At 38.7% G+C, this 72,089-nt stretch overlaps 1 protein-coding gene and 2 non-coding genes across 3 annotated transcripts; 2 read left to right on the top strand and 1 right to left on the bottom strand.

Moving 5' to 3' along the window:
- The first annotated feature begins 30,538 nt into the window (after positions 1-30,538).
- On the top strand, positions 30,539-30,642 carry LOC112768068 (small nucleolar RNA R71). The gene has a single exon (XR_003185507.1). It is a non-coding gene; the product is annotated as a small nucleolar RNA R71 (small nucleolar RNA).
- Positions 30,643-36,040: 5,398 nt separating this feature from the next.
- LOC140180655 (uncharacterized) lies at positions 36,041-37,831 on the top strand. The gene is made up of 2 exons (XM_072221916.1): positions 36,041-36,558; positions 37,285-37,831. The coding sequence occupies exons 1-2, from the start codon at positions 36,041-36,043 to the stop codon at positions 37,829-37,831; spliced, it is 1,065 nt and encodes a 354-aa protein (XP_072078017.1).
- A 24,184-nt stretch (positions 37,832-62,015) lies between these two features.
- LOC112767868 (small nucleolar RNA R71) lies at positions 62,016-62,122 on the bottom strand. Its single transcript, XR_003185309.1, has one exon. It is a non-coding gene; the product is annotated as a small nucleolar RNA R71 (small nucleolar RNA).
- Positions 62,123-72,089: the final 9,967 nt, after the last annotated feature.

Raw genomic sequence — 72,089 nt, 5'->3', positions numbered from 1 at the left:
CATACGTGCACAAGTAGGGCCAAGATCATATAACGATTCATGAATCCTTCCAATTCGAATATCAAAATGAAGTTCAAGTAGACTTGCGAGAAGAACGCTCATGAAAGCCGGGAATCAAGGAATTGAGCATCGAACCCTCACCGAAAGTGTTTGCACTCTAGTCGCTCGGTGTTTGGGGTTGATTCTCTCAATTCTCCCCTAATCATGCTTTCCAAGATTTGTTTTTCTTCTAACAATCAACAATTATTCAATGCATGCATACATGTATCATGAGGTCTTTTCTTTAGGTTGTAATGGGGCTAGGGTCAAGGTAGGATCATATATGGCTAGTGGACTTAGGATTTGAATCTTTGATTAACTTAAACTTTCCCACCTAACCTATATAATGACCTATACAATTAAGTACTAATCTAACTACCCATTCCTCACTTTTTCACATACTCATGCATTTTCTTTTCATTTCACAACACTTATGCATTGATTCTTATTGAGCTTCACTTTGGGACATTTTGTCCCCTTTATTGCTCTTCTTTTTTTCTTTCTTTTTCTATATACATTTTTTTCTTTTCTTTTCTTTTTTTCTTTTTCACTTTTATTTCTTTTTCTTTTCATTTTTTCTTTTTCTTTCAAACTATATACAAGAACATCAATGCATAAGGTCTATACATTTAATCAATACATGAATATGTACCAATTCCCCAATATAAAAATACAAAACACAAACATCCTTTTATCCCAACCAATGTCCCAAAGTTTTCCCACTCTTGGATGACACTCACACTCACTAGCCTAAGCCAATCAAAGATCCAAATAAAGGACATTCATTGTTTTCCGCTTCAAGGCTTGTAATGTGCTAAAATAAGAACAAGTGGGTTAAGCGTAGGCTCAAAATCGGCTAACAAAGGAGAGTAAAAGGTAAGGCTATTTGGATAAGTGAGCTAATAAAATGATGGCCTCAATCATATATATGCATGAGTACAAGGAATAATGGGACATATAGATTCAAACAAATCAAAGATTACAATCATAGAAAGAGAACAATTACACGCAAGAAGGAAAATAAGTGGTTATAAGATGTAACCACACCATTAGGCTCAAATCTCACAAGCTTGTGTTCTTAGCTCAAAACCATGTTCCAAAATAAATTCTTTCAAGCAAGTTCAACAAAAATTTTCAAATTGGTAGGGTGCCCTAAAAACATAGTTTTTTTTTTTTTTTTTTTGGAAAAGAAATCATCACCATAACCAAGTAGTCCTAATATGAAAGAAGTGGTAAGAATATGTACAAATTCTAACTAACATGCAACCTATCATGCAATGTAATAGCTACTCTAACAAAGAAAAATAAAAAAAAATTTGGTGTTGAAAAGGAAATTGTTACCCATGGAGATCGGTCGAATGACCTCCCCACACTTGAAGATTGCACCGTCCTCGGTGCATGCAAAGAAGAGCAAGGTGGATGGGTTGCTACAATTGATGAGCTTCTTCGAAAGGTTGTGCGGATGAACTTGTTTGTTACCCCATTTGAAGCTTTTCCATTCCTTTCCTTCTTGGTGGCCAGCCTAAAAGGAGAGAAAAAGAAAGAAAATTAAGCCTACAACAAAGATATCAAAGTAAATAGAACATAGGCGGGGGCTAATGCCAAATAAGAGTATGATTCTCTACTACATGGTAGCTACAACATGTGAGTGAGAAATCAATATAAGCAAAAGGCATATCAACTGATACTTGATGCAAGAGTAAAGTTAAAGCATGGCGAGTATATTGAGCATCATGATCAAATAAGAATTGACACAAACAAGATTAGTGATACGCATGAAAGCATTTGATTCTATCCTAACTCAATGATGAAGCGGTACAAGAAAAAAACAAAGGGTAATGAATTAGGAAGGACTAAAGCACTATCTTGTGTGTTGACAAATATTACAATTAATGTAACAAGTCATGAAGCACCAAAACAAATGCAAGAAATTCTCAACAATTTAGTGAGAGAATTCAACACCATTATTAAAATGAGAAATTTAGAAAATAAAATGAGAACGAATAGAATTAAAATGCAAAGAATAAAAGTATGCAAATGTAATAGACAAAAGGGAATGGAAGAAGAGAAAAAAAATTTTTTTTTTATATTTTTAATTTTTTTTAGTATTTTATTTATTTATTTATTTATTATATTTTTTTTTATTATTAAAAAAATTTTTTTTCTTTTTTTTTATTTATATTAAAAGAGAAAAGAAAAAAAAATCTTTCAAGAGAGGAAGAAGAAAAAAAAATGAGAAAGAAAGAAGAAGAGAAGAGGAAAGAAGGAGAAAGGAGGAAGGAGAAAAGCAGGGTGCAAATCCGCGCGCGCGCGCACAGCGCGCTCACGCGTGGATGCAGCAGGGACGATCCTCGCGCGCGCGCACAACGCGCTTACGCGTGGATGAGCTTGTGCTCCCAGCACAATGCTGGCACAAAGCGCGCACAACTCTCTGGTTTTTGTACTAGAAGTTGCAGAAGTGCAATCCGCGCGCGCGCGCACAGCGTGCTAGCGCGCCGATGCCCTTTTTTTTTTTTTGCCCAAAAAGCAGAAAAAATGCCCAAGAGCTTCCTATAATGTCCAAAACTCTTCTTTATTCAATCAAATATCAAACAATTCACAAAAATGCAATTTGATTTTAGGATTTATTCATCTACTACTAATGAATACAACATACTAACAACCAATCTTTACAAACAAATCAATATGAAATGAAAATCTACCTACAATGGCAACTCAAATCACTTATTAAACAAAACTAAAAGAGGATGGAAAGAGTTTACCATGGTGGGGTGTCTCCCACCTAGCACTTTTAGTTTAAGTCCTTAAGTTGGACATTTTGAGGAGCTTATTGTCATGGTGGCTTATGTTTGTACTCATCCTTGAATCTCCAAGGATCTTTGCCTCTCAATTGGTTGACAGAATATCCAACCGTCTTCACCAAGCTTGGGCAAAGTTCAACCCAAGATATGAGTCCCCATAGTTGGTCTTCATTCAGCGAGCCGGGGTCCCATATCTTATCTTCGCACCCCTCTTCAATTTGATCTTCATACTTTTTCTTTCCGGGTGGTTGACATATAGAATTCTCTTTAGCACACCTAGCCTTCCGTCGAGACCCATGCAAAGTGGTATTCTTCCAATCATCGTTCCTATACCTTGAAGCTTTGACCTTAATGAGCCTAATTCCCAACTCGCAACCACTACACAACTCATTCTTGCTTTTAATTCCACAAAGAGCTCTAAGTTGTCCATCCGTTTCAATCAAACCATATTCAAGCGAGAAAGTAAAGCTTATGGATAAGAATTTTACCCACTTGAATGTTGTGTTGGATGGTGACTCGGGAAGGGAGACCTCCCCACACTTAGACAATGCAAGGTCTACTTCCTTGTGCTCTTCTTTGTGTATTTCCACCTCTTTGCGAGCTTCCTTGATTTCAACCTTTCCCCTTTTATCACATAGCTTGGTGTTGTCTTCAAGAACTTTGATTTCTTGCCTAATGGGAGGTGGTTCAATTTTGGATAGAAATTCATTGATGAATAGATCCATTTCTTGGTCAACCTCTTCATATTCTTCAATTTTGATATACACCATACCAACGTTTTCCTCTTGGTAGCTCTCTTTCTCATTGCTCACCAAGGGTCTGGGAGGTTGTGCACACTCTTTTATACTTTCAACTCCATGTCCAATGGGAGAGGATTCCATTGTAGAGAGAAATGCATTCATGATTGAATCCATCTCTTGATAAGCCTCTTCCAAGTCTCCAACGATGATATGCCTTGGGGGTTGCGCACCTTCTTCAACTTCAATATCAAGCTCCTTGGAAGAGTGCTCCATGAGACTACATTCCCTTGGACTTTCAACATCTCCTAAATCTTCACCCACTTCTTCCTTTTCTTCAATGATTATAGGTTCCTCTAGTTGCTCCAATACAAAATTTGACTCCTCTTTCTCCACCGAATTTTCCAATTTCTCCTTCATACTTTGCTCTTCTTTTGACTTTTCACATGTGGTCACGGAAGTACCTTGAGTATTCAAGCATTGGTGGGCTAAAGTGTGCACCACCTTGGTCAAATTGGTCACAAACTCAAGTGTATCCCGCTTCATGGCTTCTTGTCCTTGGAGTAACAAAGTGAGAAGATCGTCTATTGGGGCTTGGGGTGAATAGGAAGGTTCATTATTTTGGAGGGAGGGTTCATGGTAGGAAGGTGGTTCTTCTTGGTAAAGGTATGGAGATGATGAGTATTGAGGTGGTTCTTGGGAGTAATCTTGATATGGTTGTGGTGATTCTAGAGGTTCTTGCTCATAATGGCCATAAAAATATGGTATGGATGATTGGTTATATGATGGATATGGATCATAGGGTGGTGCTTGGTGATGAAAGGCTTGTGAGAATGGTTGAGGTTCATGTTGAGGATGAGATTCATAGGCATATGATGGTGGTTGTTGAGTGTCACAAAAAGAATCGTCATAGCCGCTAAGTTGGCATGCATTAGGATGGAAATTATACCTATAAGTATCCAGAGGTTGTTGCCAATAGGAGTGATCAATTCCTTGAGGCTCTTCCCATCTTTGTTGGTTCCATCCATGGTACATGTTGCCATTAAAGTCCACATTTCCTACAACGCACTTAGAACCAAACTCAAAGCCAAAGTGGTGAGAATTCATAATGAGAGAACAAAATAAAACTAACAAAAATTAAGAAACAACAAAAGATAAACCTATTCACAATATTCACATATGTACAATAACCAATAACACAACACCATTGCAAATCCCCGGCAACGGCGCCATTTTGATGAACATATTTTTGACGGTTTAGAATTTCACAAATAAAATCTCGTTGAAGTATAGTCTCTAAACCAACAATAATCCTTTCATGCAAAAATTTGTTTGTCACAAGTACAAACCCCTAAAATCTATAAACCGAAGTATTTAAACCTCGGGTCGTCTCTCAAAGGACTTGCAGGGTAGTGTTCTTGTTATTGGTTATGGACTTGTTTATTTTGGGGTTTTGGATGAGGAATGTGAATAGTAAATGGTAGGAAAACTTTATTCACAAAATGGTCTTGGCAAGGTTTGGTTGTCAAGGGTCTTCATCATTATCACTAGCCACAAGTATGGTAGTTGCAAGGATTAATCCCACTTAGTCATCCTTAAATCGATTAACAAAGGAAAGTCAAGTGAGTTATATCAATCCTAGTCCATAAGTCCTAGCTTTCCACTAATTGGATTAATGAAGGCTAGAGTTAATGGCTATCAACTATCAATCAATTGGACACTAGTGACTCAAGAAATCCTAAGTTACCTTCTCAAGCCAAGAACATAAAATTCTAGTCTAACATTCTTCCAAGCATTTAATCAAACACTTGGAAGGCACAAAAGAAAAGTATAGTCAATCACAACAAGAATGAATTCTAACGACAATTGAATGTAAAAAATTAACAACAACAATCAAGGAAATCACAATTATCATGAATTACCTCAAATTGCATTATTGAAAGAAAATAGAGAGAACAAGAGTATCTCAATTACAAAACCTAGAAACAAAATAAGAGAAATTACAACAAGAGAATAGGGATAGAGAGAAGAACCAAAGTGTGGCAATCATCAATTGAAGGTAGAAGTAGAAGGAGACTTGAATTAAACCTAGAACTATGAGATCCTAATCTAACCCTAATTCCTAATCCTAATTCTAGAGAGAAGGGAGAGCTTCTCTCTCTAACTCTAACTATTTCTAAAAGTAAACTATGACTAATGATTAAAGTATATTGATCCCCCTTCAATCCTTGGCTTAAATAGCATCAGAAATGAGTTGGATTGGGCCCACAAGGCTTCTAAAATCGCTGGCCACGTGTTGCATTAAGTGAGTCATGTGCCACCAACGGCGCGTCCGCATACTGTGCGCATGCGCGCCTCTATGCGCGATGCAACTATGGCAAATCTTATATCGTTTCGAAGCCCTGGATGTTAGCTTTCCAACCCAACTGGAACCGCATCATTTGGACCTCTGTAGCTCAAGTTATGGTCAATTAAGTGCGAAGAGGTCAGGCTTGACAGCTTTTTGGTTCCATCATTTCTTCATGAGTTCTCAAACTTTACATGCTTTTTCTTCATTCTCTTAATCCAATCTTTGCCTCCTAAATCTGAAATCACTTAACAAACATATCAAGGCATCTAATAGAATCAAGGTGAATTAAATTTAGCTATTTTAAGTCCTAAAAAGCATGTTTTCACTCTTAAGCACAATTAAGGGAGAAGTTATAAAACCATGCTATTTCATTGAATAAATGTGGGTAAAAGTTGATAAAATCCCCAAAAATCAATACAAGATAAACCCTACAAATGGGGTTTGTCACCATGGCTATGTGATATTTAGATGCTGTAAGGAACGAACTGATATCTTCGTCAGGATGACTTGAAGGAAATAGACTGCTTGAAGATGGATTCTTACATGCGGCTGAAATTTTGAGGACAAAATTTTCTTTTAGGAGGGTAGAATGTAACAACCCTGATTTTCGAGTACATGAGATCTTTTCTGAAAGTACGGATTTCTCCGGAAGATCAGTAAAGGGAACACCTCTGTTATATCATCAAGCATCTCAATCCTCATTATCATTATGTCATCCTTAAGCTAGAACCTCCTCTGAGGCAAGCTCGATAATGCAATCGGGAAGAACCTAGTTTTTGAACCGTATCGGTTGGCAGTTTTGATTCTGATTTTCGTAAATAGTCTCTGTTTGATGAACCGGACTCGATTCATGAGAGAAGAGATATAATATTATAATATTATTATTATATTAGTATTAGAACATGCTTGAATGATATTATAAGGTTACCTGGTCTGTTTTAGTTAAAAATACGAAATCGGTTTAACCGGGTTCACAGTTTACTAGCAATTTAGCAACTTAGCACCAGCACTCTCTGATGACTTTAGCAATGCTAAGGCCTCATTATACATGTTCTATTCTCATAATAAATATGTTACTAGTGTCATTTATGCTAGTAGCTCAGAAAATAATTTTTAGAGATGTTTTTACGAGTGTTCTGATACACCTAGTTTTAGTAGTTGTACACCAGAGATATTTTAATATTATTTTAATCCACCTCCAAGCCAACCAATCACAACTCACCTTACACCCCCAAGACCTCCAAGGCTGTCTCATTTCATCATTTTGGCCGAAATTGAAAGGAGAGAAAAGAGAGAAAACTTCATGAACACTTAATCTTCAAAGCTTGATTTCTTCTGAACCAAAACTCAAATCAAAACTCGGATTTCACCAAAATGATCCTCTCTTCTTCCTCTACATAACCATGTAACTTATCAAGGATGGAAATAAGGTGAGATGGCTGTCTCCCTCCCATTTCAATTCGGTTTTCAAGGAAAACCATGCAAAACATGTGTTTTCTTGATGTTCTTCCTTAGGAATCATGCTTAACTTGACTTGAGGGCCAAGAAACGTGAATTTCCAAAAAGTCTAAGGTGAGATATCTCTTTCTAAAATACTGAGTGAGACTTGGTCAGTTGAGAGTTTTTGGATTTAAAGTTATTCTTGATGTGATTTAGGAGGAAAAAGTGCTTAAGGACCACCTGAAAGTTTAACCGAATTAGGAGCAGCAAAACCAGGTAGGGATTGATGAATTTAATTTTGATTGATTGTGTTTGAGTTGTGTGATTATGATATGGTTTGGCTGTGCTTGAAATTGATGATTTACATGAGTGATTCTTGTTGAAATTTTGGTGAAAATTTGATGAAATTTGATGATATTCAACTTTGAAATTATGTTCTTTATGGCTGCTGGCAAAATGAACCCTAGAGCTTAAATTGAGGTTCAATTTGTGTTAAAATCATGTAGAAAAGATGGGGTTTTAGTGGCTGGGAATTTATTTTGAATTTTGGTAAAAATCAGTTGCTGAAAAGATTGAAAAACAGGTAAAAACAGAGAAAGAATCTGAAGAATTTATGAAGAACATGAAGAACACTTTGAGTGTGGTGAAGAACAATGAAGAACACCTTTTTGATTCATAAAAGGGCAATGAAGTAATTAATTTGGTGTTTGAGGGGTTATATGGTAATTTATGGAAGTTAGGGTGGTAAAAGTAGAAATATTAAAAGTTACGGGTGGTAAAAAGTGAATTTTAAAGGTTAAAAGTAAAAGTAAGTTAATTTTCGAAAATTTAGTATTAAAATAATAAATAATAATAAAATATTAAATAATAATATTTAGTTAAAAATAATATTTTAATAAAAATAATAAAATAATGCGAAAAAGGTACTTTTCTGTAAAAGTTTTAGAAAGACAACTTTAAAGGCAGAATCTCATAATTACCTTCATAAAATACTTAGGGAGTGGTAATAACATGATAGTGAGGCAAAGATAAAGAAAAGATAAAAAGTTAAAGAAAAGATAAAAACCAAAGAGAAGTCTGTAAAGTTTTAATAATAGAAAAACAGACAGAGATTAGTGAACGAACTAATGCAATATAGTTAGTCATTGAGTTGCGACTAGGGTTAGGTATTATATGAAAAGTTAAACTATTTCAGTATAGACTTAATGAACCTATACTTGGGACAGGCATACTATTCATACCGAAATTTACATAAACTTTAAATGCATACGTTAAGCAGAAAAATCAGAGCAGAGTAAAGAAACATAGAGAACAGAGTAACCAGAGAAAAGTAAAGAGATACAGAGAAAAGAGTAATCAAAGCAGAGTAAAAAGACAAAGTGAAAAGAGTAATATGATAAAGAGAAATGGTTTGAGCCAAGATATTGTGAAAGTGAAAGATGTAAAGTTTGTATAGTATGATTGAATAGAGAAAGAAAGAAGTACTGCATAAGAATGTGAAAGTGATGATGAATAACGAGAATGATATTGAATGATGATAATGAGAAAAGAGTAATATAACAAAGAGAATAGAGGATAAGAGTATAAAAATAAAGAGTTAAGCCTTGTGGCATGATATTCTATTACATGTTCATCTGATGCTTTTCTATTGGCCCTAGAGGTCCTGTAGGCCCAAGTTCACCTACAGTAAGTTGTTATTCCTGTAGGCCGAAGTTCACCTGTAGTGAATATCAATTGTGTATCTCAGGGTGTTGCTCCTGTAGGCCGAAGTTCACCTACAGAGAGTTGTGATACCTGTAAGCCGAAGTTCACTTACAGGGGCGCTATTTCTGTAAGCCGAAGGTCACTTACAAAGGTGCTATTTCTGTAGGCCGAAGTTCACCTACAGAAAGTTGTTGTGATTAAACCATTTCTGTAAGACGAAGTTCACTTACAGAGGTGTTATTTCTGTAGGCCGAAGTTCACCTACAAAAAGTTGTTGTGTTGTGTTTAGACTATTCCTGTAAGCCGAAGTTCACTTACGGGAGTGCTATTTCTGTAGGCCGAAGTTCACCTACAGAAAATAAGCCATATCTAGGACTAGTTCCTAGCTAATGTCGGGCTGCAGGGTGTAAACCGACACGTGAGCTCATGGCCTGCATAGGACAGACATGCATCATACTTGGTTGCGCACTTTAACCTAAATACTATGTACGAGACTCCTGTTGTGTGGGTACTTGATGAGGTACCAGAGAGACGTCATATGGCAACGTCTGATCGTGCAGAGGAATAGCAGATGATGATCTATCTTTTGATGACGTTCCACCTGACTTGAGTTGTGAAGACCTAGAACGTACTTTCCCTCGCTTTAGTAGTTTAGAGGGACTAGGTGAGTATAGAGTCTAAGCTAGCCTGGACGCCAGCTTAGGGACTTCTTGAACAGGTCAGGGCCTAGGATGTTGTATGTATATATATGTATACAGTTATTATCTAGCTATATCTAGGGGTGTTCTAACTAAAAGTCTATACTCTAATAAAGCCTGAATCACTGAATGTTGTTGACTACCTGTGATATATTTATGTGTGGTTGTTTATAATTGTTTTATCTGTTATCAGTTCTGAATTGATTATGAATGATTCTGTTTATTAATTCAAACGTTTTCAAAAAAAAAAGTACCTCGCAAACTAACTACGCTTTTAACAACGAATCAGGCTCATATAATAAACAATAGATAATAATTAGGATGACAAATTGGTAGCACTCAATTTCCGGTATGTCCTAGGCGTACTGAAAATTGGGTCATTACATACACCACCATGCCTAGAGGGATCAAGAGGGCATACTTAAATGATGAGGCTCGCTTATGGCACCAGATCTTGAGTAATTATGTGATGCCGAGTACTCACGAGACGGAGATCCCAGCTGCTATGATCACCCTCCTATGGTGTGTGCTGGAGGGTAAGGACCTTTATCTACCACGCTTTATCCGGCATTTTATGGCCAGGGTCCATGTCCGAGGCACCCTCCCTTTTCCATACCTGGTTACACAGCTAGGCCGTCGAGCTGACGTGCCATGGGAGGATGCCGATGAGAGACCACCAGCGGCGGACTGCAGGAAGATCATTCCTCACAGCAGGAACTTACTAGCTTTGGGCTACAGACCACCACCCTTCACTGCTACTGATGAGACAGCCCCACCATCTGCTGGACCCTCTTCATCCACAGTTGCCCTTGCTGCCCCTGCTGCCACCACTGCACCTCCACCTGCCTCTGAGCCCGTATACCACCTCGTGCACCGCCTATTCCGACAGCTTGATCAGATGGAGCGCCGTAACCGGCGCCGGTCTGAGAGATTGGAGCGTCGCAGCCAGCGACGCTATTCGCATCTGAAGCTGATGATCCAACAGGGTGGTGACATCCCCTCTGAGCCCGACACACCATCAGAGCCATTAGAGGAGGAGGAGGATGAGCACGAGGAGGAGACTCACTTCTAGGAGGAGACCCATCAGCAGGCTGCCCCACATCAGGAGGTTATGCATCAGATAGAGGCTGCAGATCCGGAGATCCTGATCCAGTCAGCACCGCCTCTACAGCAGCCAGACCCTCAGCCCACCACCACCACAGAGCCTCCAGCTACCATCCCTACCAGTGATGACACCCCTTCACACCCGGCTTGACTGAGCATCAGGGACGATGCTTCATTTTAAGTGTGGGGAGGTCACCATCTCTGGCGTTTTATTTTGGTGAACCACTACATCTCTTTTTCTTTTATTTTGGATATTTTTCTGTATTTTTCTTTTTTTTTTTTCTGAGTATTTATACATTGCTGCTTTTATGTATTTTTACTCTATTTCTGCATTTTTCATTTTTAGTTCATATTTTTAGTTATTTAGTTTAGTTTGCAATTCTGACTTATTAGTGGATTAATTAGTATAGTTTACCCTTTTTAGCATAAGATAGCATAGTTAAATTGAAAAATATAAAAAGGAAGTAAGCTAGGAAATTGAACATAACAGATTTAAATCCATAAACCTTGTATATATAGCATTACATCATATAGTTAAGCTGACAACATTTCATCAAGGAGGAACATTAAAACTTTAAAGGCTACCCTAAATAATTTTTTTTTATGAGAATAATGGGAATTTTTAACTAAACCTGCATAACATATATGAAGGATATATGATGCTTGAGTTAGAGAACACACAGCCTGTGAGTATTGAGCTTAATTATATGGTTGCATTCAAACCATAATTTCATTTCTGTGTGTTTCATTTCTTTTTATTCTGATGTTCTTTACTTTGCTTTAATCTATATGTCCAATTATAGAATATAGATACATACCAAAAGAATGATTAAGGCCATCATTTGATTTTAGCTCACTTACCCCAAAATAACCTACCTTTCACATCACCCTTGTTAGCCCCCTTGAGCCTTTAAAATCCCCTTTATTCTATTTTAGCCACACTACTAGCTTTAAGCAGAAAAATAAAATAAAATCCCAAGTTGAATCCTTGGTTAGCTTAAGATAGAAAATTATGAATAGATTAAAATGTGGGAAACCTATTGGGAACATGGATGATAGAAACAAAAGGTAGAAAAGTTGAAAGAAATAAAATAATTCAGAAAATTTGGGAAGCATGCTCATGAGAAATCAAAGTGATCAATTACCATGTGCATTAAAAAAAAAGTTATTTTCAGCATTTAATAAAAGGGAATACAAAAGAATTCCCCAATGCAAAATAAAAGCAATGCACATGGGATAAAAACAAAAATTGAAACATGAGCATGTGACAACAAGTGGGATAATATGGGAGAATTGGTAAAGAAGCTTATTCTACTAAATATGTATGTTAGGTGAGATCTTAGTCTAATTAAGGATTCACTTATTAGCTCACTTAGCTTTATACATATATCCTTACCTTTACCTTGACCCCATTACAACCTTAATTAAAGACCTCATGACTTTTGGTATGACTGTACTCTATAATTGTTGATTGGTTAGATGAAGAACAAAGTTATAGAAAGTAAGAATAAAAAGAAAAGTAGAGTGAATAAATCCAATAAACACTGAATGACTAGAGGGTAAACACAAAATCCAGTGAGGGTTCAATAACTCATCAACATATATCTATGCTTAATTTACTAATTGTTTTGCAAGTTTGTACAATATTTTTTTATTTCCCATCTCATTTGCTAAAATGCTTTATTATTTAAGGGATAGCTATATATATATATATATATATATATGACTCCTTGAGAATGTGAATTAATTTGACTACATGTAAGCTTTATATATGAGTGGATAAATCGGAATTGCATGACTCAATTAGGTAGATGCATTTAGAATAGGTTGCATTGCATAACATTCCACCACTTTAACCTTACCTTATTCTTTGCCTTGGATTTAGCATGAGGACATGCTATTGTTTAAGTGTGGGGAGGTTGATAAACCCATATTTCATGAGTTATTTTGTGCTTAGTTTGAGTGATTTATTTAATCCTTCACCCACTTATTCATATTAATTGCATGGTTTTACTTTCCCTTCCTTATTATGTGATGTATGTGAAAAACATGTTTCCTAAGCTTTAATATTAATTATTTTAATTACCTTTATTTCCATTCGATGCCGTGATTAGTGTGTTGAGTAGTTTCAGATTTTCTAAGGCAGAATGACTTAAAGGATGGAAAAGGAAACATACAAAAATGAAAGGAAAGCACAAAACGGAACTTCTGAAGAAACTGGCATCTACGCGATCGCATGGACGAAGCGATCGCGTGCCAAGCACGAATCAGCAGCGACGCGGCCGCATGATTGACGCGACCGCGCGCCTTAAGCAGAACGCACATGACGCGGTCGCATGACTGACGAGACCGCGTTGCAAGGAAATGCTCCAAATGACGTGACCGCGTGACCCACGCGGACACGTGACAGAGGCCACGCACCAGAAATTTGAGAAAACTCTCATAGCAAATTCTGAAGCCCTTTTTGGTCCAAATCCAAGTCCAGAAGGCATAGTCCAGAGGTTATGAAGTGGGAGAATGCATCGATTCAGGGAGAGCTCGCCAATTTTCACTTTCCATGATTTAGATTTAGTTTGAGAGAGATTCTCTCCTCTCTCTCTTAGGATTAGGATTTAGGATTTAGGAGTTCTCTTAGTTTGTAAGAGTGACTCTCGATCCAGGTTTAATATTTACTTTAATGCTTTTATTCGTACCTATAAATGTTGCCAACTTGACTTATGAACCCTTTCCATGTTATGATTTGAATTAATGATTATTTGAGGTATTTCAGTTATTGATTGATTTCTCCTTAATTTGTGTTACCATTGTTTCCAATCTGAAGATATTCTATTCCAGCAATTTACTTTTTCCCTTTTGGTCTTGGTTAAGAAATCAGTAACTCAACATTATTAAACTCAGCATAATTGATAATCGTTATCTTGCTAATTGAACTGAACTTCAATAATCCCAACTTTTTCTTAGGAAATAAATAGGATTCGAAGGTCAAACTAATTAGTCCCTTGACTTTTCTTTGCTTTAGTAAAGGTTAACTAAGTGGAATTTAGATTCAACTTTCATTATTGTTGAGAGAGATAACTAAGTTGGACTTCCAATTTCTCTTACCTTGCCAAAAGTTGCTTTACATTATTTATTTATTTTAATTGCCATTCACTTTACTTGTCATTCAATTCACTTGCTTCTCACCTTCTAAGCCCCGATTACAACCTTTATAGCTAATAATAAGAACATACTTCCTTGCAGTTCCTTGAGAAGACGACCCGAGGTTTGAATACTCGGTTAACAATTTTTAAGGGGTTTGTTACTTGTGACAACCAAAACATTTGTATGAAAGGACTTTTGAAGGTTTAGAAACTATACTTGCAATGAGGATTTATCCGCATATTTCTAGACAACGAAAAAGTCCTCTCATCAAGCGTTCACCCACAACGAATGCTACGTTCAGTCTGAGTGAACGCTTGTGATAATTTCAGAGTGGGATTTTAATTTAGTCATCGACGCGCATGCGTACATGCCGCGCACGTGTTGATGTAATGATAGTGGTAGATTGGTTCACACGCGTACAAGACGCTGGAGCGCAGAAGTGACATTTCTGGCTCAATTAAATCTAATTAAAGCCCATTGAAGCTCCAAAGCAAGCAGAGCCCATTGATCATCACTCAAAGGCACAAGGATCATCTCGAACAGGAATTTTGCATTTAATTGTAATTTGTTTTCAATTTCAATGTCATTTTCATTTTGTAAAGCCTATATAAAGACATTAGTTTCATTGTAAAAGACACATCACATAGTAGGAGTAGGATTAGAATAGGAAGCTCAGGCTAGAGAATTAGAGACTCCAGATCTCTCTTGGAGGATTAGAGACTCCAGAGAGCTTAGTATAGTTGATACAACTTTTACATTTTAGTTATATTGAATATAGTTTATGCAATTTCATCTTTTGCAACTTTGCTACAATTTCCTTTTCTGCAATTTTAACATTCTGTTCCTCTGCAATTTACATTTGAATTTGCTGTGAGCTTGATTTACATTTTCTGCAAATTTACATCTTCTGCAATTGTTCTGAATTCTGATCTACAGCTTCATTTAATTTCCCATCACCCAATTCCCTTTACATTTCCTGCAATCTATATTTCTTGCTCTTTAAGGTTCTGTCAATTTACTTCCTGCAAGTTAGATCTGATGCAATTTACTTTCCATGTCATTTAAGCTTCACTGTAATTTATATTCTGCACTTTATATTTCCAGCAATTTACATTTAGTTGTCCAATTTTCACCAAATTCATCACTGTCTGCTTGACTAAACTGATAACCCACTAAAGTTGCTTGATCCATCAATCCCTGTGGGATCAACCTCACTCTTGTGAGTTATTACTACTTGATGCGACCCGGTACACTGACTGATGAGTTTTCTGTGTAAATCTAATTTTCACACATCATGTATTACTTGGTACGACCTGGTGCACTTGTTGGTTAGTTTGTGGTTATAAATTCCACACCACTTACCACCTCATAGGCAACCACCTCAACCCAACCAATCAGAAGCACCTCAAATCACCTATCCTTCCCCTTCCTCCAATCAAGACGAGACACTCCGGTCCATACTTCAAGGGGAAAAAGAACTCTAAAACACACTTACCTCTAGCCTTACCGGCCTTACTTCTACCCTCCAAGCCCTCATTGCTCGCATGGAACCACCGTCTAACTCCACTCCTCAAGCTTCAAGTTCTAGTGCCATACCCTCTCAACTTCTATCCAACCCCAAAGGTTGCATCAATGCCATAACCTTGAGGTCCGGAACTCAATTGAAAGAGAGGAGTTCAAAGGCACCTAGCCCAATGACAGTTACTCAAGAGGAGGATGTGGTTGAGATAGACGGAATTGAAGAGGAGGATGAAACACAAGAGGTAGTTGAAGAAGAAGTCCCTCAACCAAGGAGTGAAGTCTCTAGAGATGAGCAAGTCTTGGAGGAAGTTGCTCAACCAATTCCATTTCCGACAATCGCAAGAAAGACCAAGAAGCGTGTAGAGCTTGACCCTAAAATAGTTGAGATGTTCAAAAAAGTTGAAGTAACTATCCCTCTCTTTAATGCTATCCATCAAGTGCCTAAATATGCAAAGTTTCTTAAGGATTTGTGTATGAACAAAGATAGAATCCATGAGTTAGAAACCATTCCATTGGGGAGTTATATTTCGGCCTTAATGGGAGCAATACTGGAAAAGTGTAGTGATCCGGGCCCTTGCCTAGTCTCTTGCACCATAGATGGAGTTCAATTCATTGATTGTATATGTGATCTTGGTGCATGCGTTAGAATTATGCCTCTTTCCGTTTATCATATATTGAAGCTCCCACCGCTGAAGCGGTCGGCGGCTAGGTTTGTCTTGGCGGATGTAACAACCCTAGTTTTTGAAATTCAAATAATTAGTTATGTGTGATTTATTTTATTTGTTCATAATTTTATTTTAAGAAAATAATTTTACTAAAGGTAATTAAATGGAGTTCCATGATAACTGAAGTTTAAATTAATTAGAATCCTTATATAATCTTTATTAGATATTTGGTATGATTGAAATTATAATTTTGATAATTGAACAATAAGAAGAATTGTATAATTAATTTAAATAAATTCTATTTTGATTGAATTATGTTATTAATTTGAACTCTCATAAATTATTTTATTAGAAATGATTAGATTGATATTTATAAATACTTTAAGTATAAGTCAATTAATATTTGTGTACAATTTTTATTATAATTAGTTATTTTATAAATTGAAATTAAAGTTTTGGTAATAGAAAAATAATGAAAAGTGATATCATTTAATTTGAAGAATTAATATTTTTAGCTTAAACTACATTTTATAAAATGTGATTAATATGTTCATTTTATAATGTAAATTAGAAATAATTGATTGAACTTAGCAATATGTTGATAAATAATGTTCCTAAATATTTTTAATAGAGTATATTTGATTTTAAAATTACTCTACCCTCCAATTTTATCAAAATATCTATTCATATTTGTCCATATTCTTTTATAAAATTCCTAATTTCTTAACCTAATTCCCAAATTAAATCAGAAACCCTAATTCCCAAATTTGGAAACATAACCCTAATTTTCCCCCTTTTCCCCAGCCCTGAAGCACGTAGCCCCCACCCCCTTTTCTTCCTAAACACAATACACACACAAAACGGAGAAAGAAACGCAGAGATGGAGAGGAAGAAGAGAAGGAGAAGGGTGTGGCACCGCTGGCTGGGTACCGCCGCCGTCCATCTCATCATTGCGCCGTGCACGTCGAGCCCGTCCCGTCGCTGACATCGCCGAAAGGAGAGCGACCACCATGAGGAGCCACTGCCGTCCTTGCTCGTCATCTCCCTTGGAGCTGTCGCCGTCGAGGACCAGCGGAGAGAGAGAACGTGCGACGTTCAGGAAGGAGGACATTAGTCAGTGACGCAAGGAGGAGTGCGACCCATTGCATGAAGTTGTGCCACCGTGCCTTCTGTCGCCGTCTTGCCTTGGTGCCGTCGAAGGAGCCGCCGCTGGAGGAGGAGGGTTCGCTGGATTCTGCTATCACCAACATCGCGGAATACACGTAGAGTAGAGGAAGAAAGGATCTTCACCGCGCCAGGTTGTCGTGCTGTGATCAGAAGCTGTTGCCGTCAGAAAGCCCATCTGCGGTGAGAGAGAGAGTTCACGAAGGTTGGAACCATTGTCCTTTTCTCAGCCACTGTTTCTACTACTGTTTACGTTGGTTCAGCCATTACCGCCATTGGAGCTGCCAGAGCCACTTTGGTTGCTGCCTAGGAAACAAAATGAGTGTTGGAATTGCTAACGGAGCTGCTGTGTTTGGCAATTTTCGTGAGTTTTGACATTGAGGTAGGGGATTTATTTCAAAATTAACAGTTTTAACTTATGAATACCAATGAGGTTTAGTGAGTAATTGCGAATAATTCATAAATATGATTAATTGATAGGAATAAGCTTGGTTTGAGGTTGTGAAATTTGGATTAAGTTTGGTATTGAGATGATATTCTGGTGTTTCAATTAGTTTATTGAGTTTAGGTTATGGCTGTGAATGTCACTGGGATTTGTTATTGTGAGTAATTAATTTGACAAGGTTAATTTTGGTTAATGGTGTGACTGATATTGGTTTTCTAATTTTGATGGATTTATTGAAAATTCTGATCTATGTGACATTGCTGAATTGGTTGAAATGTGGCTGTGAATGGTGATTCATTTGATAATACTTGTTAAATTGAAATTTGATGAGTTAACTATTGAAAAGTTTTCGTACTGATAATTGATGAACCGAGTTGGATTTCTGTTTGGTTTGGGATTATTGTAATGATGGTTTGAGTTGTGGCTATATTTTGATTATTAAGAATAAGCGTTTGTTGTTGATTTTAATAATCTAATATGTCAGAATGGCTGTGAAATTGACTTGTGACTGGTTGGAATTGGTTTTGATGCTTGTTAATGTTGATTCGTGATTAATTAGAGTTATGTTTGAGAATTGCTAAAAGATTGAAGTTTGATTACCGAATTATTCTCTTGAAATATGACTTTTAAAACAAAATAGTTACTTTGTTAACAAGTAAATGACTTTAAATTATGGAAGGCTGATTTTTGGGATTACTGGTTGACTGAGTTTAATTTTGAAAGGATTCTATGATATGTTAAAAATAGTTATAAATTGATGAGATGGAAGTGGGATAGACGGATTATGTGGAAATTACGGATTATGATTTAATTGTTGATTATTGCGAATTATGAATTTCTGATTGATTGAGAATCTCCTGTTGTGATAATTGATGAGAAATGTTTGATGAGATGTTGAAAAGAGGGAACTCGTAAGGGTGGCTAGGTTCGAATTTTAGGGGAGGTGCTGTCAAAATTTTATAAAATCTGAGGTTTTGTCTGAGATGTTGTTTTAAAAGAGTAGGATTTGGAAAATTATATTATTTGGTATTTATTTACTAAGAAAAGAAATAAATTATGTTTTTTAGTTTTATTCATTGAAAAAAATATTATGTTTAAGCTGGATTTATTACAAAAAAGATTCCGTTTTGAGTTGATTTATCAAGAATAGAAAGAATTATGTTTTTAGTTTAATTTAATATGAAAAGAGTTATGTTTTAGGTTTGAAATAAAGGATTATCTTTTTAGAAGTTTGGTGAAATAATAATATTTGAATTTGAATAGTAAAGAGAGATGATTTTTGAATATTTGGGAAGTTAGTAAACTTGAGAAAGAGTTTTACTTGATTACTTCTAATGAGAGGTTATGTTTTGAAAGGTGTTTAATGAAATTAAAATAAATGATTTTCTTGAGTCTTTTGATAGAGAACTAAACTGAAAAATAGTTTTAAAATTGGCTTAACTAAAGATTGCCAAAGCAGAGATTATGAACTGAATTGATGATTAAGATTTTTATGAACGAATACTTGAGAAAGTTAAGAAAGGTTTTAGAAAATGTGTTAAGGATTTAAAGGAAAAAAAGAGAATGGAGAATTGATATACGGAGTGTTGAGATTTAGAAAGAATAGTAAATAAATGATAAAAGGCTGGAAAACCCCACGAACTGTTAGTTGTTTAACTACGGGGAAGACCCACGAGTTGATGATTTGTTAAATTCGGGAAGTACCCACGAACTGAATGATCATTGATCTCGGGAAAACCTATAAATTTTTATTTGTTTTAAATGCGGGAAAACCTACGAATTGATAATCATTGATTACGAGAATAACCCACTAACTGTTATATGTTGATCTCGGGTATAACCCACGAACTGAGGGTCATTGTATTGTTGCGTATTGATCTCGGGTATAACCCACGAACTGAGGATCATGTTTGTTGTTGTATGTTGATCTCGGGGAAACCCACGAACTGAGGATCATTGTTTTGTTTGTGAATTAATCTCGGGGACGCCCATGAACAGAGGATCACTGTTTCCCCTTGTGCGTATATTATGGGGTCGGGCTTTGCGCCGACTGTCGGTAGTCACGAAGTAGTGGTATTCTTACCACCGACACATATGCACTAAGGACACAAAGGGAAGTCATATCTGGGACTTATTCCTAGGTAATGTCGGGATGCAGGCTGTAAACCGACATGTGAGCTCATGGCCTGCTTAGGACAGACATGCATCATATTGGTTGTGCATTTATATTTGGTTGTGTTTGCTTGTATTACTTCTCTGTGATTGTGTTGTTTGTTTTATTGTGATTTGTTTGTGTGTTGAATTGAGTTTCTTACTTGTGCTAATAGTCTGTGAATGGATAGAGATGGTTAATAACTGTTTGTTGTGACTGCGAATCAATTATGTGGCTAAAAGATATTTAATATGACAAATTTTATGATTGAGATCTGTTTTGGGTTTAGGAATTTAAAGAAAGTAATTATTTATCTAAAGTAATATTAAAAAGTATTTCAAAGGGTTTGGCAAAGATGGTTTATTAAGCAAAGTTAATTATTTGCATGTTGACGAATAGGATTTTTGCTAGTAAAGAATTTTAATAAAACAGTCGCGTTGTAGATATAGTTACTAAACCAACAGAAATCCCTTCGTACAAACGTTTTGGTTGTCATGAGTAACAAACCCTTTTATAAATTGATAACCGAAGTCTTCAAACCTCGGGTCGTCTTCTCAAGGAATTGCAGGGAGGTGTGTTCTTATTATTGGTTGAGTCTTGTAAATTAGGGGTTTTAGAAAGTAAGGGAGCAGTATGTTGCATAAGAAGAATAAAATAAATAAATAACTGTAAAATAAACTCTTGGCAAGGTATGAGAAATTGGAGGTCCTATCCTAGTTATCCTTATCAGGTGTGAAGAGAATTGGGTTTTAATCCCACTTGGTCAGCCTTTACTAAGCAAAGGAAGGTTGAGTGGACTGATTGGCTTAATTCTCAAGTCCTAGTCAACTCCTGTGGAGAGACTAGCCTTAGAGCAATCCTAGCTCAAGCAGAATCTGCCAATTTCAATCACTTACTGAGTTTGATAACTCAAGTATTACCAATCATTTGACCAAAGCCAAAAGGGAGAAAAAAATATCTAAATTAAATTGAAAGCAATCTTAAACAGAGAAAAGAAATCATAAATTTGAAATACCTCAAATAACATTAATTAAGAAAATTATATGTAACATGGAAGAGTTCATAAATTAAATTGGAAAAATAAATAAAAATAAAGAACCTGGGATTGAGAGCCACTCCTAAAACTAAGAGAAATCCTAAATCCTAATCCTAAGAGAGGAGAGAACCTCTCTCTCTAAAAACTACATCTACTCCTAAAATTATGAATATGAGAGCATGATTATGAATGGATGCATTCCCCCACTTTATAGCCTCTAATCTGTGTTTTCTGGGCCACAAACTGGGTCGAAAACAGCCCAGAATTCGCTGGTTGCGAATTCAAACACGCTGATTTTCGTCACTGCGATGCGGCCGCATGGGTCACGCGGTCGCGTCACCTAGCGTCAGGGAAACTATGGCATATTATATATGAAATCAAAGCCCCGGACGTTAGATTTCCAACGCAACTAGAACCGCGTCGTTTGGACCTCTGTAGCTAAAGTTATAGTCGTTTGAGTGCAAAAAGGTCAGGCTAGACAGCTTAGCAATTTCTCCAGCTTCTTGTATTCCTTCCACTTTTGCATACTTCCTTTCCATCTTCTGAGCCATTCCTGCCCTATAATCTCTAAAATCACTTAACACACATATCAAGGCATCTAATGGTGATAAGAGAGGATTAATATTAGAAATTATAAGTCCAAAGAAGCATGTTTTCAATCAAAGCACATAATTAGGAAAGCAAATGTAAAACCATGCAAATAGTATGAATAAGTGGGTAAAGAGTTGATAGAAACCACTCAAATGAGCACAAGATAAACCATGAAATAGAGGTTTATCACATGTTAATCATTACTTTTACGGCATTCCCATTTCCTACTGAGAACGTGTGGTTTGTTCTCACCCCAAAATCTTCCACCCTTTCAGTGACACAGGTTCGAAGACTCGGTTTGAAGCTGCGGGTGATTATAGAATTTACTTATGAGTTAAGTTACTTTCATAGAGTTCCCTCGTCCTTATTACCTTAGTTTTTATTTTATATAGAGGGATAGGAGTTGTACCTGAGTTTTATTTAAATTCTTTTGTATATTATTATTTAATATTACTAATTATGTGATTATTATTACTTTGAAATGTTTGATACATGATTTTGATAATAAAAACAAATTTTTTCTAGAATTTTCTATAAAACTGAATCGCGATATTGAACTAAAGGCTCAATAGTAAATAGTTAATAAAGGAAAACAGGTTAGTAACGCCTTACTTTCGGTACGATCATGACGTTCTGGAAGTTGGGTCGTTACAGCGGACAAGAGTATCATAACTGTTACGGGTATTATGGAACATGTGTTGGTAAACATAAAGGGTTTGGTATTTCCGATTGATTTTCATATCCTTGAGATGGCACCTAGTGAATCGAAAAGGACATCATCTATCCTACTTGGGAGGCTGGTGCACGAAATTGTGATTTCAATGGCGCCAACAACTTGGTACGCACAATTGTAATCTCAACTCTTTTTCACAACTTCGCACAACTAACCAGCAAGTGCACTAGGTCATCCAAGTAATAAACCTTACGTGAGTAAGGGTCGATCCCAAGGAGATTGTCGGATCAAAGCAAGCTATGGTCATCCTTGTAAATCTCAGTTAGGTGGATTCAAATAGTTATGAAGTTTTGATAATTAAAATATAAATAAAATATAAAATAGGATAGAGATACTTATGTAATTCAATGGTGGGAATTTCAGATAAGCGTCTGGAGAAGCTTTGTTGCTTCTAAACTTCTACTTTACTACTGCCTTCTTCCAACCATGCGTTACCTCCTTCCATGGCAAGCTGTATGATCCTCTCGGATGAAAACAAATCCATATGCGCTGTCACCGCACGGCTAATCATTTGTCGGTTCTTGCTAGTGTCGGAATTGGACCATTGTCCTTTTGCACACTGTCACTTGTGCCCCACATTCACAGGTTTGAAGCTCGTCACAGTCATCCCTTCCCAGATCCTACTCGGAATACCACAGACAAGGTTTAGACTTTCTGGATCATGGATCCTACTCGGAATACCACAGACAAGGTTTAGACTTTTCGGATCCCAGGAATGACTGCCAATAATTCTAGCCTATACCACGAAGGTTTTAATCTTAGATTAGAAACCCAAGAGAATATACTCTAGCTGTCATCCAATGACTACGTTGAACATCATGTAGATCGCTTTGTGGTTGTTAGGCACGCGACCTTGGCTTAGCGAGTAACGAAGATTGGGTGATTGTCATGGGTCACCCCTTCATTCTGACTTAAGTAAATTAAGTACGAGAGTATATCTTGGAGAAGAAGTAAGCGTGAATTGAATAGAAAAACAGTAGTAATTGCATTATGTCATGAAGAACAGCAGAGCTCCACACCTTAATCTATGAGGTGTAGAAACTCCACCGTAGAAAATACATAAGTGAAAGGTCTAGGCATGGCCGTGAGGCCAGCCTCCAAATGTGTACATACAAGTTCCAAAGATAAAAGATCAAAAGATCAAAAGATGCAAAATAAGTCTCTAAAAGTAGTTTTTATACTAAACTAGTAGCCTAGGGTTACAGAAAATGAGTAACTAAGTGTAGATAGTTCAGAAATCCACTTCCGGGGCCCACTTGGTTTGTGCTTGGGCTGAGAATTGAAGATTTTTTGTGCTTAGGTTTTTTCTGGAGTTAAACGCCAGCTTTGGTGCCAGTTTGGGCGTTTAACTCAAATTCTGGTGCCAGTTTGGGCGTTTTACGCCAAGATGTTTTAGACTATATTTGGACGCCAGTTTGAGACATCAAATCTCGGGCAAAGTATGGACTAGTATATATTGCTGGAAAGCCCAGGATGTCTACTTTCTAACGCAATTGACGGTGTGCCAATTGGGCTTCTGTAGCTCCATAAAATCTACTTCGAGTGCAGGGAGGTCAGAACCCAACAGCATCTGCAGTCCTTTTTCAGCCTCTGAATCAGATTTTTGCTCAGGTCCCTCAATTTCAGCCAGAAAATACCTGAAATCACAGAAAAATACACAAACTCATAGTAAAGTCCAGAAATATGATTTTTGAATAAAAAATAATAAAAATATAATAAAAAGTAATTAAAACATACTAAAAACTATGTAAAAACAATGCCAAAAAAGGGTATAAATTATCCGCTCATCACAACACCAAACTTAAATTGTTGCTTGTCCCCAAGCAACTAAAAACAAAATAGGATAAAAAGAAGAGAATATACAATGAATTCCAAACTTATCAATGAAGATTAGCTTCAATTAGATGAGCGGGACTTGTAGCCTTTTTGCTTTTGAACCGTTTTGGCATCTCACTTTATCCTTTGAAGTTCAGAATGATTGGCATCTATAGGAACTCAGAATTCAGATAGTGTTATTGATTCTCCTAGTTTAGTATGTTGACTCTTGAACACAGTTACTTTATGAGTCTTGGCAGTGACCCTAAGCATTTTGTTTTCCAGTATTACCACCGGATACATAAATGCCACAGACACATAACTGGGTGAACCTTTTCAGATTGTGACCCAGATTTGCTAAAGTCCCCAGTTAGAGGTGTCCAGAGCTCTTAAGTACACTCGTTTTGCTTTGGACTACGACTTTAACCGCTCAGTCTCAAGCTTTTCACTTGACACCTTCACGCCACAAGCACATGGTTAGGGACAGCTTGGTTTAGCCGCTTAGGCCAGGATTTTATTCCTATTGGCCCTCCTATCCATTAATGCTCAAAGCCTTGGATCCTTTTTCTACCCTTGCCTTTTGGTTTAAAGGTTACTGGCTTTTTCTTCTTGCTTTTTCTTTTTCTTTCTTTTATTTTTTTTTCTTTATTTTTTTCGCCATTTTTTTTGCAAGCTTTTTCTATTCACTGCTTTTTCTTGCTTCAAGAATCAATTTTATGATTTTTTAGATTATCAATAACATTTCTCCTTTTTCTTTATTCTTTCAAGAGCCAACAATTTTAACATTCATAAACAAAAAATTCAAAAATATGCATTGTTCAAGCATTCATTCAGAAAACAAAAGGTGTTGCCACCACATCAAAATAATTAAACTAATTTCAAGATAGAATTCGAAATCATGTACTTCTTGTTCTTTTGCAATTAAAAATATTTTTTATTTAAGAAAGGTGATGGATTCATAGGACATTCATAGCTTTAGGACATAGACACTAGACACTAATGATCATGTAATAAAGACACAAATATAGACAAAACATAAAGCATAGGAAACGAAAAATAGAAAATAAAGAACAAGGAAATTAAAGAATGGGTCCACCTTAGGGATGGCAGCTAGTTCTTCCTTTTGAAGATCTTATGGAGTGCTTGAGCTCCTCGATGTCTCTTCCTTGCCTTTGTTGTTCCTCCCTCATAGCACTTTGGTCTTCTCTAATTTCATGGAGGAGGATGGAATGCTCTTGGTGTTCCACCCTTAGTTGTCCCATGTTGGAACTTAATTCTCCTAGGGAGGTGTTGATTTGCTCCCAATAGTTTTGTGGAGGAAAGTGCATCCCTTGAGGCATCTCAGGGATTTCATGATGAGGAATTTTCTCATGCTCTTGTTGAGGTCCATGAGTGGGCTCTCTTGTTTGCTCTATCCTTTTCTTAGTGATGGGCTTGTCCTCTTCAATGAGGATGTCTCCCTCTATGACAATTTCAGCTGAATTGCATAGGTGACAAATGAGATGAGGGAAGGCTAACCTTGCCAAAGTGGAAGGCTTATCCGCCACCTTGTAGAGTTCTAGGGATATGATCTCATGAACTTCTACTTCCTCTCCATTCATGATGCTATGGATCATGATGGCCCGGTCTAGTGTAACTTCAGACCGGTTGCTTGTAAGGATAATAGAGCGTTGGATGAACTCCAACCATCCCCTAGCCACGGGCTTGAGGTCAAGCCTTCTTAGTTGAACCAGCTTGCCTCTTGAATCTCTCTTCCATTGAGCGCCTTCCATACAAATGTCCATAAGGACTTGGTCCAATCTTTGATCAAAGTTGACCCTTTTAGTGAAAGGGTGAGGATCTCCTTGCATCATTGGCAAGTTGAATGCTAACCTCACATTTTCTGGACTAAAATCCAAGTAGTTCCCCCGAACCATTGTGAGCCAATTCTTTGGATTCGGGTTCACACTTTGGTCATGGTTCTTAGTGATCCATGCATTGGCATAGAACTCTTGAACTATTAAGATCCCGACTTGTTGAATAGGGTTGGTGAGGATTTCCCAACCTCTTCTTTGAACTTCATGTCAGATCTCTGGATATTCACTCTTTTGAGCTTAAAGGGGACTTGGGGTCACCTTTTTTTTGCCACAACTTCATTGAAGTGGCCTTGATGGACCTTTGAGATGAATCTCTCCATCTTCCATGACTCGGAGGTGGAAGCAATTGCCTTCTCTTTCCTCTTTCTAGAGGTTTCTCCGGCCTTAGGTGCCATTGATGGTTATGGAAAAATAAAAAGCTTTAGCATTTCCCACAGCAAACTTAGAATGGTTTCTCGTCCTCGAGCAAAAAAAGAAAGAAATGAGTAGAAGAAGAAGAAATAGAGGAGACGGAGATGTGTGGTGGTTTCAGCCAAGGTGGGTTTTAGTGTGTATGTTGTGTGAAATTGAAGGTAGTGAGGAGGGGTATTTATAGGGTAAGGGAGAGAGGGGTTTCGGTCATGAAGGGGAGGGTTTGGGAGGGAAATGGTTTGAATTTGAATGGTGAGGTAGGTGGGGTTTAATGATGGATGGATGTGAGTGATGAAGAGGATATGGGGAAGAGGGTAAGATTTGATAGGTAAAGGGTATTTAGGGAAGAGGTATTGAGGTGATTGGTCAATGGTGTTTGGGGAAAAGTGTTATGGAAAGGTGTGAAGAGGAGAGAAGAAGAAGTGGTGTAGGTGGGGATCCTGTGGGGTCCACAGATCCTGAGGTGTCAAGGAATTTGAGTCCCTGCACCATTCTGGTGTTCAAATGCCCATTCTGTGCCAATTCTGGCGTTTAATGCCAACTCTGCTACATTTCATGGCGTTAAACGCCTGCCCTGCTACCTTTCCTGGCGTTAAATGCCAGTCTGCTGCCCATTTCTGGCATTAAACGCCAGCCAAATGCCCATTTCTGGCGTTTAACGCCAGCCTGTGCCAGACAGCCCTTTCTGGTGTTAAACGCCCAGAATGCTGCCAGGCTGGGCGTTAAACGCCCATTCTGCTATCCTTACTGGTGTTTAAATGCCAGTAAGTCTGTCCTCCAAGGTGTGCTATTTTTAATGTTGTTTTTCATTCTATTTTTGAATTTTTTGTTGTTTTTGTGACTTCACATGATCATCAAGCTAAAGAAAACATAAAATAACAATGGGAAACAAATAAATATAATTAATTAACATTGGGTTGCCTCCCAATAAGCGCTTCTTTAATGTCAGTAGCTTGACAGTAAAGCTTTTAGAGAGCTTCACAGAGACTCAGAGCTTGATGTTGGCCTCCCAACACCAAACTTAGAATTTGAGTGTGGGGGCTCTGTTTGGCTCTGTGTTGAGAGAAGCTTTTCATGCTTCCTCTCCATGGTTACAGAAGAAGATCCTTGAGCCTTAAACACAAGGTAGTCCTCATTCACTTGAAGAACTAACTTTCCTCTGTCCACATCAATCATAGGTCTTGCTGTGGCTAGGAAGGGTCTTCCAAGGATGATGGATTCATCTTCATCCTTCCCAGTCTCTAGGATTATGAAGTCAGCAGGGATGTAATAGCCTTCAACCTTCACTAAGATATCCTCTACAAGTCCATAAGCCTCTTTCCTTGAATTGTCTGCCATCTCTAGTGAGATTCTTGCAGCTTGCACCTCAAAGATCCCTAGTTTCTCCATTACAGAGATGGGCATGAGGTTTATACTTGACCTAAGGTCATAGAGAGCCTTCTTAAAGGTCACGGTGCCAATGGTACAAGGTATTAAGAACTTTCCAGGATCCTGTTTCTTCTGAGGTAATTTCAGTTGAACCAGATCATTCAGTTCATTAATGAGCAATGGGGGTTTATCCTCCCAAGTCTCATTACCAAATAGCTTGGCATTCAGCTTCATGATTACTCCTAGATATTGAGCAACTTGCTCTTCAGCAATATCTTCATCCTCTTCAGAGGAAGAATACTCATCAGAGCTCATGAATGGCAAAAGTAAGTTCAGTGGAATCTCTATGGTCTCTATATGAGCCTTAGATTCCTTTGGTTCTTCATTATAGAACTCCTTGGAGGCCAGTAGACGTCCATTGTGGTCTTTCTCACTGGAAATCACTACCTTTTCTTCCTCTCCAGGTTCGGCCATGTTGGTTATAGCTATGGCCTTGCACTCTCTTTTTGGATTCTCTTCTGTATTGCTTGGGAGAGTACTAGGAGGGAGTTCAGTAACTCTTTTACTCAGCTGACCCACTTGTGCTTCCAAATTTCTAATGGAGGACCTTGCTTCAGTCATAAAACTGAGAGTGGTCTTAGATAGATCAGAGACTACAGTTGCTAAGTCAGAGTGGCTCTGCTTAGAATTCTCTGTCTGTTGCTGAGAAGATGATGGAAAAGGTTTTCTATTGCCAAACCTATTTCTTCTACCATTGTTTATTGAAGCCTTGATTAGGCTTCTGTTGATTCTTCCATGAGAGATTAGGATGATTCCTCCATGAAGGATTATAGGTGTTTCCATAGGATTCTCCCATGTAATTCACCTCTTCCATTGCAGGATTCTCAGGGTCTGACGATTGGATTTTTGACGGTTTAGAATTTCACAAATGAAATCTCGTTGCAAGTATAGTTTCTAAACCAATCACTAATCCTTTCATACAAAAAGTTGTTTGTCACAAGTACAAACCCCTAAAATTTATAAACCGAAGTATTTAAACCTCGGGTCGTTCTCCCTAGGACGTACAATGAAGTGTCTCATTATTGGTTATGAGTTATTTTGGGGTTTTGGATAAGAAGCATGAAAAGTAAATGGCAATGAAAATAAACTAACAACTATAAAAGGCTCTTGGTAAGGTGTGAGAACTAGAAATCCTATCCTAGTTATCCTTTTCAATTGTGATGAGAGTTGTTCATTGCTACCACTTAGTTAACCCTTACTAATTAAGGGAAAGTCAAGTGGATGAATTGACTTGAGCCACAAGTCCTAGCCAACTCCCAAGGAAAGACTAGCTTTAGTGCACTCCAAACTAATTAGCAATCTCTCCAACTACCAATCAACAAAGGAATTAGATAACTCAAGTGTCACTAATTACTCTACCTAGGCCAAGAGGAACAAAATCTACACTAAAATCCAACCAAGCATTTCATCAAACACTTGGAAGGCACAAAAGGAAAGTATAGTAAATCAACAACAAGAATGAAGTCTAATCAACAATTATTGAAAGGAATTAACAACAACAATCAAGGAAATCACAATTATCATGAATTACCTCAAATTGCATTATTGAAAGAAAATAAAGAGAACAAAAGTATCTCAATTACAAAACCTAGAAACAAAATAAGAGAAATTACAACAAGAGAATAGGGATAGAGAGAAGAACTAAAGTGTAGCAATCATCAATTGAAGGTAGAAGTAGAAAGAGACTTGAATTAAACCTAGAACTATGAGATCCTAATCTAACCCTAATTCCTAATCCTAATTCTAGAGAGAAGGGAGAGCTTCTCTCTCTAACTCTAACTACAAAGCTCAAAACTCAACTAATTGGTAACTAACATTCCTAAGTGATGAATGAATGAATGCTCATCCCTTAATCCTTCATCCTTTTATTCCTTTCCCTCAGAAATTTGGCGCCAAAATGGGTTCAGAAACCCTCTCAAATCGCCAGGCACGTGTTGCATTAATGAGGTCATGTGCCATCATTGGCGCGTGCGTGCATGGTACGCGTGCGCGTCCCTTGGTCGATTCTGCAATGTGCGCGTGAGCGCCTTGTGCGCGTGTGCGTGCATGGCTGACTTTGCTTCTTTGACTTTTTATGCTTCTTTCCACTTGTATGCTTCCTTCCTTGCTTTCTTTGATCCATGCCTAGCCTATTTCAATCCTGGAATTACTAGCAAACACATCAAGGCATCTTATGGAATCAAAGAGGAACTAGAATTCATCAAAATAAGGCTTAAAAGCATGTTTTTACACTTAAGCACAATCATGGAAGAGATAACAAAACCATGCTAATTCTTAGGCTAAATGTGACAAAGGTTATCAAAATGTTCTAAATTCAAGGCAAAACAAACCGTCAAATTGGGGTTTGTCAGGGTCATAAGCTTCTTCTTCAGAGGAAGCTTCCTTAGTACTGCCGGATGCAGCTTGCATTCCAGACAGACTCTGAGAAATCATATTGACTTGCTGAGTCAATATTTTGTTCTGAGCCAATATTGCATTCAGAGTATCAATCTCAAGAACTCCATTCTTCTAAGTTGTCCTATTATTCATAGGATTCCTTTCAGAAGTGTACATGAACTGGTTATTTGCAACCATTTCAATGAGTTCCTGGGCTTCTACAAGCGCCTTCTTCAGATGAATAGATCCTCCAGCAGAATGGTCCAATGACATCTTGGACAATTCAAACAGACCATCATAAAATATACATATGATGCTCCATTATGAAAACATGTCAGAAGGACACCTTCTGATCAATTGCTTGTATCTTTCCCAAGCTTCATAGAGGGATTCACCTTCCTTCTGTCTGAAGGTTTGGACTTCTACTCTAAGCTTGCTCAACTTTTGAGGTGGAAAGAATTTGGCCAAGAAAGTATTGACCAACTTTTCCTAAGAGTTCAAACTATCTTTAGGTTGTGAGTCCAACCATGTCCTAGCTCTGTCTCTTACAGCAAAGGGGAAAAGCATAAGTCTATAGAACTTAGGATTAACCCTATTGGTCTTAACAGTGTCACAGATTTGCAAGAATTCAGCTAAGAACTGATGAGGATCTTCCAATGGAAGTCTATGAAACTTGCAATTCTACTGCATCAGAGAAACTAATTAAGGCTTAAGCTCAAAGTTGTTTGCTCCAATTACAGGAATGAGATGCTCCTTCCACCGAAGTCAGAAGAGGGTGCAATAAAGTCACCAAGCATCTTCCTTGCATCTCCACCATTGTTGTTGGGTTCGACCATCTCTTCTTCTTTTTCGAAAAATTCTGTCAGGTCCTCTCCATAGTGTTGTGCTTTAGCTTCTCTTAATTTCCTCTTTAGAGTCCTTTCAGATTCCGGATCAGCTTCAACAAGAATGTTCTTATCCTTGCTCCTGCTAATATGAAAAAGAAGAGAACAGAAAAGAATAGGAATTCTCTATGTCACAGTATGGAGATCCCTTTTTGTGAGTAGAAGAATAGAAGAGTAGAATGAAGAAGAGAGAAGATGAAGAATTCAAACACAGAGAGGGAGAGAGGGTTCGAATTATAAGAATAAGTGTTAGTAAATAAATAAATAAATAGAAAGAGATGAGAGAGAGAGAGAATTCAAATTTTAAATTAATCTAAAAGGAAAATATTTTTATTTTTATTTTAATTATTGGTTAGTATTCGAAATTATTAAAAGGAATAAAAGAAAATTAAAATTTAAACAATTAGTTAATTAAAAAAGAATTTTGAAAAAGTGGTGAGGAGTTTTCGAAAATTGGAGAGAGAAGAAGGTAGTTAGGTAGTTTTGAAAAAGATATGATTGAAATAGTAAATTTTTAAAATCAAACAAAAAGTCAAGTAGTTAATTGAAAAAGATTTGAAAATCAATTTTGAAAAGATAAGAAGTTAGAAAAGATTTTGAAATTGATTTTGAAAAATATATGATTGAAATTTATTTTGAAAAAGATTTGAAAAGGAAATTAAAAAGATTTGATTTTTGAAATTAAAGTTGATTACTTGACTAACAAGAAACCAAAAGATATGATTCTAGAATTTAAAGTTTGAACCTTTCTTAATAGGCAAGTAACAACTTGAAAATTTTTTAATCAAAACATTAAATGTTAGTATTAATTTCGAAAATATGAAATAAAAATAAGAAAAAGATTTTGAAAATCAAATTTTAAAACTTTTGAAAATATTAAGAAGGAAATTGAAAAAGATTTGATTTTTTTTTAAAAAAATATTTGAAAAGATAGAATTTTTAAATTTAAAATTTGACTTGACTAATAAGAAACAATTAAATTTTAAAATTTTTGATTAAATCAATTCAAAATTTCGAAATTTATGAGAAGAATAAGGGAAAGATATATTTTTTATTTTTGAATTTTTATGAGGAGAGAGAAAAACATAAAAAATGATGCAAAACACAAGAAATTAAGATCAAAATTAATAATGCATGCAAGAACACTTTGAATGTCAATATGAACACCAAGAACACTTTGAAGATCATGATGAACATCAAGAACTTATTTTTGAAAACTTTTAAGAAAAGAAAAATATGCAAGACAACAAACATAAAAATTTTTAATCTATAGACTCTAGTAATTCAAGAATGCACATGAAAAATAAGAAAAGACACCAAACAAGAAAAATTAAAGATTAAACAAAGAGAATCAACAAGAACAACTTGAAAATCAATGAAAAACACCATGCATGAATTTTTGAAAATAAAAAAATACAATTGACACCAAACTTAAAATTTGACACTAGACTCAAACAAGAAACACAAAATTTTTAGTTTTTTTTTTATGTTATGAAATTTTTTTGTATTTTTCGAAAATTAATTGGAAAAGGAGAAAATAAATAAATTCAAAATTTTTAATAGGAATTCCAGGAATCATGCAATGTTAGTCTAAAGCTTCTGTCTAAAAAGATTAGACATGGCTAGCCAAGCTTCAGCAGGACATTACATACAACAGCCAAATTGATGGGAATCAACTAGCTCCTGTGATGATAAAAGCATCATCTGAAACTCTAGAATTCATTCTTAAAAATTCTTAAGAATTTTTTGAAAACTAAACATATTTTATTTTATTCTTCAGAAAAAAATTTTATTTATCATTTTTTTGAATTTTTCTAAAATAAAAAGCTTAAAAATAAAATAAAATTACCTAATCTGAGCAAGAAGATGAACCGTCAGTTGTCCAAACTCGAACAATCACCGGCAACGGCGCCAAAAACTTGGTGCACAAAATTTTGATTTCAATGGCGCCAACTAACCAGCAAGTGCACTGGGTCGTCCAAGTAATAAACCTTACGTGAGTAAGGGTCGATCCCACGGAGATTGTTAGGTTGAAGCAAGCTATGGTCATCCTTGTAAATCTCAGTCAGGCAGATTCAAACGGTTATGAAGTTTTGATAATTAAAATATAAAAAAATAAAATAGGATAGAGATACTTATGTAATTCATTGTTGGGAATTTCAGATAAGAGTCTGGAGAAGCTTTGTTGCTTCTAAACTTCTGCTTTCCTACTGCCTTCTTCCAACCATGCGTTACCTCCTTCCATGGCAAGCTGTATGATCCTCTCGGATGAAAATAAATCCATATGCACTGTCACTTCACGGCTAATCATTTATCGGTTCCCGCTAGCGTCGGAATAGGACCATTGTCCTTTTGCACACTGTCACTTGTGCCCCACATTCGCAGGTTTGAAGCTCGTCACAGTCATCCCTTTCCAGATCCTACTCGGAATACCACAGATAAGGTTTAGACTTTTCGGATCCTGGATCCTACTCGGAATACCACAGACAAGGTTTAGACTTTCTGGATCCCAAGAATGGCTACAAATAATTCTAGCCTATACCACGAAGGTTCTAATCTTAGATTAGAAACCCAAGAGAACATACTCCAGCTATCGTCCAAGGACTACGTTGAACATCATGTAGATCGCTTTGTGGTTGTCAGGCACGCGACCTTGGCTAAGCGAGTAACGAAGATTGGGTGATTATCACGGGTCACCCCTTCATTCGGACTAAACTAAATTAAGTACGAGAGTATATCTTGGAGAAGAAGTAGGCGTGAATTGAATAGAAAAACAGTAGTAATTGCATTAAGTCGTGAAGAACATCAGAGCTCCACACCTTAATCTATGAGGTGTAGAAACTCCATCGTAGAAAATACATAAGTGAAAGGTCTAGGCATGGCCGTGAGGCCAGCCTCCAAACATGTCATATAAGTTCCAAATATAAAAGATCAAAAGATCAAAAGATGTAAAATAAGTCTCTAAAAGTAGTTTTTATACTAAACTAGTAGCCTAGGGTTATAGAAAATGAGTAACAAAGTACAGATAGTGTAGAAATCCACTTTCGGGGCCCACTTGGTGTGTGCTTGGGCTGAGCATTGAAGCTTTTTCGTGCTTAGGCTTTTCCTGGAGTTAAACGCCAGCTTTGGTGCCAGTTTGGGCGTTTAACTCCAATTCTGGTGCCAGTTTGGGCGTTTTACACCAAGATGTTTTAGGCTGTCTTTGGACGCCAGTTTGGGCAATCAAATCTCGGGCAAAGTATGGACCATTATATATTTCTGGAAAGCCCAGGATGTCTACTTTTCAACGCAATTGAGAGCACGCCAATTGGGCTTCTGTAGCTCTAGAAAATCCACTTCCAGTGCAGGGAGGTCAGAATCTAACTGCATCTGCAGTCCTTTTTCAGCCTCTGAATCAGATTTTTGCTCAAGTCCCTCAATTTCAGCCAGAAAATACCTGAAATCACAAAAAACACACAAACTTATAGTAAAGTCTAGAAATGTGATTTTTGAATAAAAACTAATAAAAAGGGTATAAATTAAAACATACTAATAAAAAGGGTATAAATTATCCACTCATCAGAGGCCATTCTTGAGGACCTCTAGATTCAAATAGGATGTCTATTCTGGAACTTATTCTTTTGAAATTGATGGAAGAGTTGTTAGCTTTAGTCTTGATGAAGCCATGAGACACCCACCAGAGAATCATTACAAATTCCGGTGTGACTTAATTGACAATGTTGTGGCCGAAATGCATTATTCAAATATGGATGAAAAGATTGAAGAATCAAGTGTGTGGAGCCCCCACGGATGTGAAGAGAACACCATACCCCCTCTAGATCTACCGGAAGTTCAAATGCCAAGTCAAGAACAATATGTAGAGTTGAAGCCACTACCGCCCCATCTAAAATATGCCTATCTTGATGAAGCTCACAAGTTCCCAGTAATTGTTGCAAGGGAACTCACTCCTCCACAAGAAGAGAAGTTGCTTAATGTTTAGAGGAGGAACAAAAGAGCTATAGGATGGAGCTTGGCAGATTTAGTGGGCATAAGCTGCCAAGTGTGTGAGCACTGAATCTTCTTGGAAGAAGGAGCTAGACCCATTCGGCAACCTCAAAGACGTTTGAATCATGCCATTCTAGAGGTTGTAAAGAAGGAGGTAACCCGGTTATTAGAGGCGGACATCATTTACCCCATTTCGGATAGTGAATGGGTAAGTCCCATCCAAGTTGTGCCAAAGAAGTCCGGGGTGACCACAATCAAGAATGAGAGCGGGGAGCTTATAGCTACGAGGGTGAAAAACTCATGGCGGGTATGTATTGACTACCGGCGTTTGAACACGGCCACTAGGAAGGATCACTTTTTGCTACCGTTTTATCGATCAAATGCTTGATCGGCTATCCGGTAAACCTTATTATTGTTTTCTAGATGGCTATTCGGGGTATTTTCAAATCCACATTGCTTTAAAGGATCAAGAAAAAACAACATTTACGTGCCCCATTGGAACTTATGCCTACAAGCGTATGCCGTTTGGCTTATGCAATGCACCGGCAACTTTCCAAAGGTGCATGATAAGCATATTTGCGGATCTTCTAGAGCAATGTATGGAGGTATTCATGGATGACTTCACCGTCTATGGGGACTCTTTTGATCAATGCTTGGATAACCATGCAAAAGTGTTGGGAAGATGTACTAAATCGAACCTTGTCCTAAATTTTGAGAAGTGTCATTTTGTGGTTAGGCAAGGTATCGTTTTAGGACATATTGTTTCCAAAGATGGTATTTCTGTGGATTCGGCAAAGATCAATGTTATATCGAGTTTGCCTTACCCCTCGTCCGAGAGGGAAGTCCGTTCGTTCCTTGGACATGCAGGTTTTTATCAAAGATTTATCAAGGACTTTAGTAAGGTAGCATTGCCTCTATCTGGACTGTTGCAAAAGGAAGTTGAGTTTGATCTAAGCAAGGAGTGCATGGAGGCTTTTGACAAGCTTAAAGTGGCATTGACCCAAGCTCCCATCGTGAGAGGGCCGGATTGGAGTCGGCCGTTCGAAATAATGTGTGATGCTTCAAACTTTGCCGTGGGAGCCGCGCTAGCACAGCACGAGGGTAAGAATCCTTATGTCATTGCCTATGCATCAACAACTTTGGATAGAGCCCAATCCAATTACACTACCACCGAAAAAGAGTTGTTGGCTATTGTCTTCGCTTTGGACAAATTCCGAGCGTATCTACTTGGTTCCAAGGTGGTAGTGTACTCAGATAATGCGGCGTTAAAATATTTGTTGGCTAAAAAGGAATTCAAACCAAGGTTGATTAGATGGGTTTTGTTATTGCAAGAATTTGACCTAGAAATTCAGGATAGGAGTGGTTCGCAAAACCTAGTGGCAGATCACTTGAGTCGCCTTAAGCACACCAAAGGCGATGCCACTCCTATTAATGACTCTTTCCCTTTTGAGGGCTTGCAAGCAATCTCGGAAGTCATACCTTGGTACGCGCCAATTGCCAATTACTTGGTGTCTCGCACCTTTCCTCCTAATCTCTCCAAACATCAAAAGGACAAGCTAAAAAGCGAATCCAAATATTATGTATGGGATGACCCATACCTATGGAGATGTGGTGCGGATCAAGAAATTCGCAGGTGCATTCCACAAACTGAATTTCAATCAATCTTGGAAGCTTGCCACTCCTCCGAAGGAGGAGGCCATTATGGACCTCAAAGGACGGCGAGGAAAATCCTAGATTGTAGATTTCAGTGGCCAACCCTTTTCAAGGACTCTTCTCTCTTTTGTAAATCTTATTCTCAATGTCTTAGATTTGGTAACATCTCCAAGAAGGATGAAATACCCCAACAAACCATGCTATTTTGTGAGATTTTTTATGTGTGGGGTATCGAATTCATGGGGCTATTCCCAAATTCTAGTGGCTTTCTCTACATTTTACTAGCCGTTGATTATGTGTCCAAATGAGTGGAAGCGATACCCACCCAGACGGACGATGCTAATGTGGTCCTTTATTTTGTAAGAAATAACATTATTTGTCGATTCGGGTCACCACGAGAAATCGTGAGCGACCAAGGATCACATATCTGCAACAAGAGAATGGAAGGATTAATGAAGAAATGTGGTATCATGCATAAAGTAGCCACGGCCTATCACCCACAAACAAATGGCCAAGCCGAGGTTTCCAATCAGGAGATTAAATGAATATTGGAAAGGATTGTGAAGCCTCATCGAAAGCATTGGAGTGCCAAGCTCACCGATGCACTATGGGCCTACCGAACGGCTTACAAGATGCCGATTGGCATGAGCCCCTTTCGGTTTGTCTATGGCAAAGCTTGCCACCTACTGGTGGACATAGAGCATAAAGCATATTGGGCTGTCAAGGAGTGCAATTCAAGTTTGGGAGGGACCAGAATCGAGAGAAAGTTACAACTAGTGGAATTAGAGTGTTTGAGGCTAGAAGCCTATGAGAACTCTAGACTTTACAAGGAGAGGATGAAAGCCGTGCATGATAAGAACATAAGAGGAAGAGAATTTAAAGCCGGCGAATTAGTCCTTCTCTACAATTCAAGATGGGAAGGACCTTATACAGTAGAAAAAGCGGAGCCATACGGTGTCTATCACTTGCGCTATCCTTCAAGCTCCGACATTTTCAAGGTCAATGGGCATCGTCTAAAGTTGTATTATGGTGAAAAGATGACAAACAACGAAGAGATGGAGGTGTTCCTTTTGGAAGATGCACCTAATGGCAAAGAGAATTGAGCTAGTGGCCGTCCAACTTAAGGACGTTAAACAAAAGTGCTAGGTGGGAGACACCCCACCATGGTGAGATCTACCCTTTTCTCTCTTTTGTATATATAGTCTTGAACTCTTTCTTGATTTGGTAAATGCTTAATTTTTGAGATTGCTTAGATAGACTCTATTATGCTAAATTGTGATTTTCATGAAGATTTGCATTGATCAGGTTGAATTATTGGTACCAAAGAAACACTCCATTTTTAGGTGTTGTGTAACGACCCAGTTTCTGGTACGTCATGATCATACTAGAAACTGAGCGCTACTAACTTGTCTTCCTAATTATTATCTATTATTTATCATATGAGCCTGATTCATTGTTAAAAACGTAGTTATTTTACGAGGTACTTTTTTTTAAAAATGTTTGGATTAACAAACAGTATCATTCATAATCAATTCACAACTGATAATATATAAAATAATTATAAACAACCACACATAAATACATCACAAGCAGTTGACAATATTCGGTGATCCAGCCTTTATTAGAGTATAGACTTTTAGTTAGAACACCCCTAGATATAGCTAGATAATAACTATATACATATATACATACAACATCCCAGGTCCTGACCTGTTCAAGAAGTCCCTAAGCTGGCGCCCAGGCTAGCCTAGACTCTATACTCACCTAGTCCCTCTAAACTACTAAAGTGAGGGAAAGTATGTTCTAAGTCTTCAAAACTCAAGTCAAGTGGAACGTCATCAAAAGGTGAATCATCATCTTCTACTCCTCTGCACAATCAGACATTGCCATATGACATCACTCCAGTACCTTATCAAGTAGCCACATAACAAGAGTCTCGTACATAGGATTTAGGTTAAAGTTCGTGTACAAACGGGGTGCAGATGTTGGCTGGTCTCACCGTTTATACATATGAACAGAGAACGGGATTCTCCCTAGACACAGAAGACTACCTAGAGCAGAATTCTCTTTATGAACAGTCATTAGCGAACTACGGAAGGATACTCTTACTTCCATCTGGAGGGGGAAGGGAGAGAAAAGGGGTAAGAACTGGGGAGTTCTTAGTAGGGTCGGAGTTATTAGTTACGTTCATTTACTTGGGATCGATTAGCAGACAAATAACATAATATAGCAAAGCAGTAAACAGAAGATAAAGATAGAAAGAGAAAGTAGAGACAATAGAAAGTAGAACACAAACAAAAGAATACAATAAAATACAGAAATAGCATGCAAGCAGACAAACATAAAGAAATAGACCACACACAGAAAGGAATGCAACAGAGAATGATGCACAGACAAGAATGATGTATGTCTAGCCCTAGTGCAGGTAATGAGCTCATTTGTCAGTTTCTACCCGCTCCCGACGTAACCCGAAGCAGCTGAAACGGGTATGGCTTTCCAGTTGGCTATACCCCTGTGTACAGGAAATAACCCCTCTGCCACCACAGGGTCCACTGCACGCAGGAAATAACACATCTGCCACTGCAGGGATGTATGCCGACACACCTTCTGTATACAGGAAATAACCCCTCTGCCACTACAGAAATGGAACAGGTGGTCACGGTACTTCTGTAGCAGGAAATAACCCCTCTGCCTTACAGAAATAAAATATGGATCTGTACTGCAGGAAAGCGTTCTCAGTGGTCGCACCACTATCTATCTGACTGCCTTCACGCAGTAGATCATCATACAAGTATATCCGGCATTGCCTTAGCGCAACAAATGAATAAACACATCTCTTGGGCCTACAGAAATGGCACTCCCGCAAGTGAACTTCGGCTTACAAGGATAGTCTAAACACAACACAACAACTTTCTGTAGGTGAACTTCGGCCTACAAAAATAACACCTCTGTAAGTGAACTTTGGCTTACAGAAATAGCGCCCCTGTAAGTGAACTTCGGCTTACAGGTATCACAACTCTCTGTAGGTGAACTTCGGCCTACAGGAGCAACACCCTGAGATACACAATTGATATTCACTGCAGGTGAACTTCGGCCTACAGGAATAACAACTCACTGTAGGTGAACTTGTGCCTACAAGACCTCTAGGGCCAATGGAAAAGCAGCAGATGAACATCCAACCGAACATCATGCTACAAGGCTTAACTCTTTATTCTTATACTCTTCTCTTTATATCTCTTTACTCTGTTCTGGTTTCTCTTTTCTCTCTATCTCTTTACTCTGTTTTAATTACTCTGTTATCTGTATCCCTTTTCTCTTCTCTGATTACTCTTTTCATCTGTATCTATATTATTCTTTTTCTCTTTATCTCTTTACTTTACTCTGGTTACTCTGTTCTCTGTGTTACTTTATTCTGCTCTGATTTTTCTGCTTAACTTGTGTATTTAAAGCTTATGTAAATTTCGGTATGAATAGTTACTCTGTCCCAAGTATAGGTTCATTAGGTCTATACTGAAACAATTTAACTTTTCATATAATACCTAACCCTAGTCGCGACTCAAGTACTAACTAAGTTGCCCTAGTTCGTTCACTAGTCTCTGTCTGTTTTTCTGTCATTAAAACTTTACAAACTTTTCTTTAGTTTTTATCTTTTCTTTAACTTTATATCTTTCCTTTATCTTTGCCTCACTAATATGTTTTTACCACTCCCTAAGTGTTTTATGAAGGTAATTATGAGATTCTGCGCTTAAAGTTGTCTTTCTAAAGCTTTTACTGAAAACTGCATTTTTCGCATTATTTTATTATTTTTATTAAAATATTATTTTTAATTAAATATTATTATTTAATATTTTATTATTATTTATTATTTTATCATTAAATTTTCGAAAATTAACTTACTTTTACTTTTAACCTTTAAAATTCACTTTTTACCACCCGTAACTTTTAATATTTCTACTTTTACCATCCTAACTTCCAGAAATTACCATATAACCCCTCAAACACCAAATTAATTACTTCCTTGCCCTTTTATGAATCAAAAAGGTGTTCTTCATTGTTCTTTATCACACTCAAAGTGTTCTTCATGTTCTTCATAAATTCTTCAGATTCCTTCTCTGTTTTTACCCGTTTTTCAGTCTTTTCAGCAACCGATTTTTACTATAATTCATAATAAATTAGCAGCCACTAACACCCCATCTTTTCTACATGATTTCAACACAAATTGAACCTCAATTTATGCTTAGGGTTTCGTTTTTCCAGCTGCCCAAGAACATGAACTTTAAAGCTTGAATTTCATCAAATTTCATCAAAATTTCACCAAATTTTCACCAAGAATCAGTCATATATGAAACCAATTTTTAGCACAGCCAATTTATACAACATTCACACAACTCAAACACAAATAATCAAGATTAATTTCGTGACACCCTGCCTGGTTTTGCTGCTCCTAATTCAATTAAACTTTCAGGTGGTCCTTAAGCACTTTTTCCTCCTAAATCACATCAAGAACAACTTTAAATCCAAAAAACCTCAACTGACCAAATCTCACTCAGTATGTTAGGAAGAGATATCTCACCTTAGACTTACTGGATATTCACGTTTCTTGGCCCTCAAGTCAAGTTAAGCATGATTCCTAAGGAAGAACATCAAGAAAACACATGTTTTGAATGGTTTTCCTTGAAAACCGAATTGAAATGGGAGGGAGGGAGACAGCCATCTCACCTTATTTCCATCCTTGATAAGTTATATGGTTATGTAGAGGAAGAAGAGAGGATTATTTTGGTGAAATCGGAGTTTTGATTTGAGTTTTAGTTCAGAAGAAATCAAGCTTTGAAGATTAAGTGTTCATGAAAGTTTCTCTCTTTTCTCTCTTGTTATTTTCGGCCAAAATGATGAAATGAGACAGCTTTGGAGGTCTTGGGGATGTAAGGTGTGTTGTGATTGGTTGGCTTGGAGGTGGATTAAAATAATATTAAAATATCTCAGGTGTATAACTACTAAAACTAGATGTATCGGAACACTTGCAAAAACATCTCTAAAAATTATTTTCTGAGCTACTAGCATAAATGACACTAGTAACATATTTATTATGAGAATATAACATGTATAATGAGGCCTTAGCATTGCTAAAGTCATCAGAGAGTGCTGGTGCTAAGCTGCACCAGTAAATTGTGAACCCAGTTAAACCAGTTTTCTGTTTTTAACTAAAACATACCAAGTAACCTTATAATATTATTCAAGCATCTTCTAATACTAATATAATACTAATATTATACTATTATCTCTCTTCTCTCATGAATCGAGTCCGGTTCATCAAACTGAGACTACTTACAAAAATCAGAATTAAAACTCCTAACCGGTACGGTTCAAAAACTAGGTTCCTCGTGATTGCGTTATCGAGCGTGTCTCGGAAAAGGTTCTATCCTAAAGATGACATAATGAAAATGAGGATTGAGATACTTGTTGATATAGAAGAGGTGTTCCCTTTACTGATCTTCTGGAAAAATCCGTGCCTTCGGAAAAGATCTCGCATACTCGAAAATCAGGGCTGTTACATTCTACCCTGCTAAAAGAAAATTTTGCCCTCAAAATTTCAGCCGCATGCAAGAATCCATTTTCAAGCGGTCTATTTCCTTCAAGCTGTCCTAACAAAGAGATCGGTTTGTTCCTTACAGCATCCAAATCTCACACAGCCATAGCCATGAAGATCATAACAACTATGAAGATAGCTGTGGCTCACGTCGATTTATCTTTTGGAGCTCGATTAAACCATGCCTATTCACAAGCATTGAGGTCTTATCCGCACCAAACAATCAATATTAAGGTGATCAGTCTTAATATCTCAAGTTAGGCACGAACATTCCCAAAATGAGCACTCATAGACATTCATGCCAAATGTATCTTGAAGATACCCTAACAGCAAGAGACACACAAGCAGAGTATGCAATGAAGCATAGTCAGTCCACTCCCCAGGCTTTATTGGGAACGAACTGCTCTGATACCAAATTGTAACAACCCAATTTCTGGTACGTCATGATCATACTAGAAACTGAGCGCTACCAACTTGTCTTCCTAATTATTATCTATTATTTATCATATGAGCCTGATTCGTTGTTAAAAACGTAGTTATTTTACGAGGTACTTTTTTTAAAAAATGTTTGGATTAACAAACAGTATCATTCATAATCAATTCACAACTGATAATATATAAAACAATTATAAACAACCACACATAAATACATCACAAGCAGTTGACAATATTCGGTGATCCAGCCTTTATTAGAGTATAGACTTTTAGTTAGAACACCCCTAGACATAGCTAGATAATAACTATATACATATATACATACAACATCCCAGGTCTTGACCTGTTCAAGAAGTCCCTAAGCTGGCGCCCAGGCTAGCCTAGACTCTAAACTCACCTAGTCTCTCTAAACTACTAAAGCGAGGGAAAGTATGTTCTAAGTCTAAAAAACTCAAGTCAAGTGGAACGTCATCAAAAGGTGAATCATCATTTTCTACTCCTCTGCACAATCAGACATTGCCATATGACATCACTCCAGTACCTCATCAAGTAGCCACATAACAAGAGTCTCGTACATAGGATTTAGGTTAAAGTTCGCGTACAAACAGATTGCAGATGTTGGCTGGTCTCACTGTTTATACATATGAACAGAGAACGGGATTCTCCTTAGACTCAGAAGACTACCTAGAGCAGAATTCTCTTTATGAACGGTCATTAGCGAACTATGGAAGGATACTCTTGCTTCCATCTAGAGGGGGAAGGGAGAGAAAAAGGGTAAGAACTGGGGAGTTCTTAGTAGGGTCGGGGTTATTAGTTACGTTCATTTACTTGGGGTCGATTAGCAGACAAATAACATAATATAACGAAGCAGTAAACAGAAGATAAAGATAGAAAGAAAAAGTAGAGACAATAGAAAGTAGAACACAAACAAAAGAATACAATAAAACACAGAAATAGCATGCAAGCAGACAAACATAAAGAAATAGACCACACATAGAAAGGAATGCAACAGAGAATGATGCGCAGACAAGAATGATGCATGTCTAGCCCTAGTGCAGGTAATGAGCTCATTTGTTTCTACCCGCGCCCGACGTAACCCGAAGCAGCTGAAACGGGTATGGCTTTCCAGTTGGCTATACCCCTGTGTACAGGAAATAACCCCTCTGCCACCACAGGGTCCACTGCACGCAGGAAATAACACATCTGCCACTGCAGGGATGTATGCCGACACACCTTCTGTATACAAGAAATAACCCCTCTGTCACTACATAAATAGAACAGGTGGTCACGGTACTTCTGTAGCAGGAAGTAACCCCTCTGCCTTACAGAAATAAAATATGGATCTGTACTGCAGGAAAGCGTTCTCAGTGGTCGCACCACTATCTATCTGACTGCCTTCACGCAGTAGATCATCATACAAGTATATCCGGCGTTGCCTTAGCGCAACAAATAAATCAACACATCTCTTGGGCCTACAGAAATAGCACTCCCGTAAGTGAACTTCGGCTTACAAGGATAGTCTAAACACATCACAACAACTTTCTGTAGGTGAACTTCGGCCTACAGAAATAACACCTTTGTAAGTGAACTTCGGCTTACAGAAATAGCGCCCCTGTAAGTGAACTTCGGCTTACAGGTTTCACAACTCTCTGTAGGTGAACTTCGGCCTACAAGAGCAACACTCTGAGATACACAATTGATATTCACTGCAGGTGAACTTCGGCCTAGAGGAATAACAACTCACTGTAGGTGAACTTGGGCCTACAGGACCTCTAGGGCCAATGGAAAAGTAGCAGATGAACATCCAACCGAACATCATGCTACAAGGCTTAACTCTTTATTCTTATACTCTTCTCTTTATATCTCTTTACTCTGTTCTGGTTTCTCTTTTCTCTGTATCTCTTTACTCTGTTTTAATTACTCTGTTATCTGTATCCCTTTTCTCTTCTCTGATTACTCTTTTCATCTGTATCTATATTATTCTTTTTCTCTTTATCTCTTTACTTTACTTTACTCTGGTTACTCTGTTCTCTGTGTTACTTTATTCTGCTCTGATTTCTCTGCTTAACTTGTGTTTTTAAAGCTTATGTAAATTTCGGTATGCATAGTTAGTCTGTCCCAAGTATAGGTTCATTAAGTCTATACTGAAACAATTTAACTTTTCATATAATACCTAACCCTAGTCGCGACTCAAGTACTAACTAAGTTGCCCTAGTTCGTTCACTAGTCTCTGTCTGTTTTTCTGTCATTAAAACTTTACAGACTTTTCTTTCGTTTTTATCTTTTCTTTAACTTTATATCTTTCCTTTATCTTTGCCTCACTAATATGTTTTTACCACTCCCTAAGTGTTTTATGAAGGTAATTATGAGATTCTGCGCTTAAAGTTGTCTTTCTAAAGCTTTTACAGAAAACTGCCTTTTCCGTATTATTTTATTATTTTTATTAAAATATTATTTTTAATTAAATATTATTATTTAATATTTTATTATTATTTATTATTTTATCATTAAATTTTCGAAAATTAACTTACTTTTACTTTTAACCTTTAAAATTCACTTTTTACCACCCGTAACTTTTAATATTTCTACTTTTACCATCCTAACTTCCAGAAATTACCATATAACCCCTCAAACACCAAATTAATTACTTCCTTGCCCTTTTATGAATCAAAAAGGTGTTCTTCATTGTTCTTTATCACACTCAAAGTGTTCTTCATGTTCTTCATAAATTCTTCAGATTCCTTCTCTGTTTTTACCCGTTTTTCAGTCTTTTCAGCAACCGATTTTTACTATAATTCATAATAAATTAGCAGCCACTAACACCCCATCTTTTCTACATGATTTCAACACAAATTGAACCTCAATTTATGCTTAGGGTTTCGTTTTTCCAGCTGCCCAAGAACATGAACTTTAAAGCTTGAATTTCATCAAATTTCATCAAAATTTCACCAAATTTTCACCAAGAATCAGTCATATATGCAACCAATTTTTAGCACAGCCAATTTATACAAAATTCACACAACTCAAACACAAATAATCAAGATTAATTTCGTGACACCCTACCTGGTTTTGCTGCACCTAATTCAATTAAACTTTCAGGTGGTCCTTAAGCACTTTTTCCTCCTAAATCACATCAAGAACAACTTTAAATCCAAAAATCCTCAACTGACCAAATCTCACTCAGTATGTTAGGAAGATATATCTAACCTTAGACTTACTGAAAATTCACGTTTCTTGGCCCTCAAGTCAAGTTAAGCATGATTCCTAAGGAAGAACATCAAGAAAATACATGTTTTGCATGGTTTTCCTTGAAAACCGAATTGAAATGGGAGGGAGACAACCATCTCACCTTATTTCCATCCTTGATAAGTTATATGGTTATGTAGAGGAAGAAGAGAGGATTATTTTGGTGAAATCGGAGTTTTGATTTGAGTTTTAGTTCAGAAGAAATCAAGCTTTGAAGATTAAGTGTTCATGAAAGTTTCTCTCTTTTCTCTCTTGTTATTTTCGGCCAAAATGATGAAATGAGACAGCTTTGGAGGTCTTGGGGATGTAAGGTGTGTTGTGATTGGTTGGCTTGGAGGTGGATTAAAATAATATTAAAATATCTCAGGTGTATAACTACTAAAACTAGATGTATCGGAACACTTGCAAAAACATCTCTAAAAATTATTTTCTGAGCTACTAGCATAAATGACACTAGTAACATATTTATTATGAGAATATAACATGTATAATGAGGCCTTAGCATTGCTAAAGTCATCAGAGAGTGCTGGTGCTAAGCTGCACCAGTAAATTGTGAACCCAGTTAAACCAGTTTTCTGTTTTTAACTAAAACATACCAAGTAACCTTATAATATTATTCAAGCATCTTCTAATACTAATATAATACTAATATTATACTATTATCTCTCTTCTCTCATGAATCGAGTCCGGTTCATCAAACTGAGACTACTTACAAAAATCAAAATTAAAACTCCTAACCGGTACGGTTCAAAAACTAGGTTCTTCGTGATTGCGTTATCGAACGTGTCTCGGAAAAGGTTCTATCCTAAAGATGACATAATGAAAATGAGGATTGAGATACTTGTTGATATAGAAGAGGTGTTCCCTTTACTGATCTTCTGGAAAAATCCGTGCCTTCGGAAAAGATCTCGCATACTCGAAAATCAGGGCTGTTACATGTTGCATGAAATTTTGGGTATTTTTGTACCCTTCAGCTTGAAAACCTACCACATTTATGATGAAAATGCATTCCTTCATGTCTATGAAAATAAAAAGAAAAAAGTATGCACGCGTGGGCGTACAAGACGTGTCCACGTCGTTGGCCCAGCGCGACTCCTGGTATTTCAACCAGAGAGTTGTGCCAACTCTGAGCCAGCATTGAGCCCCACGCCTAACCCTACTCACGCATGTGCGCACATGACGCTTACGCGTCCCTGACCTAGATCGCACCATCCATGCGTGGGAGTGCTAGACGCATACGCATCGATTGCGCCTCCTCACTCTCTAGTACATTTTGCCCAAGAGTTATGCAAGAACTGGGCCAACACTGAGCCCCCCACATGACTCATCCCACGCGTACGAGCACTTGCCGCGTCCGCGCCCCTTTGCTGCTCTGCACATGCACGCGTAAGCGTGTATGACGCGTCCGCGTTGGTGGCGCAACCCCAACTCTTCGTATATTTTCCAGAGAGTTGTGCTAGCATTGCGCCACCACTGCGTTGGGAGCATATCCCCTCTCCCACGCGCAAGTGTACCTGACACTCTCGCGTCCATCTATTTTCTGCTAACCCCCGCGTGTGTGCATCGTGCGCGTGTGCGTCGTTACTCCTATGGCCAACTCATGGTACCTCAACTAGAGAGTTGTGCGATATTCATGCTGGTACTGTGCCACTGGCGCAATTACTCCGATGCGTGCGCGCCACTTGCGCGTACGCGCCCCTTCTTCTTATGTTGCCCACGCGTACGCGTTGGCGATGCTTTTGTGTCCTTGCTTCCTTCTGCAACATCTACACGCACGCGTGGAGGGCGTGCGCGCGTCGATCTTGCGACGTTCCTTACTTGAAGCGCGCCTGTTTTCAAACTTTTCCAATCTTCTTCTTCTCAAGGTACTACCATCTTCCCCTCTTCTCCACCCACTTCTACCACCCCTTCTCACCCCTTTCCACCGGCGACCACCACCTCCGGCGGTCCCCACTATTTTCTCTCTTCTCTTTTTCCCAATTCTCTTATCCTCTCCTTCCTTACATTCTACATTGCTTTCTTTCTCATCTCAAGCTACTAGTCACTTTTTTTCTTCTTTGTTTTGTTCCCATTTTTCACTATTTAGTTACATTTCTTTGCATTACTTCTTAGTTACACTCTCATTCATGCATTTTTGTTCATTTCTTTGCTCTTCTTTTCTATTTGCCATGGGTGTTGAGGGTGGAGTTCTCTCTTGCATTGGTGGGTTCTTTCACTATGTTTTGCTTTCTTTGTACTATGTGGTACTATATGTTGATTGATAATACCTTGTGGGATGCTACATTGTTATATCTCCTCCATTTGCTTATTGCTTGAAGTTGCACACCAAGTGTTTGATGAAAGGCACACATGAGTTTTTGTTTCATATTTGACATCATGCTTTCACCTTAGTGCCCTTTCTCATTCCTTTGCTTGTTCCTATGTGCATTGAGCCTATTGTCTTTCCTCTATTCCATTCATATGCTCAACCCTTATAACTTGTTTCTTGTTATTGATGCTTGAGTATATACTTCTCATGCCTTTTATTTGCATGCTTATACACCTCTTGCATCACATGCTAAGTGACTTGCCATTATTTTCACTTTGGTCTTGCTTACATATTGCAGCTGTCATGTTTACAAGACACCTATTCTTTTGTGGCCCTCTCTATCACTTGCATGATATTTTCCATGTGTTGTTTCTTTGAGTTTTATGTATGCTCTTTCTTCCTTTTTTTAGGATGGTCATCACAAAGGATAAAGGAAAGGCACCAAAGAAGCCGGCCACCAAAAAGGCACCTCAAAGATCTACCACCAAGGTGCACCAAGCCAAACCCCTCCTAAAGAAGGTGAGGAGCATCATTAGAGTTGATGAACAAGAGAAGGAAAACCCTGCGAGAGATTCTACTAAGTTTTCTAACCGTTATTGTGAGCTCATGTTCCCCCTTATGACTGAAAAGAACTATCACCCAGAACCTCTTCTCACCCCTCCGGCCCATATTATTGACTTTGTCATACCCTACATCGAGCGGCGGCAGTGTGGGTTTCTCATGAGAAGACCGCAGGAGGCTAACTTGTCATGGGTGGTGAAGTTTTACTCCAATTACCATTCACCTTCTCTTAATTCCGTATTCGTACGCCGGAGGCAAGTCCCCGTCTCGAAGGATGCTATTCAAGGAGTACTTAAAACCGGACTATTGGTGGATGGGATAGACTCCTTCCAAGAGGTCTTGAAGCAGTGTTGTGAATTTGGTTTCAATTTCGATTGGGATGCCATTCTCTGGGTAATTGCCGAACTGAAAGCAATTTGGATCCAAGGAAGAATGAGATCCCAGCCCAAGGGCATTGACGTGCGCTATCTCACTGTGGAGGCCGAAGCCTGGGCCCAAATCTTATCTCATTATGTGCTTCCAAGCACCCACGGGTCATCTATCACCGCGGAGCTAGCCTTGTTGGTTTGGTGCATACTTACAGAAAAACCGGTCAATATCCCCCTTCTTATCCGACAAGCCATGGGTTGTGTCCATACTAGAGGAAACCTACCCTTCCCTGCTTTAGTGACTGAGTTAGTTGCTGCCACTGGTATTCCTCGGGAGACCAAGGATCGGAAGGCACTAATTCCTGTGGATGGCGATGTCGTCCCATTCGGAAAATATCTCAAGCCTCCGACGTACACCGGAAACCTTGACATAGCCAATCCCATGGGCATTCCCACCACTTTATCCGCACCACCTAGATCATCCCACCAACGCCTTGAAGATCTCCATAAGAAGATAGACCGATATGAATGGCGGAAACAATGCCGGTTTGCTTATGTTAAGAAGCTTTTGAGTTTTGTGACCCCACCTGTGGAGGAACTGGAGATTTTCACTTCCACCTCGAACTTGCGTGAAGATAGCTTGGATGGAATGGATAATGGAAGCTCAAAGGCCGATCACCCCTTGCGCCTCACCAATAGCATCGAGGACGGTGCAAATTCTTAAGTGTGGGGAGGTCATTCGACCGGTCTCTGTAGGTAACACCCAACTAAACTTTGATTTTCTTTAGGTAATTAGGTTAGATTGCATGGTTAGGTTTTGCCTTTTGACCACCTTTTTCATGATAGTTATTTCATGTTAGGTCTACATGGTTAGTGTAATGACTCCCTTCCCAAGAAAATATAATTTTTGGGCAACCCTACCAATTTGAAAATTTTTGTTGCTAAACTTGCTTGGGGAATGTATTTTGGAACATGGTCTTAGAGTAGAGAACACAAGCAAGTAAGACTTGAGCCAATTGCGTGGTTACATCTTAGAACCACTTATCTTCCTTCTTGTGTGCATTATTCTCATTCTATGATTGTAATCCTTGATTTGCTTGACTCTATATGTCCATTATTGTGTGTATGAATGCATGTATGTGATCGAAGCCATCATTTCACTTAGCCACTTACCCAAATAGCCTTACCTTACAACAACCTTTGTTAGCCAACTTGAGCCCACGCTTAACCCACTTGTTCTTAATTTTAGCACATTACAAGCCTAAGGCGGAAAACCATAAATGTCCTTATTTGAATCTTTGATTAGCCTAGGCTAATGTGTGGGTGTCATTCAAGTATGGGAAACAGGGGACATTGGTTGGGGTAGGAGCATGTTTTTGTTTTAAGAAAAATATTGGGAAGTGGATACATACTCATGTGTCTATTGAACATGTAAACCATATGCATTGGTACTTTTGTATATGAATATTTCAAAAAGAAAAAAAAAAGAGGAGAAAGAGAAAAACAAAAAGAAAAGAAAAATGAACAATGAAAAAGAAAAAAGAAAAAAAGATATATATAGAAAAAAAGAAAAAAAAAGAAAAAAAAAAGGGGACAAAATGCCCCAAAGTAAGGTTCAATAATAATCAATGCATATGTCTAGTGACCAAAGAATAATGCATGAGTATATGGAAAAGTGAGGAATGGGTAGTTAGGTTAGCACTTAAATGTATAGGTTGTATATAGGTTAGGTGGGATGCTTAGGTTAATCAAAGATTTAAATTCTAGCCCACTTACCCGTACATATATACTCCTACCTTGACCCTAACCCCATTACAACCCAAGAAAAGACCTCATGATATGTGTATGCTTGCATGGAATAACTGTTGATTGTTAGAGGAAGAACAAATTTTGGAAAGAATGAAATAGAGGAGAATTGAGTGATCAACCTTATACACTTTCCGGTGAGGGTTCGAGGCTCAATTCCATGGTCCCGGCTCTCGCAAGCATTCTTCATGCAAGTTATGCGCACTTCACGTGGATGATTGGAATTGGTAGAGTTCATATATTGTTTATCATTTTGCCCTACTTGCTTATAGATGTGCCTTGGAAGGATACTTTGCTCTTGACCAACTAGATAGTAGTATTCATTTTAGTTGTATTCATGTAGGTAGAATGCATCTTATAAATCCCATTCTCTTGTGATTCTTCGGTCTTTGGTTCTCTTTTAAGCATGAGGACATGCTTGGTCTAAGTGTGGGGAGGTTGATAAACCCCATTTTTAGAGTTTATCTTGTACGGATTTTGAGGGTTTTATCGATGTTCTTTCACACTTATTCATAAATATTGCATGGTTTTGTGTTCCCTTCCCGATTTTGCTTCATGGATGAAAACATGCCTCTTTTACACTAAATATGCATATTTGAATCCTCTTCTATTACCATTTGATACCGTGATCTGGATGTTAAGTGATTTCAGAGTTTTTAGGGCAAGGATGGCTTAGAAGAGAAGAAGGAAGCATGCATGAATGGAAGGAGCATGGAAAATGAAGCTTTGGAGCTTGAGCAGCGAGGCGCACGCGTACGTTGCACATACGGGTGGATGCGCGCTACTGGATCGGCGCGAGGAAGCCAAAGCTAGAAGCCGGAGCATTCGCGTGGCTTAGCCAGAACCTCATGGACGCGTACGCGTGCTTGGCTCTTGCGCGTGGATCGTGAAAACCCTAGGGACGCGCACGCGTCGGTGCCAGATAAACCCCAATTTCATGGTTTATCTTGTGCTTATTTTGGGGGATTTTATCACCTTTTTCCACATTTATTCAATGAAATAGCATGGTTTTGTAATTCTCCCTTGAATTGTGCTTAAGTGTAAAACATGCTTTTTAGGTCCTTAAATTGGTGATTTTGATTCACTTTAATTCCATTCGATGCCTTGATGTGTTTGTTAAGTGATTTCAGGTTCATAAGGCAAGTATTGGATGGAAGAAATGAGGAGAAAAGCATTAAAAGTGGAGAATGCATGAAAAAACAAAGATTGGCGATGCATCAATGGGCGCACACGCGCAGAAGTGATTTCACATAAGGACGCGCACGCGTAAAAGGCGCGTACGCATGAAAGTGGTTTTACATAGAGACGCACACGCGTACATGCCGCGTCCGCGCGGATGAAAAAATAGCCAAATCGACGCGTACGCGCACATGGCGTGTATGCGCCGATACTCTCACGTGACCCACTTAAAGGCAAAATAATGGGGGCAATTTCTTGGCTGCCCAGGCCCAAATCTAACTTGTTTCTGAGTGTATTTCATGCAGAATTAAAGTCCAAGCAAAGGGGGAGCAATTAGTTTAGCCAACATGAGCCTTTAGTTAGTTTCCTAAAGAGAGAAGCTCCCTTTTTTCTCTAGAATTAGGTTAGGATTAGGTTAAATTGTTATAGATCCATGTTTAATTCCTTTCTTTCATCTTGCTTCTTTTATAATTTCTCACGTCTATGACTTGATCACTTTAGTTGTAATGTTAATTTCTCATTTTGCTCTCTTTTGTGATGATAACTCATGATGGTTTTGGTTTACAATTAATGCAAATTGATGTTGATGTTTCTTTCATGTTAATTTTGCTTGCTATTGTTAAGTTCTTGTTTATGGTAGTCAGGGTTTTCCTTAATTTTAGCAATTTATGATGTTTACTTTTATTACACATTAGGTGTTTGATATAATGCCTCCTATAATTTTTGAGTAGTTCTCTTGACCCTTGGCCTAAGCTAATCGGATTGAGTGATCTTGAGTCCTTGGGTTTTGTTGAATTGGCAATTTTAGAACCCTTGTGGATCAATTTGATAACCATTGACTCTAACCTACTACTAAGTCAATTAGTAGCTAGGTTGGGACTTATGGATTGATGTTGATCAAGCCATTTGACGTACTCTAAGCCTAGGAGTAGACATTACGTACTTAAGACATTAGAGAGTATACCTAATCAGCTCAGTTTCGCATGATTACCAATGCTTGAATTGTTGACAAGGATAGTGATCTCAATTACCTAAGTCTTAGCCAAGAGTCCTTTACCTTGCTTCGTTTAATTGCTTGTTTGAGTTATTTTCCTTGTCATTTATGTTATTGCCCTCTTATCAACCAAACCCCCTTTTACCCCTTCATAGCTAATAATTGACCACTTTATTGCTATCCTCGTGAGACGACCCGAAGTGTAAATACTTCGGTTAATTCTTATTTGGGGTTTGTACATGTTACAACTCAAATTTTTTATGTGAGAATTGTTTGTTAGTTTAGAGCTATGCTTACAACGATGTTATTATTTCTACTAGAGAAATTCTAGACTGACACGGCAAATTTTCATCAATCAAAATGGCGCTGTTGCCGGGGATGGCAAAGGTGCTACGTTATTAGCTACTGTATATATTGTGAATATCTTAATTTTTGGTTTGTTTGTTGGCTTTTTCTAGTTATAGGATTTTATTTTTTGTTTCTTATTATTTTTATTTTTGTTTTCTCTTATCACCATGAATTCTTATCACTTTGGCTATGAGTGTAGTTCAAACTATGTTGTAGAAAATGGAAGCTTCAATGAGGATGTGTATCAAGGATGGGAGGAACCCCAAGCTCAAGGACAACCTTCTTGGCAACAACCTCCTCTGAACTCATATGGGTATAACCCTGATCCTAATGCATACCAATCCAATGTGTGTGATGACCCCTACTGTGATTGTCAACCACAACCACCACATGCATATGAACCCCCTCCGCGACATAATTTTGAACCACCCTACTCACAAGCTTATTATTACCATTTACCGCCATATGACCCCAACTCATACCCACCATACAACCACCATATGAACCATATCTAGAACCACCGCCTTTCCAACACCAATACTCCCATGAACTACAAAATCCATACACACCACCTCAGGGATTTTACCATTATGAACCACCTTCCAATTACAACAACCTTCCTTGAAATCTTCCACCATCACCTCTGAATGAAGCCTCTATGACGAAATTGAGAGATCTTAAATCTCTTATCTCAAGGCGACAAGAGGAGGATGAAAAGAAGTTTGCGGAGTTAAAGATCAAAAATGGCTATTATGGTAGAAGCCATTGGTAACATGATCTCGTCCCACCTAAGCTTATGCGATCAAGGTGCTTCCATTGTTGAATGTGGAGAAGCAACCAAAGAGCTTGGTGAGGGAGTGAACTTGAAGTTCCATGGAGAAGAGGAGGAATTAAAACAAGAAATACAACCAGAGGAGGAGGTAGAAGTTAGTGAACAGAAGGAAGTAGTGGTTGGATGTCTAGGATATGTTGAGAACATAAAGGAATCTCAAGTCGAAGAGCCCTCTTCCATGAAGTTTGGAAGGGATGTTAAAGAGGAGAGTGATGTTGAGGAAGTAGATAGAGAGTCAAAGGAAATTGATCAAGAAGTGGATTCCATCATTAGTGAATTTTTGTCCACATGGATCAATCCCCTTGATAATCTTGTCGAGCCTTCTTCCAGTGAATTGGAAAGCAATGTCGAGGAGGACGTGCAACCTCCTAGGCATATTGTGAATGAAGAATTGGAAGAAGTGTCCCAAGTAACAAGCCCTCCCATTTATGATGATTCCGAATCGACATACGATCCTCTTGAGTTTGATGATTCCTTCCCCACTTTGCCTGGAATTGATGACGAGGTAGACTTCACTAAACTTCCTATCTATGATGAGAGCGATGTGGAAGAGATAGAAGAAATTGGTGAAGAAGAGTGTAAATTTGAAGAAGCTTGGCGAGAAGTAAAGCTCGACGAACCTCGCCAAGTGGTGGAAGCCCCTAAAAGAGGATGGACGGGAGTAGAGCGTGCTTTGTCATCCAATCTTTCATTTGGGTGGGTAAAACTTCTAACTATTAGCTTTATTATCTTACTTGAGTACGGTTTGCTTGAGACGGATGGCCAACTTAGGGCGCTATGTGGAATTAAGCGAAAGAGGAGGATGTTTAGTGGTTGGCGTTCTAAATCTAGACTCATTATGGTTGGAAGCTCAAAATTAAAGAGTATAGATTGGTGCTATGCACAATTGAATGGGTCTAGGAGGATAGTTTGGTGCCTTCATGAGGATTCAACTTTCTTGTCACCCGGACAGAATCAAGGCGATCAACTAGAAGATGGGTGCGAAGACAAGATATGGGATCCTGAATCACACTATGGGAACCAATTTTAGGAGCTTATATCTTGGAGAAAACTTCACCAAGGCTTGGTGAAAATGGTTGAAACTTCTGACAACCAATTGAAGGACAAGCACTCTTGGAGGTTCAAGGATGGATACAAGCATAAGCCACCTTGACAAGGAACCTTCCAAATGTCCAACTTAAGGACTTAAACCAAAAGTGCTTGGTGGGAGACACCCCACCATGGTAAACTCTTCCCATTCTCATGTAGATATAATGAATGAATAAAATGAGTTCCATTGTATATAGATCTTTCCTTCGTAGTACATTTTGTCTTGCTTGCTGATTCATTTATACATTTTATGCTTTGATTAGGGATGATTCTTTGAATTTGAGTTTTTGCTTGGATTGTAAGTTTCCTCAAATTGTTTGAAAAATCCTCAAAAATTCAAAAACATGTTTGATTTTGCATCTTAGCTAGTTCTAGAGTCCTATAAAAGGTTGGGAAAATTATGAGCTCTTCTTGGTGCTCTTAAAAAAAAAAACAAACCAACCACGCGCAAGCGCACAGTACACGCGCGCGTTGGCTGCGCATCTGAGTTTTCTGGGCCAAGGACCAGAAAGTTGTGCCACTATTGGGCCAACTCTGTGCCCAAACCCACGCGCACGCACGCCATTCGCGTCTGCGCCGCTTAGCGTTTCCCTAACCACGCGTAGGCGTACTTGGCGCCTCCGCGCCCCCATCGTCCGTCAACCCATCCACGCGCAAGTGCACGGTGCGTGCGTGCGTCGATGCGCTTTTGCATCAATCAGGCCAAAAGATCCAAGAGTTATGCCAACTCTGGGCCAGTTTTGTGCCTCTGGCCCAGCTCACCCGCGCGGACGTGCACTGTACGCGTCCGTGCCCATTCCCAATTATCCCATCTACGTGTAGGCGCGGATGGCGCTTTCGCGCCACTTCTTTATTTTCTCACCCACGCGGACGTGCACGCTGCGCGCATGCGTGGATTCGAATTCCACTTATCCCAGGGACGCGAAGCCCTAGCGCATTCGTGCAGCTCCCCTCTGCAACATTCTATTTCCCCTTCTCCCTCCATTTCCAAATATCATCCCTACGACCACCGCCGTGAACACCACTGTCGTCGCCACACATCCCCCTCTCTCCTCGCCCTCCACTCTTTCTCCTCTCTCTCTCCATTCTCACTCCTTTGCTCTCTCTCTTTCTCACCTGTTTCCCCTGCTCTGTCTCTGTTTTCCCTCTACAATCAGCGACAGCCATCATGACCAAGAGCGCCGCCGTGAGCACCACCGCTGGCAGCACTGCCGTGCTGCTTCCCTTATCTGTTTCTCCCATCCTACATTTCTGCTTCTTCTCTATCTTCCAGGTTTATACCTTCCCCTGTTCTGCTTTCTTCACTATTTTATATTAATTCTGTAATTAGCTTAGTTAGATTAGTTTTGTTAGTTTAGTTTGATTAGCTAGTTAGAGAATCTGGGCTGAGTGGTGGATTTAGGCTTGTTTGAATAATGATGATGATTGAAAGTGTGCCATCCATTGATTTTCCTGCTTTGCTCGTGCTACATGTTTGGCTAGTTTAATGCTGTTTTGTCATGCCTAGTGATACTGAGTCTTATTCTAATTTGAACTCAATTCCCTGAATTCAATCTGGTGTGAAGTTTTGGAATTCAGATTACTTGCTTATTGAATGGTTTGTTGTTGATTGAGTGATACTATTTTTCTCGAATTCATTTTGAATTGTCAAATGCTCCACTTTAATTTTCCGTTTTGTTCTTGTTTCAAGACCCTGTTGTTGCTGAATGCCTGCTTTACTTTGTTCATGATGCTGTTCTGGTGCTGTGCTGAAAACCAGTATTTTGTGCATTATTTAAGGAAAGAATGCTCATTGTAGCAAGCTGGTTTGGTCTGAATTGCTTTCTGAGGTTTGCTGCTTAAAATTTGGCTATTTGTTCAATTCATATGAACTTATACATAATTTTTATGCTTTTGAATTTTAATGAATTCATATGGAATCTGATTTGACTGTTTGAATTTGGTAAATAGCCAATTTACGGATGTAATGCTGCCAGATTTTTCCTAACCATATTTCATAAGTGACATTGTTTTAGTTGAGGCAACAAACTTCAATTTAACAAAATTCTGTGTCAATAGGATTTTGTTTGCTAAATGGTTTCGGAAACTCCTCAAGAACAAGTTTTGGTCATGCTATCATATTCTTGCTTGTTATTCATGCTGATTTGCTTATATGCATTGAATAGTTTGAATGAATTTTCAAATTGGCCATCACTTGTAACTCTTTTAAGATTTCGTGCCTCTTGTGCATAAACTTACAAGTTTGAAGGTTTTAATCTATGTGACTAATTGATTCATTTTATTCACACTTAATTTCATCAAGTCACATGGATCCTGAAACTTTCCATTCTTGTCCGAACTTGTGACTTTTATGCATCGTTAGAATTGGTATTGAATGTTGCTTGATTTACTTGTCCCTCAATGTCTTGATTTTACCAACAACATTCAATACGACCATAGTGATCTTCACATTGATTGGTGACTTGTTTTCATATTAGTTGCTCTCTAGCAATATCATATTTCATCATCAGTGACTGTATCCATTTCATGATTGTGAGTGTGCTTCCACCCCTATTTTGTACATTCCTCTTGAATTGAGCCGGTAACCACCATATCACTGATTTTCAACTGATTTATAACTTTAATTTGTTTAACCAACTAACTTCTCTTTTGGTTTTCAACTTAACCCTTTTCATCATTCTTTTGGATATGGCGTTTCTTAGGCTCAATAGACAAGTATTGTGCAATTATGGTTTGAATTCTTAGATTGTGGCCTGATTTGAATCATATATTATGTTACTTGCATTCCAAGAATTCTCTTTCTTTTACTCACTTCATGAACATGCTTTGCTTTGAGTGCTTTATATCTGCTTGCCTGGCTGCTTATGTTGTATCATCTCTGTTTTTCAGGATGTCAGGCAAAGGGAAAGCCATAGCTACTACTTCTAAGAAGAGAAAGCACTCTAAAACCTCTACCCCTTCACCTTATGCAAATTATGCTAAGAATCCCCTTAATGAAGAGGACAAGAAAAATCAGTTGCTACCTTCCACTGACCCAATCAAATTACCAAACCTTTACTGTGAACTTCGCTTCCCCGCTTTTCAGAATAAGAACCTAAACATTGAGAAAAAACTGGTCCTTCCCAATGATGTGAGGTGTGCCATAAACACTCGCATTCTGGAGTTGGGATTAGACTTTGTTGACAGAGATTTGGGGAGGATAAACACCTCATGGGTGAGGGAATTTTATTGCAATATCTTTTGTCCCACTCTGGATTCAGTCCAAGTGCGGGTAGAGAGATTTTGATCACCGAGGCTGCTATTAGGGAGGCATTGCTTTGCCGACCTCGCACTAAGGATACATGCGCCTATGAGCAAGCAGAGGTAGCCATCCACTGCATGACTTTTTATTATGAGGCGCTTAAGCGTGTGATTGCCACACCTGATGCCCCTTGGGTGTTGGATTCTGGGAACAAGAGGCCCAAGGGGATGCGTTTCACTTATTTGTCGAGAGAGGCTAAGACTTGGCAGCATATTTTTGCCCATTGTGTCCTGCCCGTCACTCACTTCTCAGAGATTCCGATGGATATGTTGGTTCTAATAGGGTGAATAATGGAGGGGAAAGAGGTAGACTTCCCCCGACTGATCAGGCAGAGTATATGGCGCGTGCATATACGTGGCCTCTTGCCATTCCCTACACTGGTTACCAGTATGATTGAGCTGGCTGATGTCACATGGGAGGATGATGATGTGACACCACCACCCCCAGATGAGGACGACAAGGAGGTTACCATTCCATGGGGTGGTTGGGTGCATGAGAAGCCCCCATCCAAGCGCCGTTCTTGAGCCAGAGCAGTGGAGGAGGCAGCTCAGCCCTCATCATCAGCAGCCGCAGCAGGACCCCCTCTACTTCAGCAGCCGCAGCATCCTTACCACCACCACCAGCACCTGAGCCGACTTACCTGTTGGTGCAACACCTATTTCACTTGATGGAGCGCCTCGAGCATCGTATCATGCGACGTCTCGAACGCATAGACTAGGAGTTTGCCTCACAGGGCATTGAGCTACCTCCGCTCCCAGAATCCCCCTCCTCCGACGAGCAGGATCAGGAGGACGAGCATGATGAGGAGCCGACACATTAGGATGCACCTCCAGAGACACAGGCTGCCACGGAGGTTCAGCACCCTCCTGAGGTTCAGCAGGACACTCCTCAACCACAGCTTGAGCCAGTACCACAGCCACAGCTTGAGCATGAGCCACAGCCTGGCGCGACTGATGACCCCCCTCCTGAGCTTCAGCAGTAGCATTGAGGACGATGCTTCATTCTAAAGTGTGGGGAGGTCACCGTTCGTGACCGGTGTATTGCGTTTATGTGGTGAACTTTCAGACATTTATCTCTAGTTTCTTGATAAACCACTATTTTATGGTTTATATTATGTTTAATTGTGTGGTTTTATCATGATCCGTACCCACTTATTCATTAAATTAGCATGAAATTATAATTCCTTCCTGAATTTATAACATGTTTGAAAACTGCTTCCTAGAGACTATAATTATGTATTTTTAATTCTCCTTTATTCCATTCGATGCCGTGATCTGTGTGTTGAGTGTTTCAAACTTTATAGGGCATGAAAGAGTTGGAGATTGGAAAGGAAGCTAGCAAAAATGGAAGGAACACAAGAAATAAAGAGATAACCAATGAGAAGTGACGCGGTCGCATGGCTCACGCGACCGCGCGAAGGAGAGCAAATCGCAGTGATGCGGCCGCATGGCTCACGCGGCCGCGCGGATTGGAAAAGCTCAGGCGACGCAGTAGTGTGGACGACGCGAACGCGTGGCAAGGAAAAGTGCAAATGACGCGTCCGCATGCATGACGCGATCGCATGACATGTGCGATCTGCATAATCTGCAGAATTCGCTGGGGGCGATTTCGGACCTTATTTCGACCCAATTTTCGGCCCGGAACAACAGACTAGAGCCAGAGAATAAGCAGAAACAAAAGACAACATTCATTCTACACAGTTTACAATTTTAGATCTAGTTTTTCCTCCTCTAGGTTTTTCTCTCTAGGTTTTACAATTTTAATTTTGGGAATTGATCTTAGCATTGGAACATTGAGAAGAGTTATTTCCTCATCAAGACCTCGTCATTCTAGTTCGTTCTCTTAACTTGGTTTTATTCTTCCATGTTCTTTGCTTTGTTCAATTTTGTCATTTGAATACTTTCATGATTATTTGATACAAGGATTATTTCTTCCATTTTAATTTATTTTTCCATTCCAATAATCATGTCTTCTTTTAATTCCCATTCATGTGTTATGGATTTATTATTTACAATGAGCGAGTAGTTCCCCCACTTGATAGGGAGTTGATTGAAAGGAACTCTTGGGTTGGAAGGATTGAAAGAAAAATTATAATTGGGTTAAATGTTGGATTGTTATCTAATCACTAACACGAATCCCTTTGAACTAAGTGGGTTGCAACTCGTGAACAGATCTAGCATTCGAACTTGTTTGACTTTCCCTTACCTAGTAAAGGATAATTAAACAGAACAGCCATTAATTATAAATTAATCTCGAGATCGTTCCATCGATAATAGAGATTCCAACTAATCAACTCCCAGTCAAGGCTTTTATTCATATTATTTAAATTTCCTCTTTTTAATTTTCCCTCTACTTAACTCAACTTCTTGGCACATCTGATTAATAAAATAGCACACTTTTCTGCAACTCGTTGGGAGACGACCTGGGACTCCAACTCCCAGTAATTTTTAATTTAAACTCTCTGTGACATATTTCTAAATTGATAGGCCGATTTTTGGTGAGTTAAGAACTATACTTGCAACGTAACTATTTTAATAATTTTTAATTCACCAAATTCTGCGCCTCATCAATTTTTGGCGCCGTTGCCGGGGAGTTGCAATAGAGTGCTAAAGTTATTAATTAAAATTTATTTATTTGCATTTTTTTTTATTTTGCTACTATGAGCTGCATGTTTCTTCCGTCAAATGACGCGTTCACTTCCTGATTCGTGCTTGCTAATATTCGATCCTGAAATTGAAAGGACTATTTCACGAATAAGGCGAGAACAGCATCGGTTAGTCCGCTCTGAGGGCAGATTTGAAAGTGAACTTAAGGAAGAAACCAGCCCCCGTTCTACTGATTCGGTTGTTTTACGTGCAGAAGACATGGCAGCTAGGAGAGTTACCATCTAGGAGGAAGGAGCCCCTGATTTTACAATGCAACCGTTTCAAGCGCATCATCCAGCAGTAGCTACAAATTTTGAAATAAAGACCGCACTGCTAAACTTGATGCCCAAGTTTCATGGCCTACCTGCTCAAGAGCCTATCAAGCAATTGAGAGATTTCCAGGCAGCCTGTTCTACTGTCAGGCGTGATGGTACTGATGAAACTTCAATTTTGCTGAAAGCTTTTCCGTTTTCTCTCGAGGGAAAAGCAAGAGAGTGGTACTACACTCAACCTCTGGTAAATGTATCCAACTGGGATACACTTAAAAAGGAGTTTTTGGAGAAATTCTTTCCACCTAAAGTTACTGATAAACTGAGTAAGGATATTTCCAAAATTGTTCAGGATGACAATGAGACTCTCTTTGAATACTGGGAGCGCTTCAATAATCTTCTGGAAGCATACCCCCACCACAGGATTGACAAGATAGTGTTACTTAGCTATATCACACAGGGCATGAGGCCCCAAGATAAGACCACATTGGAAAGTGCAAGCAATGGGTCTATGAAGAAGTACAAGACCACTGATGAGGCTTGGCAATTGATCAGTGTTTTAGCTGAATCCACTAGGAACCACAGGCAAAAGCAAGGCCGTTCGAAAGCCGTTGCAGAAGTATCCTCTAATAGAGAGACTGCTGCTCTAGCTCAGAGTATATGTGAGATGACTAACTTGCTGAAGCAGATGCAATTGAATCAACAACAAGCTCAGCAAGCTCAACCTCCTCCACCACAGCAAAACCAACAACTAGTCCTACAAAGAATTTTCGGAATCTGTGCTGATTATAGCCATTACACTGATGAATGCCCGCAGCTCCAACAAGAAGACAACATGGTGGCATCCACTCATAACTGCTATGACCACCCCAACCAAGGGTACAATCAAAGTGGAAATAATAACCATGGATGGCAGGACAATTCTAACCAGAATTGGAGGGACAACAATAACAGAGGAGGCAGAGATAATCAGGGAAATCAGAGGTGGAATAATAACAACAACAGGTAGTAGAATCAACCTTACAGAGCACCTCACCTGAGGCAAAACCAAGGACCACAGAACAATCAACAGCAGACATCTCAATTTACTCATTCTTCTTTATCTCCTAATGAAGAGCTACTACAATCTTTTGAGCGAAGACAACAGACCATGGAAAATAACATGAATAGTATTAACGCCAGTCTGAATGGTCTCACCTCTACTTTGCAAGCTCTTATGTCACAGCTTGGATCAACGCAAAATTCCAGTAACCAACCTTCAAGCTCCACTAGAATCCCCTCTCAACCATTACCCAATCCAAAGGGAGGCATTAATGCCATCACCCTAAGGTCTGGAACCACACTGCAGGAGAGGAGTCAGGAAGAACCAAGCCCACCAGAACACACCTCAGCTGAAGAGGTAGTAGAAATAGAAGATGTTGAAGAGGAAGAGGACATACAGGACATAGCTGAAGAAGAAATAGCTCAACCACAGGAGGAAGCACCAAAAGGCACAGACACCACAGAAGACACCACTCCTATTCCATTTCCACAACTTGCAAGGAAGCCCAGGAAGCAGCTGGAACCTGACCCCAAAATGGTAGAAATATTCAAAAAGGTTGAGGTAATTGTTCCTCTTTTTGATGTTATTCAGCAGGTACCTAAATATGCAAAGTTTCTAAAAGACTTATGTATCTATAAAGACAAAATTAATGAATTAGAAACTATTCGTTTGGGTAGATCTATATCTGCTTTAATGGGAGGATTACCTGAAAAATGTAGTGATCCAGGTCCTTGTATAGTTAGCTGTACTATTGGTGGTGTAGTAATTTATGATTGCATGTGTGATTTAGGAGCATGTGTCAGTATAATGCCTTTGTCTATATATGATATTTTGAGGCTCCCTCCCTTAAAAAGGTCGGCAGCTCGTTTTGTGTTAGCAGATAAAAGCATTATTACAGTGGCTGGAGTTGCTGAAGATGTTTTGGTGAAAATTAAGGGGCTTACATTTCCCACTGATTTTTATATCTTGGAGATGTCCCATAATAATTCAGATAAGCCATCATCAATCCTACTTGGAAGACCATTCCTGAAGACATCAAAATTCAAATTGGATGCTTTTTCAGGAACATACTCCTTTGAAATAGATGGCCGCATAGTAATCTTCAATCTGAATGGAATCATTGACAACCCCCCAGAAGATTATTCTATCTTCCAGTGTGATGTCATAGATGAAAGTGTAGCTGAAGTTCACAAGGAAGAGTTTGAAGAGAGACACACTGGAAAAAGTCCAAGTGTGGGGACCCTTTTAACTGACAATGAGGGCACTTCGCCATTTTCACAAGCTCCAAATAATCTAGAGCCTGCCCATGATCAAAAGTTAGAATTGAAACCCCTCCTTCCACATCTCAAATATGCTTATCTTGAAGATGAGCAGAGGTTTCCCGTTATCATTGCAAGGGAACTTACTTCTCAACAAGAAGAGCAGTTACTTGATGTGCTGAGGAAGCATAAGAAGGCAATTGGGTGGAGCTTGGCAGACATAGTAGGCATCAACCCTCAAGTATGTGAGCACAGAATATTTTTAGAAGAGGGAGCAAGACCTGTCCGTCAACCTCAAAGAACATTGAATCCCACCATCTTGGAAGTTGTCAAAAAGGAAGTGACCAGACTATTGGAAGCCGGTATCATATATCCCATTTCAGACAGTGAATGGGTAAGCCCAGTACAAGTGGTGCCCAAGAATGAGTATGGAGAGCTCATAGCAACTAGAGTTCAGAATGTTTGGAGAGTCTGCATTGATTACAGGCGTCTCAACTAAGCTACCCGTAAGGATCACTACCCACTTCCATTCATTGATCAAATGCTGAATCGCCTGTCAGGTAAATCACATTATTGCTTTTTAGATGGTTACACAGGTTATTTCCAGATTCATATAGCTCCTGAGGATCAGGAAAAGACTACTTTTACATGTCCTTTTGGGACTTATGCTTACAAGAGAATGCCCTTTGGCTTGTGCAATGCACCAGCTACTTTCCTAAGGTGCATGATGAGTTTTTTCTTCGATCTTATTGAGGACTATATGGAAGTTTTTATGGACGATTTTAGCGTTTATGGTGATTCTTTTAGCCTTTGCTTAGATGGATTATCTAGAGTATTAGATAGATGTGTTAATACAAACCTTGTATTGAAGTTCAAAAAATGTCACTTTATGGTAAAACAAGGGATTGTATTAGGACATGTGGTATCCAATAATGGCATTTCTGTAGACCCAGCAAAGGTGAATGTTATTTCTAGTCTACCTTACCCCTCTTCTGTGAGGGAAGTCTGTTTGTTCCTTGGCCATGCAGGTTTTTACAGGAGATTTATTAAGGACTTTAGTAAGGTCGCACTTCCCTTATCCAGATTACTGCAGAAGGATATTGAGTTCGAGTTCAGTGAGGATTGCAAACAAGCGTTTGATAAGCTGAAGACTGCTCTGACTCAAGCTCCAATTGTGAGAGGACCAGACTGGAGCCAGCCGTTTGAAATCATGTGTGATGCTTCCAATCATGCAGTAGGAGCAGCGCTGGCTCAGTATGAAAGTAAGGATCCTTTCGTTATTGCTTATGCGTCTAAGACTTTAGACACTGCCCAGTCCAATTATACTACTACTGAGAAAGAGCTTCTTGCTATTGTTTTTGCTCCGGATAAATTTCGGGCTTATTTACTTGGTACTAGAGTAGTAGTGTATTTGGACCATGCAGCTTTAAAGTATCTATTAGCTAAAGAGGAGTCCAAACCAAGACTTATACGTTGGATACTGCTGTTACAAGAATTTGATTTAGAAATAAAGGATATGAGTGGTAATCAAAATTTAGTGGCAGATCACCTGAGTCGCCTTGAGCATATTAAGGATGATTCTACTCCTATAGATGATAATTTTCCTTTTGATAACCTGCAAGCAGTATCTGAGGTAGTCCCTTGGTATGCACCTGTTGCTAATTATTTAGTTAGCCGCACATTTCCTCCAAATTTTTCTAAGCATCAAAGAGACAAGCTGAAAAGCGAGTCTAAATATTATATATGGGATGACCCATATTTATGGAAATATGGTGCTGATCAAGTAATTAGACGTTGTGTACCTCAATCAGAATTCCAGTCCATTTTAGAGGCTTGTCACTCATCTGAGAGTGGAGGACATTTTGGCCCTCAAAGAACAGCTAGAAAGATCTTAGACTGTGGATTCTGGTGGCCTACTCTTTTTAGAGACGCTGCCGAGTTTTGTAAATCTTGTCTCCCATGCCAGAAATTTGGTAATATATCCGGGAGGGATGAGATACCTCAACAAATTATGCTTTTCTGTGAAATTTTTGATGTTTGGGGCATTGACTTCATGGGTCCATTTCCAAATTCTAATGGATATTTTTATATATTGTTAGCTGTGGATTATGTTTCCAAATGGGTGGAAGCAATTCCTACCCGCACTGATGATGCTAACACTGTTGTTTCCTTTGTGAGAAACCATATTATATGTCGCTTCGGATCACCACGAGCAATCGTGAGCAATCAAGGCACCCATTTTTGTAACAGGAGACTGACATGATTAATGAAGAAGCATGGGATAATTCATAAAGTTGCAACAGCTTACCATCCCCAAACTAATGGGCAAGCCGAGGTGTCAAACAGAGAAATTAAGTGTATCTTGCAAAAGACAGTAAAGCCTCATAGAAAAGACTGGAGCACCAGGCTACAAGATGCACTCTGGGCATATAGAATAGCATACAAGACACCCATTGGGATGAGCCCTTTCCGCTTGGTTTATGGAAAAGCTTGTCATCTCCCAGTTGAAGTAGAACACAGAGCTTTTTGGGCAGTTAAGGAGTGCAACACGGGAATTGAAAAAGCCGGAGCTGAAAGGAAGTTGCAACTGCAGGAACTGGAGAGCCTTCGCCTAGAAGCTTATGAAAACTCCAGAATATACAAGGAAAAGATGAAGGCTGTACATGATCAAAACATCAAGAAGAAGGAGTTCCAACCTGGGGATTTAGTCCTCCTTTACAAATCTCGACTAAGGCTCATGCCAGGCAAGTTGAGATCACGATGGGAAGGTCCATACAGAGTAGAGAAGGCCGAACCGTACGGAGTTTATCACCTAAGCCATCCTTCAAGCTCTAAACTTATTAAGGTTAATGGACAACGCCTGAAGCTATACCATGGCGAGAAGGTACAGAGAAACAAGGAGCTTAAGATCTTCCTCTTGGAAGATCCCCACATAGCAGAATATTGAGCTAGTGGAGCGTCCAACTTACGGACGTTAAAGCAAAGTGCTAGGTGGGAGACAACCCACCAAGGTATGATCGTTCTTTTCTTTATTTTTAGTTTTTCCTATTCAATAACTCTTCTCTTTCGTAGTACTTTCGTGCATCTACATTTACACGTAAAAAAAAAAATTTCGCTACACGACGCGATCGCATCAGCGACGCGTCCGCATCACAGGGAGAGTAAAGAAAAATAAAAATGAACAGAAAGTTACGCTGGAGTGTGGCTGGAGGCGTGCCAATGGCACAAATCAACCCACGCGACCGCGTCGCTGATGCGTTCACGTCGCATGGGAATCATGGCCTCCCACGCGACTGCATGCCCCACGCGGCCGCGTGCCCTGAGTTTTCGACGTAAAAGGGTGAACAATGAAATATTGTGCGAGAGTGATGCTGGATTGGTGCTGGAGGCACAATCCTTATCACGCGACCGCGTCGCCGACGCGGCCGCGTCATCCATTTTCAGACGCACACTCACGCGATCGCGTGACCCACGCGATCGCGCCACCCTAATTTTGGCAACTAAATTAATTTGAACAGAGAGTTGTGCTGGTGCGAGGCTGCACTCGCGCCATAAGCATAATATGGGTCACGCAACCGCGTAACCGACGCGATCGCGTCACCTTACTTGAAGCACATTCATGCAAACGCGTGCCTCACGCGGCCGCGTTGCGTGCGCCGCACAGCTCAACCAAAAATTACCACATATCTTATCTTTCTCTCCTCCAAATCCTAGTTTTTCTTTCCCCCCCCCCCCTTATTTCTTCCTTCCCCCTTCCATCTCACCTTTTACTCTCTATCTCTCTCACCTCTATTAACAAGGTTTTATTTTCTTCTTCCCTCCTTCTTTTTCCATCATTCTTATTATTTTATATGTATCTTCTTTTCTTTTCTTTTTCTTTTCACTATTCATATTTTCCTTCTTTTTTCTTTTCTTTTTTACATGGTGTCAGAAATTTTTTAGTCATCATCCCTCATTATATGCTTGTGGATTGTTGCAAATTGTTTGACAATTATTTTTATTCTATTTAAGGGATTGCTTGCATGTTCCCCTTCATATTTTCTATACCTTTTTCACCATGCATTCTATATGTTTGTGGAAAAGCTCAAATGGCATTATGTACTTCTCTATGTTGTTATACTATTCAATGCTTGCTTTTCACAACTTTCCTTTACTATTATTTTAATTGAATTTAATTGTCAATACAAATGTGATGGTTTGTTACAAAGTATTGCTTGGTCTATGCTACTCATGCCCTTTGCCAGCATGCCAATAAACACCTTGCATTCACTTGTCTTTACATGCACTAGCTATTTCCCATTGTTGGCTTTTCACATGTACTCGCGAGCATGTGATAATGTCAGTATATCTTAATGTGCATCCATCACCCTCTTTTCCGTTTCCTTCCTTGCTGTATATCTTTTTGAATTTAATTTACTTTCTCTTCCCTTCTTTCAGGATGGCCACCAAGAAAGGAAAAGAGAAAGCTACTTCCAAACCACCAGTAAGAAGAGGAACTAAAAGAGCATTAGTGGCAGAGCCCTCTTCAACCGCAGTCAAGCCCTCAACAAAAAGAGTTAAGAGGATAATAAAGGTTGATAAAAAGGAGAAAGCCTTCCCAGCAAAGGACACTGCGTGATTTCCCAATCGCTACTGTGAGCAGATGTTCCCTATCCTGGCAGAAAGAAACTATAACAATGAATACCTTCTTATACTCCCGTCCAACATTGCTACCTTTGTTGAGCCGCAAATTGAATGAAGACAATGGGATTTCCTACGGAGACAGCCGAGGCAGGTCAATCTTTCTTGGGTAGTTGAGTTCTACTCTAACTTCTACATGCCAACCCTGCAGTCTGTTTATGTCCGGCAGAAGCAAGTCCCTATCACAGAAGAGGCCATTTAGTAAGCTCTGAGTCTTCCCCCTATTCCAGAAGGAATGGACGCCTTCCAAGAAGCCGCACTTAAGCGCCAGAGGTACCAATTTGACTGGGACTCTGTTCTCGAAGTTATCGCATTACCTAGCAGCCGTTGGATCTACAGATACCACCGTACCCGCCCTAAGAGAATCTTGGCTTCAGCGCTTACCTTGGAGGCTCATGTATGGGCACAGATCATGTCCCATTACATCTTTCCGAGCACTCATGAGTCCTCCTTCACTGCAGACATGGCCGTTCTACTATGGTGCATCCTTACAGACCAACCTCTGAATATCTCAAGACATATCCGGAATGCTATGGGACACGTACAAATTGCGGGCAACTTACCTTTCCCTACCTTAGTCTCAGATCTTGTCTCAGTAGCCGGAGTCTCCTACAGAGCTGGGGACACCAAAGCCGTGCTTCCACGGGATGATCAGTATGTCCTTAACGGGAAATACCTCAGACTTCCAGCAGCCACTACAAGTCTTCCTACTGCTCCAGTTGAAGATAATCCTTCTTCAACACCACAAGCACCTACAACTGATGAATTACTCCATCAGATAATCGAAAGGTTAGATCGGCAAGAACACAAAACTAAGTTGAGAGAGTGCCGTAACGAGCGCCGATTCAAACACCTCAAGGAGCTACTTAAGGGACACTTCAGGGACTCAGATACCCCGAACTCCACTTTTTTTACCAGCACAGGGAGCCACTTCAGGGACTGTGGAGACACTGCCACCAGCCCACCCCTGTTCCTGACAGACGGCACCGAGGACGGTGCAAAGCCTTAAGTGTGGGGAGGTCGGTCGGTACCTGACTTCCGGAAGTAATTTCTTTTCCCCAGCACCAATAATTAGGATACTTTAGTGAGATTTTCTTTCTTTTATAGAATAGAATAAATTGCATAGGTTAAGATAGTTGCATGCATGTTCTACTTGATTGAAAAGACATTAAGTTTCTTTTAAGACTCTATCTTTGGAACAAAATTTCACTAATTTTTCAAATTTTTTTTTGATAAATTTGCTTGAGTTGTATTTGGAACATGATATTTGAGCTAAAGAACACACAACCTGTGAGGATTTGAGCCTTTATGCATGGTTACATTATTTAACCATAATTATTTCATTCTTGTGTGTTTACTTCTCTATGATTGTAATCTATATTTTGTTTTATCTTATATGTCCAATATTTATTATATTTACATGCTTGCACATGATTGAGGCCATTATTTGTTTAAACTCACTTATCCAAATTAAGCCTACCCCTTTTCAATTTCCTTTGTTAACCACTTTGAGCCTTTAAATCCCATTTGTTCTATATTTTACCACATTACTAACCTTAAGCTGAAAAACAATTGTATATTCCAAATTGAATCTTTGGTTAGCTTAAGATAGAATTGTGTGTGCTAGTTAAGTATGGGAAATTGTGGGAACAAAAGTTGTTAAGGGAATGTCTCATGAGAATTTAATGGAAATTTGGATACCTACTCATGTGAAACTATAAGAATTAAAAATCTATGTGCATTGATAAGCTATATATATATATATATATATATATATATATATATATATATATATTTATATTTATATAAATAAATAAAGGGGACAAAAATTAACCCAATGTTAAATTCAGAATTCAAAGATCAATGCACATATGATAGAATCAAATATAAAGTTGACACATGAGTATGGATTGAAAAAGGGAATTTTGGGTAGCTAGGTATGAACTTTAAGATTACATTAAAAATATATAGGTTGGGTTGAAGCTTGGGTTAATTAAAGATTCAATTTATTAGCTCACTTGACCAAATGTATACCCCTACCTGTACCTTAACCCCATTACAACCTTGAAAAGACCTCATGATGTTTGCATTGGTATATTAACTGTTGTTGATTGGTTAGGAGAAGAACAAAAGTTAGAAAGCATGATTAGAGAAGGATAGAGTGATTACCCTATACACTAGAGATTAGAGCGTACATACATTATCAGTGAGGGTTCAATGCTTGAATTTTCATGTTCCCTACTTTCATGAGCTATCTTCTAGCACTTTTATCTGTTTTATTGTATAATGATAGAATTAGTGGAATTTGATTTGTAATTGTTTTGAAGAGCTTATTTACTTTTGATCAAGTGAGCAAGAATCATATAGTTGCATTTATATATATATATATAGGCTTGCATTGCATTTCATGAGTTTCGACATGTTTATATATATATATATATATATATATATATATATATATATATATATATATATATATATATAGGCTTGCATTGCATTTCATGAGTTTCTACATGTTCATACTTATTTCCTTATCTCCTTCAATTAAGCATGAGGACATGCAAATGTTTAAGTGTGGGGAGGTTGATAAACCACTATTTTATGGTTTATATTGTGTTTAATTGTGTGGTTTTATCATGATCCTTACCCACTTATTCATTAAATTAGCATGAAATTATAATTCCTTCCTGAATTTATAACATGTTTGAAAACTGCCTCCTAGAGACTTTAATTATGTATTTTTAATTCTCCTTTATTCCATTCGATGCCGTGATCTGTGTGTTGAGTGTTTCAGACTTTATAGGGCATGAACGAGTTGGAGATTGGAAAGGAAGCTAGCAAAAATGGAAGGAACACAAGAAGTAAGGAGATAACCAGCGAGAAGTGACGCGGTCACATGGCTCACGCGACCACGCGAAGGAGAGCAAATCGCAGTGACGCGGCCGCGCGGATTGGAAAATCTCAGGCGACGCGGTAGCGTGGACGACGCGAACGCGTGGCAAGGAAAAGTGCGAATGACGCGTCCGCATGGATGACGCGATCGCATGACATGTGCGATCTGCATAATCTGCAGAATTCGCTGGGGGCGATTTTGGACCTTATTTCGACCCAGTTTTTGGCCCGGAACAGCAGACTAAAGCCAGAGAATATGCAGAAACAAAAGACAACATTTATTCTACACAGTTTATAGTTTTAGATCTAGTTTTTCCTCCTCTATGTTTTTCTCTCTAGGTTTTAGAATTTTAATTTTGGGAATTGATCTTAGCATTGGAACATTGAGAAGAGTTATTTCCTCATCAAGACCTCATCATTCTAGTTCGTTCTCTTAACTTGGTTTTATTCTTCCATGTTCTTTGCTTTGTTCAATTTTGTCATTTGAATACTTTCATGATTATTTGATACAAGGATTATT

Source organism: Arachis hypogaea, chromosome 17, assembly GCF_003086295.3.
Source record: "Arachis hypogaea cultivar Tifrunner chromosome 17, arahy.Tifrunner.gnm2.J5K5, whole genome shotgun sequence".
Taxonomy (NCBI): domain Eukaryota; kingdom Viridiplantae; phylum Streptophyta; class Magnoliopsida; order Fabales; family Fabaceae; genus Arachis; species Arachis hypogaea.
Note: the sequence above shows the minus strand (reverse complement) of the source record. Positions and strands in the feature narration are given on the sequence as shown.

Excerpts from the sequence above, each read along its gene's own strand:
- LOC140180655 (XM_072221916.1), top strand. The coding sequence starts at position 36,041 with ATGGAGGCTTTTGACAAGCTTAAAGTGGCATTGACCCAAGCTCCCATC. Across the intron at positions 36,559-37,284 it reads ATCTCGGAAGTCATACCTTG|GATTGTGAAGCCTCATCGAA; the intron begins GTACGCGCCAAT and ends AATATTGGAAAG.